Consider the following 72089-nt stretch of genomic DNA (forward strand, 5'->3'; position numbering starts at 1 on the left):
CCAGGTTGGTTCAAATTTTCATAAACTTTCACCTAACACGTCCCAGAACCTCTTTTAATTCACCTCTTTCATCTCCTGGTTTATCAACACTTACTGCATAACTCATTACATCACGAGCTTTTCAAGGAAATTTGTTATTAATTTGTATTCATATCTGTTAAGGTACTACATATTTAATGTACTTGTATCTTTTTTTTCCCCTAAATAATTATTTCTCCATCTCGTGAGAGTCCGTCAAGAAATGACGTCATGGATATTAACAAGAACGCAAACAGCCGCGCTGGCGGTCGATCACATCGTCCACGGACGTTCTTTTTTCTGTTTTCTTGTGTAGCCTTCCTGGAATTGCGTCGTCACTATGACAACCAATATTGGCGTCGTGATGCATGGCAGAGGAATACGCGCCTATATATATATATATATATATATATATATATATATATATATATATATATATATATATATATATATATATATATATATTTTTTTTTTTTTTTTTTATTATCACACCGGCCGAGTCCCACCAAGGCAGGGTGGCCCGAAAAAGAAAAACTTTCACCATCATTCACTCCATCACTGTCTTGCCAGAAGGGTGCTTTACACTACAGTTTTTAAACTGCAACATTAACACCCCTCCTTCAGAGTGCAGGCACTGTACTTCCCATCTCCAGGACTCAAGTCCGGCCTGCCGGTTTCCCTGAATCCCTTCATAAATGTTACTTTGCTCACACTCCAACAGCACGTCAAGTATTAAAAACCATTTGTCTCCATTCACTCCTATCAAACACGCTCACGCATGCCTGCTGGAAGTCCAAGCCCCTCGCACACAAAACCTCCTTTACCCCCTCCCTCCAACCCTTCCTAGGCCGACCCCTACCCCGCCTTCCTTCCACTACAGACTGATACACTCTTGAAGTCATTCTGTTTCGCTCCATTCTCTCTACATGTCCGAACCACCTCAACAACCCTTCCTCAGCCCTCTGGACAACAGTTTTGGTAATCCCGCACCTCCTCCTAACTTCCAAACTACGAATTCTCTGCATTATATTCACACCACACATTGCCCTCAGACATGACATCTCCACTGCCTCCAGCCTTCTCCTCGCTGCAACATTCATCACCCACGCTTCACACCCATATAAGAGCGTTGGTAAAACTATACTCTCATACATTCCCCTCTTTGCCTCCAAGGACAAAGTTCTTTGTCTCCACAGACTCCTAAGTGCACCACTCACTCTTTTTCCCTCATCAATTCTATGATTCACCTCATCTTTCATAGACCCATCCGCTGACACGTCCACTCCCAAATATCTGAATACGTTCACCTCCTCCATACTCTCTCCCTCCAATCTGATATTCAATCTTTCATCACCTAATCTTTTTGTTATCCTCATAACCTTACTCTTTCCTGTATTCACCTTTAATTTTCTTCTTTTGCACACCCTACCAAATTCATCCACCAATCTCTGCAACTTCTCTTCAGAATCTCCCAAGAGCACAGTGTCATCAGCAAAGAGCAGCTGTGACAACTCCCACTTTGTGTGTGATTCTTTATCTTTTAACTCCACGCCTCTTGCCAAGACCCTCGCATTTACTTCTCTTACAACCCCATCTATAAATATATTAAACAACCACGGTGACATCACACATCCTTGTCTAAGGCCTACTTTTACTGGGAAAAAATTTCCCTCTTTCCTACATACTCTAACTTGAGCCTCACTATCCTCGTAAAAACTCTTCACTGCTTTCAGTAACCTACCTCCTACACCATACACTTGCAACATCTGCCACATTGCCCCCCTATCCACCCTGTCATACGCCTTTTCCAAATCCATAAATGCCACAAAGACCTCTTTAGCCTTATCTAAATACTGTTCACTTATATGTTTCACTGTAAACACCTGGTCCACACACCCCCTACCTTTCCTAAAGCCTCCTTGTTCATCTGCTATCCTATTCTCCGTCTTACTCTTAATTCTTTCAATTATAACTCTACCATACACTTTACCAGGTACACTCAACAGACTTATCCCCCTATAATTTTTGCACTCTCTTTTATCCCCTTTGCCTTTATACAAAGGAACTATGCATGCTCTCTGCCAATCCCTAGGTACCTTACCCTCTTCCATACATTTATTAAATAATTGCACCAACCACTCCAAAACTATATCCCCACCTGCTTTTAACATTTCTATCTTTATCCCATCAATCCCGGCTGCCTTACCCCCTTTCATTTTACCTACTGCCTCACGAACTTCCCCCACACTCACAACTGGCTCTTCCTCACTCCTACAAGATGTTATTCCTCCTTGCCCTATACACGAAATCACAGCTTCCCTATCTTCATCAACATTTAACAATTCCTCAAAATATTCCTTCCATCTTCCCAATACCTCTAACTCTCCATTTAATAACTCTCCTCTCCTATTTTTAACTGACAAATCCATTTGTTCTCTAGGCTTTCTTAACTTGTTAATCTCACTCCAAAACTTTTTCTTATTTTCAACAAAATTTGTTGATAACATCTCACCCACTCTCTCATTTGCTCTCTTTTTACATTGCTTCACCACTCTCTTAACTTCTCTCTTTTTCTCCATATACGCTTCCCTCCTTGCATCACTTCTACTTTGTAAAAACTTCTCATATGCTAACTTTTTCTCCCTTACTACTCTCTTTACATCATCATTCCACCAATCGCTCCTCTTCCCTCCTGCACCCACTTTCCTGTAACCACAAACTTCTGCTGAACACTCTAACACTACATTTTTAAACCTACCCCATACCTCTTCGACCCCATTGCCTATGCTCTCATTAGCCCATCTATCCTCCAATAGCTGTTTATATCTTACCCTAACTGCCTCCTCTTTTAGTTTATAAACCTTCACCTCTCTCTTCCCTGATGCTTCTATTCTCCTTGTATCCCATCTACCTTTTACTCTCAGTGTAGCTACAACTAGAAAGTGATCTGATATATCTGTGGCCCCTCTATAAACATGTACATCCTGAAGTCTACTCAACAGTCTTTTATCTACCAATACATAATCCAACAAACTACTGTCATTTCGCCCTACATCATATCGTGTATACTTATTTATCCTCTTTTTCTTAAAATATGTATTACCTATAACTAAACCCCTTTCTATACAAAGTTCAATCAAAGGGCTCCCATTATCATTTACACCTGGCACCCCAAACTTACCTACCACACCCTCTCTAAAAGTTTCTCCTACTTTAGCATTCAAGTCCCCTACCACAATTACTCTCTCACTTGGTTCAAAGGCTCCTATACATTCACTTAACATCTCCCAAAATCTCTCTCTCTCCTCTGCATTCCTCTCTTCTCCAGGTGCATACACGCTTATTATGACCCACTTCTCGCATCCAACCTTTACTTTAATCCACATAATTCTTGAATTTACACATTCATATTCTCTTTTCTCCTTCCATAACTGATCACTTAACATTACTGCTACCCCTTCCTTTGCTCTAACTCTCTCAGATACTCCAGATTTAATCCCATTTATTTCCCCCCACTGAAACTCTCCTACCCCCTTCAGCTTTGTTTCGCTTAGGGCCAGGACATCCAACTTCTTTTCATTCATAACATCAGCAATCATCTGTTTCTTGTCATCCGCACTGCATCCACGCACATTTAAGCAACCCAGTTTTATAAAGTTTTTCTTCTTCTCTTTTTTAGTAATTGTATACAGGAGAAGGGGTTACTAGCCCATTGCTCCCGGCATTTTAGTCGCCTCATACGACACGCATATATATATATATATATATATATATATATATATATATATATATATATATATATATGTCGTGCCTAATAGGTAAAACTGGCCAATTAGCAAGAACTCATTTGAAATTAAGTCCTCTCGAAAAATTTCTCTTATGCGTTCAAAGATATATTTTTTTTATTCATGTTAATGTAAAAATTTTTAATTTTGCACCAAAAGAATCTTAGAAAACTTACCTAACCTTATTATAACAAGCGCAATTTATTTTAGCCTAATCCTACTAAATATATTTTAAATACTTTTACAGTTATTTAGTACTAAACAAACATACTAAAATATATTTTTTTCGTTAGGTTTAGAATGATTTTTGCGAAATTATTGGATACACAAATTTTCGCTTGTCCTATATGGCAAGATGAGCGTTGCTATTTAAGCCAAGATCGCAAGTTCTGCCTATTCGGCACGACATATATATATATATATATATATATATATATATATATATATATATATATATATATATATATATATAAATGGGGTGACAGGAAAGACTTTTTCTTGTAAAATACATTTATTTCATAAAATCAACGTTTCGGTGAAACAATCACCATCATCAGGATCCGTAATAAAATCACATTTTTGCAGAAAGTGACAAGGAACAATAGTGTTAGCATTATAAAAATTAAGATCGGTTAAAACATAAAGGGTAAAAACGTACCACAAGAGTGTGTTGTTCTAGTTATTATTATTATAATCATGGGGGAAGCGCTAAACCCGGAGGATTATACAGCGCCTGGGGGGGGGATGTGGAAGGCATTCAGGCTTAATTCGGGGAACTGGAGCACAGATCCAATTCCCTAAATCAAGAGCCCCTCACCAACATCAAGGAACTTTTCTTGAGGGGTGTGTAGTTCTAGTAATGTGCCATGAATGATCATAATAATTATGAGATGATCCAAGTCTGCAGTGTCCAAGAGGGAACTCGACAGATTCCTCAAGACAGTTTCTGATCAACCTGGCTGTTAACCATGCAGTGGACTGCGGGCGCAGAACACTAGCAACTAGGAGGGATGGTCTGGGACCGGACCGCGGGGACGATGACCTCCGGAAGCGACTCCAGGTAACCTCCGGGTAGCACATGATTGGTATATAGTGCCAACATGATAAAGAATTAAACACATGTGCAACATCTGGGTATCTTTATTTGTAAGGGTTTCGCCATCCAGTGGCTTTATCAATACAAATTCAAGGACATAATGGGAAGACTGTAGAACTATATACAAAAGATGAGGTAGTCAGTGCATCAGCCTTGGTTGAGAAACTAATTACCTCGTCTTCCCATTATGTACTTGGATTTGTATTGATAAAGCCACTGGATGGCGAAACCTCTACAAATAAAGATACCCAGATGCTGCACATGTGTCTAATTCTTCAACCTTCGGGTAATATTGCCCTCAACTGCGATTCGATATAAGTTTTAGAGAGATCTGTTCTTCTCCTCAAAGACATTGATGAAGTATAGCTCTTGTCTTCCTGTCGTTAGTGAATCTGAAATAACTATACTAAACAATCGAAATGTTTTCGAAAGTTGTCAGGAGACTCTGACAATGCAAATGGAAATACGAGCCAGCAGCTCTACCGCTGTACCACTCAAAGGTTGAGTTTCTGAATAAAAACTACGTTGAAACTGACCCAATTATCGTTCCAAATGGTGAAAATATCATCGATACATCTGTACCAGATTACATCTGGTGATTTGATGCAGGCAAGGCTGGCCGCCTCGTCATACTTCACATGTCAGTGAGAGAATACAGGAGAGACTTACGATACTTTGTAAATTGTGAGTTCATTACCTCTGTAACTTGCTCAGCTATCAAAACTTTGGAGTCCAGTCCCTGGACCAATTATGTACCTCTGTAATCTTTTGACTACCGCCCACAGGATGGGTATGGGGTGCATAATAAACATATTAAACTAACTAAACTTACGATACTGCAGCTGAATTTCTGTTTCAAGACTTAAGTGTCAGTCACAGATAATATAGTGAGGACTTTGACACACTCTGTGGAAAGTGGGAATTCATTTTGATGTGGAAACAACTTGATTATTATCTGCATTATCAGTTATAGTTACTGTGGAAAGGATAAAAAATATATTGGACAGATTAATGTGTAAAGTTATTACTATTGTTAAACAAGCAATAAACCCGTAAGAGTCACACATCGATGCTTCGTGTGTAAAAGAGGCTAAAGAAATTTCATTGAGACTAACAATACCAGAAGATGGAACACAACACCAGCAGGGATGCTAGAGTAGCAGGTGGAACACAACACCAGCAGGGATGCTACGGTAGCAGGTGGAACACAACACCAGCAGGGATGCTAGGGTAGCAGGTGGAACACAACACCAGCAGGGATGCTACGGTAGCAGGTGGAACACAACACCAGCAGGGATGCTAGGGTAGCAGGTGGAACACAACACCAGCAGGGATGCTAGGGTAGCAGGTGGAACACAACACCAGCAGGGATGCTAGGGTAGCAGGTGGAACACAACACCAGCAGGGATGCTAGGGTAGCAGGTGGAACACAACACCAGCAGGGATGCTAGGGTAGCAGGTGGAACACAACACCAGCAGGGATGCTAGGGTAGCAGGTGGAACACAACACCAGCAGGGATGCTAGGGTAGCAGGTGGAACACAACACCAGTAGGGATGCAGGGATGCTCGGGTAGCAGGTGGAACACAACACCAGCAGGGATGCTAGGGTAGCAGGTGGAACACAACACCAGCAGGGATGCTAGGGTAGCAGGTGGAACACAACACCAGCAGGGATGCTAGGGTAGCAGGTGGAACACAACACCAGCAGGGATGCTAGGGTAGCAGGTGGAACACAACACCAGCAGGGATGCTAGGGTAGCAGGTGGAACACAACACCAGTAGGGATGCTAGGGTAGCAGGTGGAACACAACGCCAACAGGGATGCTCGGGTAGCAGGTGGAACACAACACCAGCAGGGATGCTACGGTAGCAGGTGGAACACAACACCAGCAGGGATGCTAGGGTAGCAGGTGGAACACAACACCAGCAGGGATGCTACGGTAGCAGGTGGAACACAACACCAGCAGGGATGCTAGGGTAGCAGGTGGAACACAACGCCAACAGGGATGCTCGGGTAGCAGGTGGAACACAACACCAGCAGGGATGCTAGGGTAGCAGGTGGAACACAACACCAGCAGGGATGCTAGTGCGGCAGGTGTAAGTTATTCAGGTATACACAAATACATTTACAGGTGGAACAACACCAGGTGGGATGCTAGGGTAGCACATGGCTGGACAAACGTTTGCCAGCCATGCGCAGTAGTTCACGGCATCACCAGCAACCTCACAAAAAATCTTTCCCGTTATAGGAATGGCTGGCGAGGAGCCATTCATTTATCCCGGCAGTACCGCCGGGTTGTAATAAGGAAGACCTTAATCATAGATGCCATAAGGTTTATTTTACCTCAACATTTTCGCTTTATTATTGCTCGGGATGTTAATGCACTTGCGCGCCCAGACGCAAAATTATTCACTTAAGCTCAATTGAAAGAGACAGGTGGCTATTAATAACTGGAGATTATTGGATTGGCGTATATAAATTGATTGATTTTTAGATAATTCGTAGAGTTATTTGGTTTCTGGGTTATGGCAAGATAGGGAAAAGTGTGTTGTTGTGCCGTACGACGTGTGTTGGGTTGGGGGTGGGAGGCGGTGGCAGCGCCATGTGAGTGAGGTTCCTGGCTGTGTGTTTGGCGGGTGTTGGGGGTTTTAAACCCCTTTTCTTCTGTGATACCTGACTAGCTGAAGCATCCATCCTGCTGCCAATACCTCATATACTCACTGATGTTCCTTGTAACATCTCTTACACCTGACTTGCGTACTTCAGGTGAGTGGAATCGATACCTGAGCCGTCTCCAGCATGGACAAGTATTTCCTTTGTATTATTATTTTTACTGCACATTAATGGTTAACAGATGAAACAGTTTTAGTAATATTGGCGACATTTACTAAAGAAATATATGAACAATAAATGGGATAATAGTTTAAAAACTTAAAGATTGTGAGTGGAGAGAACTGGTTAGACAGCTTCAAGTGTCTCAAGATGGCCTTGACATCCTCGTCCAGCAGCTGTTTACACCGTCAAATTTGTCTGCGGAAGCTCTGAGCTGTAAGTTTAGTCAGGTATACATAAATACAGTTACATAAATTATTATATATAGCAGCATATGCGTAAAGAACCTAGGATAACCCAAAAAAGTCAGTGACTTATTTCCAGAGTATGTTACTACTGACGAGTTGGTGTTACGAGTCACTGATGAGTTTTGTCGTCAGTCACTGACGAGGTGTCGTCAGTCACTGACGAGGTGTCGTCAGTCACTGACGAGAAGGTGTCGTCAGTCACTGACGAGGTGTCGCCAGTCACTGACGAGGTGTCGTTAGTCACTGACGAGGTGTCGTCAGTCACTGACGAGGTGTCGTTAGTCACTGACGAGGTGTCGTTAGTCACTGACGAGGTGTCGTCAGTCACTGACGAGGTGTCGCCAGTCACTGACGAGGTGTCGCCAGTCACTGACGAGGTATCGTCAGTCACTGACTAGAAGGTGTCGTCAGTCACTGACGAGGTGTCGTCAGTCACTGACTAGAAGGTGTCGTCAGTCACTGACGAGATGACGTCAGTCACTGACAAGAAGGTGTCGTCAGTCACTGATGAGGTGTCAGTCACTGACGAGGTGTCGCCAGTCACTGACGAGGTGTCGTCAGTCATTGACGAGGTGTCGTCAGTCACTGACTAGAAGGTGTCGTCAGTCACTGACGAGGTGTCAGTCACTGACGAGGTGTCGTCAGTCACTGACGAGGTGTCAGTCACTGACGAGGTGTCGTCAGTCACTGACGAGGTGTCGTCAGTCACTGACGAGAAGGTGTCGTCAGTCACTGACGAGAAGGTGTCGTCAGTCACTGACGAGAAGGTGTCGTCAGTCACTGACGAGAAGGTGTCGTCAGTCACTGACGAGAAGGTGTCGTCAGTGATTGACGAGAAGATGTCGTCAATGACTGACGAGGTGTCGTCAGTGACTGACGAGGTGTCGTCAGTCACTGACGAGGTGTCGTCAGTCACTGACGAGGTGTCGTCAGTCACTGACGAGGTGTCGTCAGTCACTGACGAGAAGGTGTCGTCAGTCACTGACGAGAAGGTGTCGTCAGTCACTGACGAGGTGTCGTCAGTCACTGACGAGAAGGTGTCGTCAGTGATTGACGAGAAGATGTCGTCAATGACTGACGAGGTGTCGTCAGTGACTGACGAGGTGTCGTCAGTCACTGACGAGAAGGTGTCGTCAGTCACTGACGAGGTGACGTCAGTCACTGACAAGAAGGTGTCGTCAGTCACTGACGAGGTGTCGTCAGTCACTGACGAGGTGTCGTCAGTCACTGGCGAGGTGTCGTCAGTCATTGACGAGAAGGTGTCGTCAGTCACTGACGAGAAGGTGTCGTCAGTCACTGACGAGAAGGTGTCGTCAGTCACTGACGAGAAGGTGTCGTCAGTCACTGACGAGGTGTCGTCAGTGATTGACGAGAAGATGTCGTCAGTGACTGACGAGAAGGTGTCGTCAGTCACTGACGAGGTGACGTCAGTCACTGACAAGAAGGTGTCGTCAGTCACTGACGAGGTGTCGTCAGTCACTGACAAGGTGTCGTCAGTCACTGGCGAGAAGGTGTCGTCAGTCATTGACGAGAAGGTGTCGTCAGTCACTGACGAGGTGTCGTCAGTCACTGACGAGGTGTCGTCAGTCACTGACGGGGTGTCGTCAGTCACTGACGGGGTGTCGTCAGTCACTGACGAGGTGTCGTCAGTCACTGGCGAGGTGTCGTCAGTCGCTGACGAGGTGTCGTCAGTCACTGGCGAGGTGTCGTCAGTCACTGACGAGGTGTCAGTCACTGACGAGGTGTCGTCAGTCACTGACGAGAAGGTGTCGTCAGTCACTGACGAGGTGTCGTCAGTCACTGACGAGGTGTCGTCAGTCACTGGCGAGGTGTCGTCAGTCATTGACGAGACGGTGTCGTCAGTCACTGACGAGGTGTCGTCAGTCACTGACGAGGTGTCGTCAGTCACTGACGGGGTGTCGTCAGTCACTGACGAGGTGTCGTCAGTCGCTGACGAGGTGTCACTGACGAGGTGTCGTCAGTCACTGACGAGAAGGTGTCACTGACGAGGTGTCGTCAGTCACTGACGAGGTGTCGTCAGTCACTGACGAGGTGTCGTCAGTCACTGACGAGGCGTCGTCAGTCACTGACGAGGCGTCGTCAGTCACTGACGAGGTGTCAGTCACTGACGAGGTGTCGTCAGTCACCGACGAGAAGGTGTCGTCAGTCACTGACGAGGTGTCGTCAGTCACTGACGAGAAGGTGTCGTCAGTCGCTGACGAGGTGTCGTCAGTCACTGACGAGGTGTCGTCAGGCACTGATTAGATGTAGGTTTGTGAACAGCAGCTGTCCAAGGATGTAGCCTATTAAACGTTTTGCCCTCTGACGTGATTGCCTTGTCTCCTGATGATCAAACCAAATGCAAGATATGTGGCCAACTCTATGGTCACTATCTCGAACACTATGCACTTTATTGTCGAACTATTGAGGAATATAGAGACATTGTATAATAACCTATGTGATATGTCAAAATGTCTTATCAATGAAAATAGGATGCCAGATATATTAAGCAAATTTCCTAAATTTACTTTCATCTTAAGATAAGTCAACTGCAGATATAAATTCAGATATGTTTCTGTAAACCCTTTTGGAGCCTAGTTTCTAGGCCTTTAGTGTATCCATATACGTTTGCGCTACCGTCCACAGGATGGATGTAAGATGCACAATAAACTAGCCGTTTCCATGGCAAAATCAAATCAAGATCACATTGTTTCACGAGCAAATGACTAGTAAATCTTGCTAGCTTTTACACGTGCTTTTAATGTTTCATATTCGTTCAGTATCCCACACAGGGAGGTTCTTTGATGCCTGAGAGGGCACTTGATGCTAACCTCCCTTTCCTTGGATCGAACTTGATTGCCTCCCATTCCTCGGACGCTGTATGATCTATGCGAGTGACATGACTTAATACAGATCTACCTAAGTTAAGGTCTAAATCAAGGTCTGATTTGCATGCACCATCTACCAAACAGAAAATAGGCTTACCTATTTGTGATTACCTGTTTCTAGGTACTGAGAGGAACTAAGGCTTTGGTATCCCGTCTGCAGTATCTAGTCTGTTGTAACTTTTTTTAAAGCTTCCACTGGTTGAAGCATTTAACACCATGTAATCTGTTCAAGTGACAGATGCGTCAATACTTATTCGTAGTTACAGGAGCAGAACTATGCTCATGGTTTTGTGTCTTCGGAGATTAGTTAATAAATTACGTTAATAAATTGCTTAACAAGTTTGTGAAGTAATTTATTAACGTTTCCAGTGGATGCAATGTAAATTACAAATAGCGGAGGTTACTGGCTAGTAGTCCAAGATTTCAACTGTCTCGGTATTTGGTGAGCATACCCGTGGCATTGTCAGGCCCAGCAGCAGTTGCCATAGTATACCCGCGGCATCGTTAGGACCAGCAGCAGTTCCCATAGTATACCAGCGGCATCGTCACGACCAGTAGTAGTTGCCATGTCATAACCGCGGCATCATCAGGACCAGCAGCAGGAGGGAGACTGCAGCAGTCGTGTCTGGGTACCCTTGACAGCTTCACCACTGTCAATGGGGTATAACTGCGTAACTAGTGTCGACGTCTAGACAACAACAATTTAAAAGCTCAAATGAAGTTGGCAGAATCAACTTTTCAGCAGATCCTAACCTTCAAGATTGTCCTTGTTCCAAGTAATTGGAGCTATCGTTACCTGGAGGTTATTCCGGGGATCAACGCCCCCGCGGCCCGGTCCATGACCAGGCCTCCCGATGGATCAGGGCCTGATCAACTAGGCTGTTACTGCTGGCCGCACGCAGTCCAACGTACGAGCCACAGCCCGGCTGATCCGGCACTGACTTTAGGTATCTGTCCAGCTCTCTCTTGAAGGCAGCCAGGGGTTTATTGGTACATAAGTGTGTATACGGCGCGCACAAGACAAACTAACTTTCCTGTAGTCATCTTTACTACAGGAGGGCCCTGCTTTACAGAGCTTCGATTTACATTTGGTAAAACAGCGGTTTTCACTTATACTCATTTTTCATTTATTCATACTTCCTACGATAAATATATTCACCACTTACTATAAGCTAAGGACAAAAATATTTTAAGGCAAGTAATGTGTGTACTGTATATGCATTTTTTAGGCCTAGCTTTATTACTTAATGTATGATAGTGTAAACGTTATCAGGCTTTTATATTCATTTGAAAGTGAAAAAAAGTTATGATTCACATTACAGCTATTTTAGCTTTAGAGTGGTAGCCCTGAACCAAACCTGCTCTATAAGCGGGGCCTGAATGTGTTTGTAAACACGGTAACCAGAGCCTTATAGTGACATTCTCCATTCAAAACATTACCACAAAGAGGAACAGTGGATGGTGTAAAGCTAACGGTGGTCTAAGACACTGCTCACGATAGCAAAATGTCCGCTCCACTGAAAAAAAAAGATATTCTAGATTTGAATTTTTGAAAGAAATCAGGTAAGTCATTCACAAGTTATCATGGAACTAATATCCCAATTTATTCAATTAAAAAAAAATTACAATTTAGGTCATACACAGCCCAACACTAATTCAGGCCTTTTAATACGAAACTGAAGAGGCATTGTTTTATCTCGGATAGCCCAGCAGTCTATAATACACCAGTACATTAAGTTTGAATCCGCTTGGAAGTTGCATTAAGTCAACATTGATGGTAGAAACCATTTGGATGAGGATTCAGAATTTGTCATATGAAAACCGGTATACACACAAATAACCCGCACATAAAAGAGAGAAGCTTACGACGACGTTTCGGTCCGACTTGGACCATTTACAAAGTCACACCGTGTGACTTTGTAAATGGTCCAAATCGGACCGAAACGTCGTCGTAAGCTTCTCTCTTTTATGTGCGGGTTATTTGTGTGTCGTTCCAGTCACGGTATTGTGCCTTTTTTTGTTATTTAAAACCGGTATCTCAGTTCTCCCAGTTTCTTCATTAAAAGAGGAAAATTGGGATCTACACATGAGAAAACCAGTCCAAACTTTCCACACATTTTTTTACAATGGTTGTGAAGGTACATGTATTCACTGTGTAGATTTAAACCCTGGATAAGCTTATCAAGTCAAGCACTAACATATTTCTGATCACAAGCGACAGTCTCGTTTTTTTCCATGGAAATGAATTTGTTTAACATAATTGGCATATTAAAGCTTACACAATCAACAGCAGAAGTTTGAAGTCGACTAGAAGATGCATTCTCCAGTTAGATTAAAACAAAATTTACTCCTACACAGCCTAATCCCAAAAAGAAACTTTTCAGTTATTTCATAGACGCATCAGCCATTAATGTTAAGAAATGTTTTGATTTAATCGAGAAGCACTAAACCCGTAGGGAGCTACATAGCGCCTGGGGAACGGGAGGTATTCAGATTCAATCCATGGAAGGAGAGGATAAGTCCAATTCCTTGGCTCAGTAGCCTTTCACCACCATCAAGGTTATTTAATGCATAATAATACTATACCATTTCAAGATTAAAAGTGGGAAAATGACACCTATACACTCCATTAACTAAAGGATGACACACACTACTCTTCTCCCAGCTAACTTAAAAATCGGCTATAAGAATGTTTTATAATTTTGTCAAGCAATCCATACTCAACCTGTGAGCGGTAGTTATAACGATTAGTCACATAATTGGTCCAGGGACATGAAAGGACAAAGGTGACTCGTCATCCAGTACTTGAGGGAGAGAGAGAGAGAGAATGAGGGAGTAAGTTGAGTTTCGTATACCCTACCTGTGAGAAGGTAGCCGGTTGCAGTCTCACCAGGATCGAGTCTCGTCTGGACTAGCACCTGTGGGAGTGTTTTATGAACCCTGCATGAGAACCGTAGCGGGTTGTGGCCTCAGCAGGACGGCGTCTCGAGACGTCCGGATCAGTGGTCGGTGTACTAGAGGGCAAGATTGAGTTTCATCGGAAAGAATTCCAGAATTTTCAAGATTATACTCACGGTGAAGCGCTAAGCCCGTGGAAAAGGAGGTGGTTTTATCTGATGAATTAGAGGATAAAAAAGCCCTTAACCAGCATCGAGGGACATTCCCTTGAAGGACAAACACACATGGATTTAGGTTTACATATTGTCTAATTTCTTAAATGGAAGAATGTAGCAAAACTGTAAAAGCAGAAAAAAAAATCAGGAAGCACCTCGGATCAACAGTTGCACAAATGAACAGTTAAACCTGTAATAAATTCCCCTTAAGCCATTAAACAGTTGAACTGACCAGACAAGAAAATACCCTTGACCTTATAATCACAAATAACTAGGATCTAATACGGGACAAAGTTGTCAGATACAGCAATCTCGGACCATAATCTCCCCAAGGAAGGTTCCTTGATGTTGGTGAGGGGCTCTTGAACTAGGGAATTGGATATGTGCTCCAGTTCCCTGAATTAAACTTGAATACCTTCCACATCCCCCCACAGGCGCTGTATAATCCTACGTGTTTAGCACTTCCCCCATGATTATAATAATCGGACCATAATCTAATCGAAATTCAGATCTGCAGGCGCATTAGCCCAGAGGAGCAAAACAATTGGTCATGAAATAGTTTTCGACAAATTCATTTTTAACAAGATAAACAGTAACTGGGATCCTGAGTGAACTTCATGAAAACTTTATAGTTTAAGATCATTGAATCCGCACTAGTCTAGATGGAAAGTGACAGTGAACCAAAAAGCCCGAATAAAGTAAAATTCAGTGAAGACAATAGCATGACATGACATTCTGAACTGAGAGGCTTATGGTAGGTGGCTGTTCCGAGTTAAGGCTTGTGGAAGGTATCTACTCAGCTATGAGACTTGCGGTAGGTTTGTTCTGAGCTGTGGAACTCATGCTAGGTCTCTGTTCTGTCTTGTGGGAGTGGACCAAGTGGGAGTAGACACGATAAGCGTAGTCCGAGTGGGAGTAGAGGTGGGCTAAAACCGGTTCAAGAGGTTCTGTTGGGTAGAAGTGTGTTGGGGAAGGAGGATACTAAGTATTAAGCAGCGTGTCCTTCCAGGTGAGTTCTGTGTCCTTCCTGCTGGCGATGGCCATGATTGTTATTGTCCAGGGTGCGAGATGTTGAAATTCGGGACAACTGCAATGGCATTTGGTTTTAATCAGTTTCTTTGTAATCGCAGCGTCTGTTGCAACAATGATGTTTGATCACAGTCTGTGTTGTCGTTAGACTGCAAACATTGGAAGTCAGCCTGTAAGACTGATATATATATATATATATATATATATATATATATATATATATATATATATATATATATATATATATATCAATATATATATATATATATATATATATATATATATATATATATATATATATATATATATATATATATATATGATTTGTGTGTATATTAATAGACAATATTATTTAAATTTATTAGCACTGTATGCCTATAACAAGGGCTCTTAATTTAAGGAATTACATCAACCTTCCACTTTCTTGGCTCAAATCTGATTGCCTTTCATCCACCAGGTGTTGTATAATCCATACGGATTTAGTACTAGTCTACATTTTTAATATAGCTCATTGCTCATTTCGGCCACAGCTAAACTAAAATTGCTTATGGAAAAACGGAAATTGGCTTTATTGGGTTACCCGAGGTTAAAGATACACAATGTTCCATGATGCTTAACAATTCGCACACAGGTGAAATTATTTACAAACATTATCTCTCAGTCCACAGCAGAATTCGAACCTACACACACTGCATCACAGTACGTAGTACCTTCCCCACTCGGTAGATCCACTGTTCTATACATGAATGCCCGTGACATCTAGGATCGTCAAAACCATCGTAAAAAATAAAACGTTTGTAAAGCCATATGTAGATTGTTCTAAATGAACACCGGCATGATTTTAGGTTAGTTACATCAGTTGTAGCGCTGATTGACTCGTCACCATTTAGCGTTTTTTTTTAAATTTAATAATAGTGATTAAAAGGGCTTGAAAAAGTTTATTAGCCCAATAATAACCCATCAAAGCCAAGTAATGATATATTTCCTCATAGGGGGGAAGGGGGGATCCGTAATAAAATGAAATAATATTATTTAGCTTTGTTGAGTTGTTTGGGGGTAAAATAAAAACAAAATTTTTATGTCGGTGCTTGTCGCCCACCATACCCCTCCCCCCACCCTTCCCCTGGCGGGTCCCTCCTCCAGTTCTGGCAGCTGTTGTAGACACTTGTTCCACGTATTTATAATTATTATTATTATTATAGTTAGATTGCGATGTATCAGTTCATGCTCTCAAGAATTGTAATTCGAAATTAACTCGCGTTATTTGTGTTACTGTGTATTATATATTAATTGCAAATGAGAGCAAAACTATGGTTAAAATACCGTTGGAAGGATGCAGGGGAAGGGTGTATATGCAAACCCACGCGTGTGGCTGCGGTCGTTTGTGGTCTGAAAAGATCTCTTGAGCATAACCAACCCGCATTGAAAGACCCACAAAGAGCCTTTCACCACTGCCATTCATTGTATTACAGAGTCACATGGGCGGGTTGTGAATAATTTGAGTTTCTGTTGATGGATATATATATATATATATATATATATATATATATATATATATATATATATATATATATATATTATATATATATATATATATATATATATATATATATATATATATATATATATATATATATATATATATATATATATATATGAAGTGCGATAAGTTGGGTGTTCAGGAGTGGGAGTCGTGAATGACGGACGTATGAAGAAAGTATGTTTAACAAACGCTCTCACTTCGTATTCTTCCGGTTGTTTTATACTCTTGTTCTTTTTTTTTTTAATTCTTAAAGTTTTCCATAGTGAAGTAGCTGAACTTTGTCCTCATTGAACATTATTATTTTCTGTAGTCCACTGGCAATTCTGGCCACTATCAATATGAATGCCAATGGATGCTCATACAAATTCTTATATAGTCTACAAAGGATGATACAGTGCTGTGACTTATGTCTTTATATCGGATAAGAAAATGAGAAAAAGAATCAGGTTGAGTACCGTGCTTTTAACTGCAGCCTCTTGATTTTTTTAAGTGATCTTAAGGGACACACACGTTATAGGCACAAAATTGTATATTATGTAGATTTAATTTAAGATAAGGTAATAAAATCACTGACTTATTTCTGATCAGATGAGACATTCTCCAATTATTTCATAGAAACCAATTTGAGTAATAAAATTGGCATGTTAATACACAGTCTAAAATTATGGCGAAGCTTTGATTTAGGAAATACAGCAAACTAAAAGATGCAATCTCTGTTGCAAAGAATCCAAGAAAATGTGCGCTTACACAGCCTATAACCGAAAAAGAAGTTTAATCCATTTTATGCGATTCACTGGCTATTAAGTATTGTTGCAGCTCAGAAATGTTTTAATCAGAGGAAAGCACTAAACCCATACGGATCGTACAGTTCCTTGGATCAAGAGCCTCACCATCATCAAGGGACCCCCTCTGAGGAAGCATAATCCAGTTACTTAATTAAAAATATTTTACCATTTCGAGATTAAAAGTGGAAAAATGGTACACACACCATTAACAATAACAATTTTCTAGGTAAGATACACGAGTGATGAACACTCCGAAGTCCCTCCAGTAGATAAAGTTATGGATACTACCTTATCTATAAGGTGTATCTTCCATTAAATATTGAAGCCGTTCAGAGAAGGTAGACTTAAAATTTATTAAACATGCTTTAACGGGAATAACAATTTCACACTATTTTACTCATAAAATTGGCAAATGCTTATACGCATACTTCAGTTTCAATATATTATCGTAGTATAGGAGGCAACTTTTTTTAACCTTTGAAGCCAGGCAGTAGAGACTTTTAAAGTTATTGGATCAATACCAGGAAGGTGGGAATGGGTTTTACAGCTTTGGTCATAGGGTATCTACGAGGTGCTATCAAAAAGTTTCCGTACTCGAATTTTCGCGCGCTTCCTGGGTGAAATATAGTAGTGGCGTATATGACGCTGCTTAGTACACTGCTTTTTGAAGTAGCTTGGCGAGTTTCAATGCGGTCGGTCATTCCGTTGAGTTTAGATGGGCAGTTTTTGTCATGTCAGTACCTTGTTGCTATTTTCTTGTGTAACAGAATGGAGTCATTGAAAGAACAGTGTTGCCCTATGAAATTGTGTTTCAAGCTCGGTCAAACGGCAAGTGAAACTCACAAAATGCTTTTGGCCACGAAGCAATGGGTCGGATACAGCGTTTTGAATGACTTTCTCGATTCACAGCAGGACAAACGTCAGTTGATTGATGAACGCTCTGGTCGTCCATTAACGTCAAAAACAGATGCCAACATTGAAAAACAACATAGCGGTCCTTCCCCAGTATCCCTACTCCCTAGGTCTAACCCTCTGTGACTTTTTCCTTTCAAAAATTAAAAAGGGCATGCAAGGGACGGCGTTCTAACAACGTGGAGATTAAAGCAAAATCATAGGCATAGCCTCCCAAGGAGACTACTTTGAACCAGACAGCTTCAACTAGGTGATTAAGTAAGCCTATACATTTTTTCGCGGTAGTCCGGGAACTTTTTGATAGCACCACATTCAAATGCCAATTGTTGCATGAATCTTGCCCTAAATACTGTACAGCAGCTCGGAAAATTTGAGGCTAATAGGATGAGGCCTTCTTATGTTGTAAAAGAAATAATAAACTTATAATGAAAAGGGTATATAATGCTGACAAGTTGATGAGTGAGACACATGTACAGCTGTTGGGTATCTTCAGTGTTGAAACTTTTCGCCTACGCAGTAGGCTTCTTCAGTCAAATACAGAGGAGAATAAATTGGAGAAGGCAGGAGTAATGGCGAAATAAAGATGATGTAATAAGTCCATAAAAACTGTTTCTCCAAGGTTGATGGACTGATTGCATCATCTTTACCTTGCCATTACTGCTGTCTATGTTTTATTCGCTGCTGTATTTGACTGAAGAAGCCTACCGCGTAAGCGAAGCATTTTAACAATAAAATAACCCTACAGCAGCACATGTCTTACTCCAAACAAAAACGAAAAGTTTGAGAAAGAATGAAAAAGAAAATTCAGTCAAGCACTTAAAGGTCCCTTTTTTGGGGATATAATAATAATAATTGTGGAAAATTACATTTATCTATATGTAACGCATTATGTGCATAACAGTAAATAACAGATAATTATTATTTATCAATGTTACATAGACAAGTAGGAGTTTGGGACACCTAGGTCGCAAAAAATGTCCCCCTTCGATACCTACCAGTCATATCCACAAGTTGCTCTGGACCTATTAATTAAATGAAATATACATCACCAGGAATGCTGGTAAATATATAAATTTGTGGACTGTATATTAAAATTAAAAAAGGATTATAGTATATACACACATTTATATAACAGAAGGAGAATATATCTTAATCATAACACTCACCAATTTGACTGGAGATTAATGTGTATCATACTCAGAAAACCTCACTGTCTATGAAAATAACACTGGCCAGGTTACTACATAAGACTTATCTGAGGTTCCTGGAGCTGTCTTGTCCAGTCGCCTGATATCTCAAGTTATGCAGGAATGCACATCCAACAATTTCGTCTCCTATTTGAGAGGTGTCAGCCCAATTTTAACCTCTAGAGCACGAAAATTCTTCCCATTACACCAACGCTTCTAATCCAAATTCAAACAAAATGGCGACCGACCTCCCCAGCCGCAGGTTTCCCATTTTCGATAACATACTTCTTTTAAAAATACAATATAGGGCATCTATTTACCTTTAAATTACCGTATTTCCGGAAAATATATACAGTATTTTTCACAATAATAATAATAATAATAATATTACTACTACTACTACTACTACTACTACTAATAATAATAATAATAATAATAATAACAACACCATGGTGACATTGTTACCATGATAATGTCACCTGTCCCTATAATAAGAAATTTAAAGACTACAGCTGTTTAACAAAGAAGAAAAAATTCTTGTTTTAGTCTTAGATAGAAATACACTAGGAACACGCTGACGACCTCGACGCTCTTCATACACAGTAAAACAGTGTGAGGTGCCTCGTTCACATGCACTACCGCAGTGTATTCCAATGTGACCAGACTTCTACTTATGACGAAGGTTTGAAAATTACGAAAGTAGAGGATTGGGAAAGCTGCCACTATTCTCTAGGTGAGATTATCATTGTATCCTTGGGGAGGAAGTCAGGTTTGATGCGAGGGAGCGGAAGATTAAGAGCCCTTCGCCTGTATCAAGACCTATTTGTAGGAATTCATTGTGCTCAGGCCGTAATCTGTGTTGTAACAGTGAGTCACCCCCCTGGAAAGGAACTGGACCTGCCTTCCCTTTCCTTGAATCGAACCAGAATGCCTATCCTCAGGTGCTGTATGACCCATAATAATAATAATATTTATACTTCAGCTTTTGTAATACCAAAAATACCGGATTTTAAATTCGGTGTCGATAATAAGTGTAATTTTGATACTACTACTACTACTACTACTACTACTACTACTACTACTACTACTACTACTACTACTACTACTACTAATAATAATAATAATAATAATAATAATAATAATAATAATAATAATAGTGTACGATAACAAGCTTCGCATCTCAGTGAGAAAACAGCTTTGGCGTTCCAGTTGTTGCTGCTTGTCACAACGGTTAACACAGGTTGTTTGCAGAGGTTTACAAGTAGTTATTGCGGTGTCTAACGCAGTAATGGCCGGTTTGGCCCTGTGGTATGCCACCCTCCAGGATGCGACCTGCAACATTCGATTATTTCTATGATGCCTATTTACTGCTAGTTAAACGGGCAGCAGGTTTAAGGAGACATGTCCGTATCTCTCGCATTGCCTGGAGATCGAACCCGATTTTTTCGGTTGTAAACGGAACCCTATGACCGCTGAGCTACAAGTCACTTGCATAATTTATGATTCTCTTCCAGATAGGATAGAGAGGTGTGTTCAGTAAATATTTCCTTTTTTTTTTAGATGATGGCGAGTTTAGTAAAGGCTTATTGTTAATTATAGTTTTTAGTAATTGTCTCTCTCGCCACCCTGCCTACATTGTTACAACACCCCCCTCCCCCCTTCCGACTCACTTCACCCACCTACTTCCACCGTCACACATCACACCCTTTTCCCCACTCTCTCCCACATGCTCCAACGCTCTTGCACGTGCACACTTTCATTGGTGACCATGTCCGTAAGTCTAGGGGCGGCAGGGAAGGACGTTTATTTTATTCGTTAGAGAAAAGTTTTGATGAGGGGTGTTGGTCATTGGAGTTCAGGTTATTTGACCGAGGTCTTCTACTGAAGTCTCTCAACTTAGGCTGATATAATTCGTCACTCTTGTATAGGCCTTATCGTGCGTGATGGAATGCGACAGGGAACCATAGATAGCTTTGTACCCACTTTGTAACTGTCATGCAGAATAGGGTAGCAGAACAGTGCTGGTGTCTTTTTTTTTTTTTAATGAAAAGAAACTGCTTCATCCAATAAACAATTTATAGTGTGTTTCTGATTAGCAGTAATCTAAAACCAAGAATAACGCATAAGTGTTCGCAATGAAGCTAATAAAATTTTTGACTTCATATCAAGAAGTATACATAATAGGAGTTCTTACGTTACTTCAGTTTTATATGTTCTTGGTAAGGCCTCATTCAGATTATGCTGCACAGTTCAGGTCTCATTATATAAGGGACATTAATGCTAGCCAACATACAAAGAAGGATGATGAAGTTGAGTCCATTTATCAGAAACATTTCCTACGAGGATAGACTGGACAGGCGTAGAATTAGGGGAAGTGATCGAAGTAAACAAATGGAAGACAGGAATAAATAGATATAAAAAGACTTAACGTGCAGAAAATATCTAACCAAGACGGCTCGTAGCAGTGGGTTTGTTTGGAAAAAATCTAGATTAAGTTTTCTGCATATGAGCTCGCCACAAAATAAATATATGTACTTTGAGAAAATATTTTAATTCGAGTATTAGTCAGTGTATCCTTGACAAATATTTTGATACCTTCAAGTAATGTTCCTTGATGCTGGCCGCTTCCTTGGATCAAACCTAATCCCCATCCATTCACCAGGCTCTCTAATGATCCTTAGGGGTTTATCAGCTCCTATGGGTACAACAAAAACAATAATAATAATTATAGGGGTTTATCCTCCCCACGAATACAACAGCAACAACAACAACAATAATAATAATAGTATGTTAGTACGTGGCATTATGAAAGAGAAAGGAGTAATCAGGCATAATTAGCCCTTCATCAGCGGACTTGAATGGTATAATGCGGCACAAGTAGCTTATTCAAACATTTATATTATGCAGCCACAGTTTAACATTTCATTATATTTATACATCAGCTTTTGTAATTTAAAAAATACCGGATTATAAATTCGGTGTAGATAATAAGTGTAAATTAGTTAATTGAGGGCTTGGGGGGCGGGGGGCACGCAGAAGCCTCGTGCTGGCCAGGAGACGACCTACAGGAGCCAGAGAAAGTGTGTTAGCGGTTGTCAAAGATGTTCATAGACACGTGGCGCCTCTTAAAATATATTTGTATGATAATTGTACTTATGTGTACCTGTGCCTAAATAAATTTACTTAACCTGCGTCCACCACTTCCTCTTCGACGTTATTCCATTTCCTGACCACTCTGAGACTTAGCAGTGCCCCCGAGCACTTGTTTCCCGCCTCTCAAACCGCCTATCCTAAGCTAACCTATCGGTTTTTCTGAGTATTTTGTATGTTGTGTCTTCCTTGAGTCTTCTGTCTTCCAATGTCGTTAGATTGAATTCCGTTAGCCTTTCTTCGTGGCTTTTACCCCTTATATAGCTCTGGGGCTAGTACATACCTGAACAATTTCTCCAGTTTCTTAACATTTCTTTTTTTTTAGATGCGGGTTCCATGCCGGTACTGCATATTCCAAGCTGAAACATGTAATGACCCTGAATGACTATTGAGATTCCTGAAGGCTACTCCTGGATTTGCCAGACAGTTGATGTGAGCCTCTGGCGATATGCTAGGCACTATGCTCGCCCCTTGGGCTTTCTCGGGTCTGCAGCTTCTGTCCCCCGAGTCTATACTCCGTGACTGTTTTTCTGGCTATTTCCCCAGTGTTTATAACCTTGCATTTGCTGGTACTGAATTCATGCAGCTACTTGTCCGACCAATCTTGCAGGTTGCCCAGATCAATTTGCAACTTTTTCCTATTCTCATCTGTTTTTATTCTCAGGTATCCATTTGACTCAGTCCCGTTTGGTATGTCATTCACATAAGCCAGATATAGTGCTAGTCTTGATACTATCATTGTGAAACCCTGCTAGTTAAACTTCCCCCATTCTGACATCTGTTCTTGGACAAACATTCTGCTTCCTTTCCCTAGGATACCCTTTGATCCACTGAAATACGGTCTCAGTTATTCCTGCATGTACCTCAAGGTTTTGCCCGTCTCGTGTGAGGTACAGTATTATATGTTTTCTTGCAGTCTAAGAAAACGCAATCCACCCGTCCCTCTACCTCTCCTGTCTCATTTCCGAAAGACAGGATTTGCCAGCTCTGAACCTGTATTAATTATAGTTTATGAAACTACCCTCCAAGTACTGTACCTTTTGATCATTTCAGTATTACCTTGCATTGTATGTATGTCTGTATTTCAGTGTTTCCTTTATATCGCCTTTCTTAATTATAGGGACTATATTCGCTGTCTTCTAGATCTCTGGCAACTGTCCCATGTCGATTGATTTATTGTAGATCTTAGATAGTGGTTCAGACAATACCTCTGCTCCCTCTAACAGAGTCCATGGTGACTCCATGTCACGTCTCATTGCCTTTAATGTATCCAGCTCTGTCTTTTTTTTTTACTTCTTCTCCTGTTGTGTGTATGGTGTCCAGTATCTGTCAGTGTACCCTTTTCCCTAGGCTTTCTGCCCGTTTCTTTAAAACATTCGTTCAACACTTTGGAGACTTGTCAGTTGATTATTACTGTCGCCTTTCTGCGACAGTGAAACGAGTTTGCTGCTATGTCATTCTCAGATTGTGGCCAGTCTCTCTCACTTACATATTCGTTTCTACCTAATCTGTTGACATCTCTGTTCTCAGCTGTCCTTCGCTTTCTAGAACATAAGAAAGAAGAAACACTTCATCAGGCCTACTGGCCCATGCTAGGCAAGCTTTTCACTTTATTATACTACTATTTTTTTCCTCTCTCTTTGCATCTGGGTGAACCAAAGACTCTGTGTCTACTTACCTTTTCTTCTGGTCTGAAGTCCTCTACCTTCCGGCACCTTTCATCTAGATACTTCATCATTTCATCCACTGACTTAATCCTCTGCATTCAGGAATTCCCTGATCACTAAAGTTCCCTCTTCAAAAGTCTGGCTTCTGACGCCCTTCACCAAAGTTCTTTCCTTTAGTTCCACAAGGTATTCGGTTTGTGTGTTTTAGTTACCGGTTGTCAAAGGCACTTGTCGATAGACACTTGGCATGTTGTGTAGATGGGGTATTAATTTGTGCGTTAGTTATCACCTGTCAAAAGCTTATCGAATAACACTCGGTCTGTACTCACATGTATGTAGTTGCAGAGGTCGGGTCACAGCTCCTGACCCCGCCTCTTTGCTGGTCGCTACTAGGTTAGGTTAACCTTATCGTACCTCTTCTTAAAGCTCTGTATGGATTCGGCTTCTACTGTTACTCTCCAGATTGTTGCACTTACTGACAACTCTAAGGCTGAAGAAATACATCTTAGCAGCCTAATGGCTCAGCTAAGTTTTCAATAGTTGTGCCCTCGTGTTCCTATGTGTGTGTGTGTGTACTCACCTAGTTGTACTCACCTAGTTGAGGTTGCGGGGGTCGAGTCCGAGCTCCTGGCCCCGCCTCTTCACTGATCGCTACTAGGTCACTCTCCCTGAGCCGTGAACTTTATCATACCTCTGCTTAAAGCTATGTATGGATCCTGCCTCCACTACATCACTTCCCAAACTATTCCACTTACTGACTACTCTGTGGCTGAAGAAATACTTCCTAACATCCCTGTGATTCATCTGTGTCTTCAGCTTCCAACTGTGTCCCCTTGTTACTGTGTCCAATCTCTGGAACATCCTGTCTTTGTCCACCTTGTCAATTCCTCTCAGTATTTTGTGTGTCGTTATCATGTCCCCCCTATCTCTCCTGTCCTCCAGTGTCGTCAGGTTGATTTCCCTTAACCTCTCCTCGTAGGACATACCTCTTAGCTCTGGGACTAGTCTTGTTGCAAACCTTTGCACTTTTTCTAGTTTCTTTACGTGCTTGGCTAGGCGTGGGTTCCAAACTGGTGCCGCATACTCCAATATGGGCCTAACGTACACGGTGTACAGGGTCCTGAATGATTCCTTATTAAGATGTCGGAATGCTGTTCTGAGGTTTGCTAGGCGCCCATATGCTGCAGCAGTTATTTGGTTGATGTGCGCTTCAGGAGATGTGCCTGGTGTTATACTCACCCCAAGATCTTTTTCCTTGAGTGAGGTTTGTAGTCTCTGGCCCCCTAGACTGCACTCCGTCTGCGGTCTTCTTTGCCTTTCCCCAATCTTCATGACTTTGCACTTGGTGGGATTGAACTCCAGGAGCCAATTGCTGGACCAGGTCTGCAGCCTGTCCAGATCCCTTTGTAGTTCTGCCTGGTCTTCGATCGAGTGAATTCTTCTCATCAACTTCACGTCATCTGCAAACAGGGACACCTCAGAGTCTATTCCTTCCGTCATGTCGTTCACAAATACCAGAAACAGCACTGGTCCTAGGACTGACCCCTGTGGGACCCCGCTGGTCACAGGTGCCCACTCTGACACCTCGCCACGTACCATGACTCGCTGCTGTCTTCCTGTCAAGTATTCCCTGATCCATTGTAGTGCCTTCCGTTATCCCTGCTTGTGTGTGTGTGTGTGTGTGTGTGTGTGTGTGTGTGTGTGTGTGTGTGTGTGTGTGTGTGTGTGTACTCACCTTTTTGTACTTGTTTGTGGCTGCAGGGGTCGACTCACAGCTCCTGGCCCCGCCTCTTCGGTTGTTGCTACTTGGTCCATTCTTTTCCTGCTCCATGAGCTTTATCGTATCTCTTCTTAAGCTATGTATGGCTCCTGCCTCCACTATATCACTCTCCAGATTGTCCCACTTTCTGACAACTCTATGACTGAAGAAATGCGTACTAACATCCTGTGACTCGTCTGAGTCTTCAGCTTCCAGTTGTGACCCCTTTTTGCTGTGTCCTATCTCTGAAACATCCTGTCCCTATCCACCTTGTCAATTTCTGTCAGTATTTTATATGTCGTTATCATGTCCCCCCTATCCCTCCTGTCTTCCATGTAGATATCCCTTAACCTCTCCTCGTAGGACATACTCCTTAGCTCCGGGACTTGTTGCAAAACCTTTGCACTATCTTTAATTTCTTGACGTGCTTGATCAGGTGTGGGTTCCATACTAGTGCTGCATACTCCAATATGGGCCTGACGTACACGGTGTTCAGAATCTTGAACGATTCCTTACCGAGGTGCCGATACGCTGCTCTTAGGTTTGCCAGGCGCCCATATGCTGCAGCAGTTATTTGGTTGATGTGCGCCTCAGATGTGCCCGGTATTGTACTCACCCCAAGATCCCTTTCCTTGAGTGAAGTTTGCAGTCTTTGGCCCCCTAGCCTGTATTCTGTCTGCAGTCTTCTTTGCCCTTTCCCCAGGAACCAGTTGTTGGACCAGGCTTGCAAACTATCCAGTGTGTGTGTGTACTCACCTAATTATGGTTGCAGGGGTCGATTCATAGCTCCTGACCCCGAGGTCATTTGAAGGAGTTCGAGTTTTTCATATGTTGTAGTACTGACCCTCCCCAGGATGCGAACGATAACAGTCGACTGTATGTATGCGTATGTGTGTACTCACCTATTTATGGTTATTGGGGTCGAGTCTTAGTTCCTTGTCCCATCTTTCAACTGGCCGCTAATACAGTTACTTTCTTCTAGCTTCATGAGCCATATCTTACTTATTTTTAAAGCTGGGTATGGATCCTGCTTCTACCATTTCACCCTCCAGATTGTTCCAGTTCTTGACCCCTATGAAGCTGAAGAAATATTTCCTAACATGCATGTGTTTCATCTGTTTTTAACTTCCACCTGTGCACTTTTCGTAGTACGTACGCCGTTATCATGGCTCACCTGGCCCTTCTGTCTTCGAATGTCAACTCCTGTAGTCTCTTCTCAGTGTGTATGTGTGTGAGAGGGAGAGACCGAGACCGACCTGACTGGCTGTGCTCTCTCTTGCACATGCGCGCTCTCGCGCTCAATCTTGGCTTTATCATTGGAGCAGTCTTTTACTGTGAGGGGATGAATGTCTCATGAGAGGACCGACGGCCATGGGTTGGTCCCGCGTGCCTGCTATTGTCAGTTGAGGCCGGCAGTCAAGTCCAAGGCTACTCTCTCCACCCTTCTAGGGGAGAGCGGGATGGGGGTTTGCCATTGCTACTGATCCCACTCGACGTAACGTTGAGTGTAACCGCTCGTTGTTGTTGAGTGGCTACACTAGCGGCTGCCGTCATAGAGACCCTATGAATATAGTCATAAAGATGTTTGTCTTGTTTATACTTGATGTTATAATGTTTGCGTATATATATATATATATATATATATATATATATATATATATATATATATATATATATATATATATATATATATATATATATATATATATATAAGGCACAATAAGGAAGGGGATGCCTTGATGCTGATGTGAAGAAATGTAATGTGGAGGAGGGCTTTATTTTGCACACGAGTCGCTGCATAGCCCTTGTGGCTTAGCGCTTCTTTTTTATTATAATAATAATTTGCACACGAGTCAGCTTTATAAATTTATTGTAATAAAGTTGGTAGAATTACCGACAATATGTAAAGTAAAAGGACACAAGTGCAACTAATGTGACATTTATTGTGGCAACGTTTCGCTCTCCAGGAGCTTTATCAAGCCATTACAAACAATACATGGACACAGAGGGTATATAAAGGCTCAGAGTGAGGTGAATACTAGTGAGGTACCATTCCGATGTTCACTAGTGGTAGTAGTAGTAGTAGTAGTAGTGGTAGTGACAAAAGCAATTAATTCGTACATGAGTAAAAGGATATAAAAGCTATTACTTGGGTAACATAAAAATAGGTTGGACAAATATAAACTGGAATGAGGCAGGTTGTTTCAGTGTTCACTCTCTGTGCTTTGTGTAGTATAACAGGAGAGACTATGTGATGGCAGGGTTTACTGTTTTCAGGAGGATTCTTGCTAAGACTTCGGAGATGGTGAAGCTGCCGTTGTTTTGTTTAATTGTATTCGAAACAGCGATCAGTGCTGATTCAAGGCACTTGCGTGTGCGGAAATTAGTTTCTTTTATCACTAATTGGGCGTCTCTGAATTTCATAAGATGATTGGTGGAATTTCGGTGTTGTACACAGGCGTTGTTTAAGTTGTCGTTCCTACATGCGTATATGTGTTCATTGAGGCGGGTGTCGAGGTTTCTTGCTGTTTCACCTACGTAGATCTTGTCACAGCCTCCACAGGGTATAGTGTAAACTCCTGCATTGACTGGTTCGTGGTGCTTCTACCACTTCAATAAAGGATCTAACCAGGACAAAACCCAAGCACCACGAACCAGTCAATGCAGGAGTTTACACTATACCCTGTGGAGGCTGTGACAAGATCTACGTAGGTGAAACAGCAAGAAACCTCGACACCCGCCTCAATGAACACATATACGCATGTAGGAACGACAACTTAAACAACGCCTGTGTACAACACCGAAATTCCACCAATCATCTTATGAAATTCAGAGACGCCCAATTAGTGATAAAAGAAACTAATTTCCGCACACGCAAGTGCCTTGAATCAGCACTGATCGCTGTTTCGAATACAATTAAACAAAACAACGGCAGCTTCACCATCTCCGAAGTCTTAGCAAGAATCCTCCTGAAAACAGTAAACCCTGCCATCACATAGTCTCTCCTGTTATACTACACAAAGCACAGAGAGTGAACACTGAAACAACCTGCCTCATTCCAGTTTATATTTGTCCAACCTATTTTTATGTTACCCAAGTAATAGCTTTTATATCCTTTTACTCATGTACGAATTAATTGCTTTTGTCACTACCACTACTACTACTACTACTACCACTAGTGAACATCGGAATGGTACCTCACTAGTATTCACCTCACTCTGAGCCTTTATATACCCTCTGTGTCCATGTATTGTTTGTAATGGCTTGATAAAGCTCCTGGAGAGCGAAACGTTGCCACAATAAATGTCACATTAGTTGCACTTGTGTCCTTTTACTTTATAAATTTAGTATACCTAGAGACAGACGTGATAAATTTCAATCCTGCAAGATACACCGTGTAAATTAGGGGCTTGATCTGTTACGTTTCTGTGTACCAACTTGCTGTTTTGATGCCTCTGTCACCATCCTTTGATGCTGGTGAAGCTGTCTTAGAGGAACTGGTGCTACCCACTCTTCTTGAAACAAATCTAATTACTCTTTCACTTCCCTACCCTATTCTCCAGGTGCAGTATGACTTACGGGTGTAGTGCTTCCCTATAAATATAATGATAGAAATAATAATCCAGCCACTTTATTTTATGGCATATAAAAACGAGAATTAACACGAAATATATAAATTTTCGTTGATATATGAACAATAATGAGACAATTAAGTTAACTACATAAACTAATCTAAGGGCAAAATATAATTACTACATATAAGATCTCAAGAGGACAAAGCAGATAGGGACAGATTGAATCACGAGGACCAGGATCAAGGGAACACTGGTGGAAGCTGAAGACAGATGAGCTATAGGGATGTTAGGAAATATTTCGTCAGTCTCATGATGGTTAAAACTTGGAATGTCTGGGATGAGGTAGTGGTTACACGAAGGCTTAATGTAGTCGTTTTGGGAGGTCACCGTTCTCGCTGCCCGGTTCCAGATCAAGCCTCCTGGTTGCTGGCTTGATCGATCGGGCTGTTGGTGCCCCCTCCCCCTGTGCCCAACGTATGCGTCACAGCCCGGCTGATCAGGAATTGATCTGAGGAATTTGTCGAGTTCCCTCTTGAAGACAGTTAGGGTTTTGTTGGTAATCCTCCCTTATGCGTGAAGTGAGTGTTGAAGAGTCGTGGACCCTTTACGCTTGTTGAATTCTCTCTCAATGTACTCATCGTTTTCCTGCTTTTTACAGGAGGTATCTTGCACCGTCTGCCAAGCCTCATGCATTCATATGGAGTTATTTCGATGTGCAGGTTTGGAATCAATAATTCTAGAACTTTCCAGGTGTAGATTATGATGTTTCTCGCCTACGTTTTAAGCAGTACAGCTCGAAGGACTTCAAGTGCTCCCAGTAAGTTAGGTACTTGACGGGGTTTAAACGAGCTGCAAAGGTTCTGTGTATGTTTTACAGCTCTGCAATTTCGCCTGCCTTGATTTGGATGTTGGTATACAGCAATATTCCAGCCTAGAGAGAACGCGTGACCTGTAAAGTATCATCATTGTCTTGGCATCTCTTGTTTTGAAAGTTCTAGTTATACAGCTTACCATTTTTTTTTTTTTGTAGTTGTGATAACATTATTGTGCTCATTGACCATAAGATGTTGCAGTATCACTCCCGGATCTCTTATGTAAAGACTTCATTGAGTAGCTTGAGTTTGTCTTGTACTCCGGTCCTGTTTTTATTTCTTCAATCTTTTCGTAACATAATATCTGAAATTCGTCCTCATTGAGCATCAGATTGATGTAAGTAGCGCACTGGAAGACTTGGCAGATACTAGCTTGGAGGCTCGCTAAGTCGTCAGTGGGTGCCACTCATATAAATTCTAGGACTGTCTGCAAAGAATAGTGTTATGGGTTATATCCTTGTTTATGTCAATTATGAGAGCGAGAAAGAGAAGGGGGGTGAGTACTCTGCCTTGTTGGAACATAGCTCTTCACTGTAGCCGCCTCTGATTTCACTCGTATATCGTTATTGTTTCCTCGAGCAGAAAAAAAAATGTCTTGGCACTGTTTTTAGTCACGTGATGTGACACTCAGTGATTAATCAGCTGCTGGAATACAAGTGCTGAGTATCAGTGATACAGCAACCACTGGTGTACCAGTACCTGGGTATCAATGATATAGTAACCACTGGTGTACCAGTGTTGGGTATCAGTTTTATGGCAATCACTTGTGTACCTGGGTAAGGTTTCAATATGTTAAGGCTTAGATTGTGCCCTTACAACTTATGGATGATTAGAAACTACTTTCCAGCTGATAACATACGTTTAAAGACTTTAGCCTTGAACCTTTTACTGTAGATTCTTTAGAACTATTTCTGGAAAGTCGTGGAGGTTGGTCGATTCTTCGTGGAAGCGTTTATGGTGGTGATAGTTTAACGGTGGTGGTGGTAGTGTGACGGTGGTGGTGGTAATGTGATGGTGATGGTGGCAGTGTTGACGGTGGTGATGTGATGGTGGTGGCAATGATGACGGCAATAGTAGTGTGGTCACCTGAATACTAATATGAAGAATTTTCCCTAATGTATATATATATGCCACTTAGGATATATACGTTGTGTGGTGTGGTGGTGATAGTGGAGACACGCTGCTACTGGGGCCAACACACGCTTCCTCTAATTACTCACGGTTAGTGGAGACACGCTGCTACTGGGGCCAACACACGCTTCCTCTAATTACTCACGGTTACTCTCGTGTACTGTCATGCTACCAATACCTTCATATGTAGTGTGTTACATTTAGTATTATATTTCTGTAGTGTTTTGTTTAGCATTGTAAGTCAATATCTTGTTTTTTTTCTTATATATTTTAGCTCGATATTAGTGCGTTTTTTTATTTTTAAGTTTACATCTCACCATTTTATTAGTCTGTTTAAATTTCTTTAGTTTGTGCACGGATTTCTATTCCGTTTTAGCCAATTTTATGTCACTTTTTTTTTTTCATTTTCTCTACGTTTCACGTTACTTTCATACTTTCACAGTCATGTGTTGTTTCTGTTGGTTAAACAGGGAAAGTTAGCCCATAATGGGTTTGTTTTCAAGGTGTAATTCTCCCTACTCTCTGATTACTGTCACAATATATCAAGGAGAGTGACGCTTGCATGTTGTGACGCCACAGCCACAGGGACCAGAAGGCAATCCTTTCTTTGTTCTGGCGTGGCCATGTTGTAAGACATTGCCAGATGTTATGTGTGTGTGCACTCACCTATTTGTGATTGTAGGGGTCGATTCGTAGCTCCTGGCTCGTGTGTGTGTGTGTGTGTGTGTGTGTGTGTGTGTGTGTGTGTGTGTGTGTGTGTGTGTGTGTGTGTGTGTGTGTGTGTGTGCATAACTAGAATTTGTGGACTTTAGTTGTAAAGCATAAATTATCTCTGCAAACGAGCCCAACGACGCTTATTTTTTCCTATAACTGAGAAAATCAGTCTGAATATTAGTGTTATTATATTTCATTGATGGTAAATAAAGCTAACTCAGTTTAGTCTGACCTTAGATAGGATTTAACAAACTGGATTCGCAGCAAAGTATTGAATAGATTGACTTGATATGAAGTATAATTAAAATTCCCAAGGCTATACTATAAATCTGCTTTCATGTGTAACGCCGTCTTTAATTGTGCCGCAGACTTCTAATCTCCATATTACGAATGATCATAATTGCACTTAAAAAAAACGTGCAGAGGCATAACAAAATTTATCCCTGTAATGGATTTTTTTAGTGTACAAATGTTAAGAACATTGAACATACACTCTTGAAATGCGTAGAAATCCTTGGAAATTAGATTGAAATGTACAAATGAACTCGTAACGTTTATATTGGATCAATCCTGATAAAAAAAATTATTTGAAAACACTAGTTTGGAAGAATACAGTAGTAGTAGTGTAGTAGGAGAGTGGAATAAAGCGCCAAGTAGCGTAATTGAGGCAAATTTTTTGGTAAATTTAAAAATAGGTTAGAGCCACTAGCCCTGCGGGCACATGGTTGGGCATCCCTGGGCTAAATAGATACATAAGTTACCTCTTTCACCTTGTAAAATTTCATTGGCTAGCCCCAAAATGTGGCGTATCTTTTTTTTTTTTTTGTATAAACAAATACATTAGCCTACAAACTGAGTTGGATTAAGACCTGCCTCATCGGCCAGTAGACTCATCCTCTTATTCATTTGTTCACTAAAAATATTTAGCAGTGACATTTTTATATGAAATAAATACGGTACATGTTTGGTATGGTGTTTTTAAAGCCCAAAACACTGATCGTGCAGCATTTTGGGCAGCAGATACTGAACTCTCAAACTAAGCAAGTTTGTAGCATAGAAGGTTTCACTAAAAAAAATTTAGCCTGGGGATGGGATGCATAATTAGATCAAAGACTTATAATACGTGAAAGATGGTAAGACGCATGCAACATTTTGCCTACCAGGGGCATGAGACATGAGATCTACATAGGTATCAAAGAGGTAGTAGTGTGGAAGATTAGTATTATAATAAAAAAGGAGCGCTAAACCACAAGGGCTATACAGCGTGTAGTGTGGAAGAGCAGCAGTGGCCGTGTAAGCATGGGCGAGGCTAGCGAGTGGAGATGTAATTTTGTAATTTATTTAATGGCCCTGTCTTAGCGTTTTAAATCAGAGCTTCAGAATTATTGAAACTCAGTGTGTTTTGTACTGCGGTGCTGGCTGTAACGATATCAGATAATTTTAAACATTGCGTTTCTGGAGCTTCTGTGATCATTTTAATGCCATATGTGCTCATGCGAGCTCCTATGGAAAACACATGCGTTGGTCATGTTTTCTCTCCCTCCCCTCATGGGAGGTTCCTTGACGCTGGTGAGGGGCTCTTGATCTTCGGAATTGGATCTGTGCTCCGGTTCCCTGAATACCTTCCATACCCCCATCCCCACATGCACTGTATAATCCTACGGGTTTAGCGCTCCCCATTATTATAATTATATAATTATAATTCCTATATGCATCCATGCATTCACTGAGGCTGTGGAAACAAGGGTATATGCCGACAGGTTGTGAAAAAAAGACACAATAACTTAGGTTATGTCCTAAGTTATTGCATTTTGTCGTGTCATCGGCGAGGCAGTGTTGAGTCACTGTAAGTAACACGAGTAGCACTACCCACCATTATGCTCCCCAAACCACAGAGCGAGCTTTCTGCTATGTGGGGCTTCCTGCTGGTACGTGTGTTCTCAGAGAGAAATTTCTTGGTCCCTGAACCCCTTATGTAGTTTAGTAAAGTTTTCATTCCCCCTTTGAGAATATATCCCAGCCCCTGAATCCATTATGAGCCCCTGTAATGCTTATATTATCCCAGAGACAGAGTTCATCCGAGTCCCTAGATCCTTTATGTGCTTCTTTCATGCTGTTGTTCTCTCCTAGGAAATGTAATGCAGTCTCTGGACCCATTATGTGCCTTGGGTATCATGAGCAGTGGCGTAACTAGGATTCCAATCTGGGGACGGGCTAAGCCAGGATTTCAACCTGGGGCGGGCTAAGCCAAATTTCAATATTGGGAGCTTAAGCCAGGATTCCAATCTGGGGAGCTTAAATTTCAATTCGTTATTGCGAGCCTTATCCTGGTAAGATGTTTTTTCAGTATTTTTTCTCTCTCTTGTTTCGTTTTTCCACTTATATTCTTTACTCATTTTCCCCTTAATTCTGTGCTTTTCCAAAGAATGCATATTTAGTGCTTCCAGCATATTTTCATAAAGAAGGTTTCTTATTCATGGGATTAACTTATTATCCCCATTACATAGTATATAACCTACTTTCTCATCAGTTTTCTAGTTAGAACAGGATGATGTCTACAGCTTGCTGAATTTCAGCTCTCCGGACATGTAAAATAAGTGTTATTGCGAAAACTCTTTGGTGTGTTAACTAAAACTAATAGCACCACTATTTTATGTAAGTTATCTCTCTGGTTTAAACAGAATGTTGGCAATTTTGTACAACTTGCACGTAATTGAAACATTACGAGAGAAGTTTTCCCTTGGAGCTTTTCGCATGGCACTGTGTGCTGTTGGTTTCACAGTTGTATTTTATTTGTATTTCATACAATGTATGTGTTTTTTGTGGATTAGGTTAGGTAGGTTTGTCAAGGAACTGGACGCGGGTCTTAGTATTATGATGACCCACAGCCGGAGCTTTCGGTCTTCTGACCAAGAGACCTTCCGTTGGCTTATCAATCCACCCCTTTAAAAAATGTCATATTATTATTCCTGTTATATATTGATAGATTTTTGTGGAATTTGTGGACTAGACTCTTAAAATTTAAACTGACTAAAATGAAGACATTCTAAATGATATCGACCATTTATATAATTTGCCATGTTAGTTTTTTTTTTTTTTTTTAGGTACAACCACCACACGTTCAGTCCATTTTTTTTTTGCCAGGTTTTGATAAGAGCGGATGTTTCGTGTAAGAGAAGCCAATCCGTTCCTCTTTCCACTGCTGTTCTTGCCATCTACCTTCATCCAGCACTATCCACTGCTACATTACCAAGCGTCGATCAGAGGACCCGCATTCTTGCCACTACCACCAGGGAACCATGCTGCTATGACTGGTGACTAGCCGTGAGGTGAGTGTGGTTGGTTGGTTAACGAGATTTAGAGCCTATCGACTACACTAGAGTCTTCAAGGCTGCACGTAACCTTTTCATCAACCAAGAATACTTTAATTTCTAAAATGGGAATTAAAGTATTCTCAGCATGTATGTGCCGAGAGACTTACACCTCTGTGAGGTTTTCATTCTTCAATGGTCTATATGTATATAGTCAGTGGCAGACAGCTCGGTTTCACAAATGCTCCACCATTATTATTATTATAATCAAGGGGGAAGCGCTAAACCCTGAGGATTATACAGCGCCTAGGGGGGAATGTGGAAGGCATTCAGGCTTAATTCGGGGAACTGGAGCACAGATCCAATTCCCTAAACCAAGAGCCCCTCACCAACATCAAGGAACCTTCCTTGAGGGGAAATGCTCCACCAGATGGGTACTTCTGTGAATCATACGTCTTGAACTTTTAGGCAGATTTGTTGACTAACTAAATATACTACGAAACAAACCATGGGTTCAAACCCCACCCATACCGCGGTTTGTTTGCAATCGTGTAATTACGATTTCGTGAGCAGTAGTAGTAGTACTGCTACTACTATAAAAATCTTTTTTCTTGACCTTTCCCATTTCCAGACAAAGAAGTTGGATCCTTCCCACTATCCTGATGGGGAGAAACTGTCTTCTATCAAGCACTTCACTTCATCTGTAGGTCAATGGATTTATTCACTAATTCCCAATATTTTTATCCCCAAGTCCTCAGTTTCCAGTTCCTCCATTCTTACAAACATTTACCATCTTCTAATTTTTTCTTACTAGGCCAGGCTGCAGTGAGTTCAAGACCCTAATGGCATCTGTGAGCTTGTAGTTCACATTCACAAGATAAAAATATTGGGTTCAGTCCCAAGTGAGAAGACACGTATGGGCGAATCTTCCCAACCTGCTCCTTATGTTCACCTAGTAATAAATGTGAAAGTAGAAATTAATCGGTTATGGGTAGCATTCTAGGGATCTCCCTATGGAAATAAGCCATATTATGTGGCGTTTTGTCATCCTCCACGATTAATTAACCTAAAACATGTCTTCCCTGTTATTCATCTCTGCCGAGCTTAGCGCGGCCTGAGTTCTCAAAGACAATGATAGTTCATTCGTCAGGAAACAACAGCGATCCTGATGTGTGTCATAATTAGATGACCTGCTCAGTAGCATCGCTGGCTTGCTGGAGTTAGTTTTAAAACGAATTATTATTATTATTATTATTATTATTATTATCAAAAAGAAGCGCTAAGCCACAAGGGCTTTTAAAACAAAGGATCACTACATAAGAGTGTATCATAAGACAAGACGTTGCTACCATCAGGGGTTTCCTAATAGTCATTGATAGGTCTGGCTTTCGCTTTACTGTAAGGTGGGAGAGTGTGATAGTTTCTCTCAGAACTTTGGTGCTGGCCTTGGTCTGATCTTATATGGGTTTCTGCTTCTGGGCGAAAGAGGTATTGCTAATGAGAAGGTACACTTAGCACTCGGGTGCCGCAGTCTAAGTCTCAGCTTAGTAAATAATTCTGTGTGTCAATTGTGTCCTTTTCTATCTGACGCTCTTGACCACTTTTTGCCTCACTGCACTTGGCGAGGATCAAATTTCTATAGGTTCTCTCTGCATTTGATGTGAAATTTGTCCCTCCGTTATTCTGAACACATACTTCACCCCAGACTCATCACTCCATTTTGTGGCACACTTGTTGGTTCCCGCAAATCTTAATCGATTGTCCTTTCTGTCATTGGGTACACAGGATTCATTTCCGACATCTATACTGCCCTGACATTTGCTTTAACTGACCTCCTCGCTGAAAGTCCCACCTTTAATGCAAACTCTTGTTGACTTTTAATGGGAACTAGTTTATTCAGTCCTTGGCCATCCATGTGGATGGCAGTGGAACTACGTCTGACTTAACCTCAGAAGTTCAGAGATGGGGGTGGAGGCACATGTATTTGTGACAGTGAGGAGAGCTGCCTCAAATAGCATGTACATTATTATTATAATCAAAAAGAAGCACTAAACCAGATAGCATGTACAACCAATGGAAGGTGGTTAGGAATATGGAATGATATACAACTCACTCATGTCAACTTGCTCCATCTACAACAAAACTGCAGGCGATAGTTCCCCATACAGAGCTGAAAACTCGTTCAATGATTGCAATGAACTGTAAATAGGGTAGATAGCAGCTGTATGGCACCTCATTGTGAGAGGTGGTCTGTCAAGGGTGAGGCTCATTCATTTAGTCATTTAGGGGCAGCATTGTTCATAAGGTTTCACAGTGGTCTAGAGCACACTTCAATCCATGATGAAGGGGAGACTCTCTTGGGTCTTCAGGAAGAAGTCACCAATGCCAAAAAGTGTTGCATCATTTGCATAAAGTAGAGCATGAGTACAATTAAATCTAGGAATTTCTGGGAAGATGATTAAAAGGAGGTAGCTCAGCACTATCTACAAAGGCACACATTTATGGAATAGGCATGCAAGGAAAACGTATCATCTACCACTCAAAAGGAGTGTTCCTCTGTGCTTCTTTTAACAAGGTAGAGAAGGACCTCAGAAAACTTCAGGTGAGCAAATTTAAAGGGATCACAGAATGAGATATAAAATCAAATGAATTCTGTTAATCCTACCTTTTTCAACAGACCATATATAAAGCAAGCAGACATCAAGCTTTCCATGGATTTGCATGACAAGGAAGTTATCAACTGACATGATCCTGACAGTGTTGTGTTGTTTACACGTTTACGGAATGGAAAAAGAAAGTAGCACTTACAGGCATTTAGGAAGATGCCTGAGGACAAACAGGTATTAAAGACATCCAAGACCACAGAGAAACAGGCTATGGGAAGATCAAGAAAAGAATAGGGAATATTATATCCTGGAGAGAACTAGGAGAAAGTCCACTCCAGGTCATTGGGACAGAAGATAAGTAAAGTCATAACTTGAGGTCCTTGCTCAAAAGGAGCAGTGGAGCAAATGATATATGGAATGAGGAAGTGAAAAGAACCTTGTATCGTCTAGGGATATAATCTCCCTTTTTTTCTTGCTGCTACTTTCCTTTCTCTCCTTTTTTTTTTTTCCTTTGGCCTCTTCCTCTTTTCTGCTCCTTCATTTTTCTCCTCCCTCCTTTGATTCTGCTTCCTCCTTTCCCTCCTGCTCCTACCTTTTTCTTTTCCACCTCCCCCTCATTTTTCTTCTTCCTCTTCATCCTGCTCCCATCTTTTCCTTTTCTTCCTGCTCCCTCCTTTTCATCCTATCTCCTTTTCCTCCTGCTCTCTCCTTTTGATTATACTCCCTTCTTTCCCTTCTGCTCCCTCCTGCTCCTTTTCCTTATGTTCTCTCCTTTTCCTAGTGCTCCTTCCTTCTCTTTCTGCTCCCTTTTCATTCCTTTTCCTGTTCCCTTAAACCTTTTGCTCTTAACTTTTTCTCTCTGCTTGTCCTGCACTCTCGTTTCCCTACTGCTCCTTCCTTTTCTTATGTTCTCTTTTTTTTCTTGCCTGCTCCTGTTTTTTCCTGCTCCCTCTCTTCCTTGAATTTAGTAGTGCCGTTTCTGTATGCAAAACTATTTTTATTATCTGTAATATGTACATTTTGTTAATATTTCCCATAGGAAATAATGTAAATCCAATTAAACCATTCCAGACACCCAAAAATATTAACAAACAATACATTTTATAGATAATGAAAATAGTTTTGCATACAGAAAAGGCACTACTAAATTCAAGGGTCCACTGTATCTCTATTTTATTTTCTACTTCCTCTCTTTTGTTATCTCAGTAATTCCACTTTTCTGCTATATCTTCCCTCTTGTTTTCATTTCACCATGTTTTTCCCTGACATTGCCTTCACCAACTTTCCCCATCTCAGTTGTATTATCCCTCTTTCCATCTTTTTCTTACTGTATTTTGCAGGTCAATATTTATATATTGAAAGAGGGGGTAAAGGAGGTTTTGTGGGTGAGGGGCTTGGACTTCCAGCAAGCGTGCATGAGCGTGTTAGATAGGAGTGAATGGAGACGAATGATACTTGGGACCTGACGATCTGTTGGAGTGTGAGCAGGGTAATATTTAGTGAAGGGATTCAGGGAAACCGGTTATTTTCATATAGTCGGACTTGAGTCCTGGAAATGGGAAGTACAATGCCTGCACTTTAAAGGAGGGGTTTGGGATATTGGCAGTTTGGAGGGATATGTTGTGTATCTCTATACATATATGCTTCTAAACTGTTGTATTCTGAGCACCTCTGCAAAAGCAGTGATAATGTGTGAGTGTGGTGAAAGTGTTGAATGATGATGAAAGTATTTTCTTTTTGGGGATTTTCTTTCTTTTTTTTTTTGGGTCACCCTGCCTCGGTGGGAGACGACCGACTTGTTGAAAAAAAAAAAAAAAAATTTGCAGGTGCTAATGAATAAAAGTTGTCTTGTGATTAACTGTACAATGAAAAATGAGCCATACACTGATTCTGTGTAATTATATTCGCAGGGATGATTTAGTTTCGTGATGGGCATCACTGCTGGTTCTGGCAGCATGGGTGCCGGGATGGCTGGCACACCCATATCTAGGCGGCAGATGCGGTTTTTGGTGGCTGTCGTGTCTGTCCTTATGTTTGGTACAATACTCACAGCCCTCAATGTCTATGAACTACACAATCTGACCCGTGAACACAGGAGCAGAGACCGTGCCCATGGTATGTACCCAGGTATAAGGAGGCATTGAATGTAGTATGGAGAATATGTGAGAATTTGGTAGTAGCATTTATGTGCCTAGAGGTGAGAAGAGTGGAGACATTGTTTGGTGCTAAGTAAATGTTTAGGAAATTTTGAGCCAAGAGAAAGAATAATTGTTTTACAAGACTTAGACTATTGTGAAAGGTGTTGTGAAATCCTTGGTATTGATGGTGTAAATGACACTACTTAAAAAAGATGCTTGTTAATAATCAATATCTTTTTTCAGGAAGAAAGTTTAAATATATACATTATTATTATTTTTTTATTTTTATTATTATCACACTGGCCGATTCCCACCAAGGCAGGGTGGCCAGAAAAAGAAAAACTTTCACCATCATTCACTCCATCACTGTCTTGCCAGAAGGGTGCTTACACTACAGTTTTTAAACTGCAACATTAACACCCCTCCTTCAGAGTGCAGGCACTGTACTTCCCATCTCCAGGACTCAAGTCCGGCCTGCCGGTTTCCCTGAACCCCTTCATAAATGTTACTTTGCTCACACTCCAACAGCACGTCAAGTATTAAAAACCATTTGTCTCCATTCACTCCTATCAAACACGCTCATGCATACCTGCTGGAAGTCCAAGCCCCTCGCACACAAAACCTCCTTTACCCCCTCTCTCCAACCTTTCCTAGGCCGACCCCTACCCCGCCTTCCTTCCACTACAGACTGATACACTCTTGAAGTCATTCTGTTTCGCTCCATTCTCTCTACATGTCCGAACCACCTCAACAACCCTTCCTCAGCCCTCTGGACAACAGTTTTGGTAATCCCGCACCTCCTCCTAACTTCCAAACTACGAATTCTCTGCATTATATTCACACCACACATTGCCCTCAGACATGACATCTCCACTGCCTCCAGCCTTCTCCTCGCTGCAACATTCATCACCCATGCTTCACACCCATATAAGAGCGTTGGTAAAACTATACTCTCATACATTCCCCTCTTTGCCTCCAAGGACAAAGTTCTTTGTCTCCACAGACTCCTAAGTGCACCACTCACTCTTTTTCCCTCATCAATTCTATGATTCACCTCATCTTTCATAGACCCATCCGCTGACACGTCCACTCCCAAATATCTGAATACATTCACCTCCTCCATACTCTCTCCCTCCAATCTGATATTCAATCTTTCATCACCTAATCTTTTTGTTATCCTCATAACCTTACTCTTTCCTGTATTCACCTTTAATTTTCTTCTTTTGCACACCCTACCAAATTCATCCACCAATCTCTGCAACTTCTCTTCAGAATCTCCCAAGAGCACAGTGTCATCAGCAAAGAGCAGCTGTGACAACTCCCACTTTGTGTGTGATTCTTTATCTTTTAACTCCACGCCTCTTGTCAAGACCCTCGCATTTACTTCTCTTACAACCCCATCTATAAATATATTAAACAACCACGGTGACATCACACATCCTTGTCTAAGGCCTACTTTTCCTGGGAAATAATTTCCCTCTTTCCTACATACTCTAACTTGAGCCTCACTATCCTCGTAAAAACTCTTCACTGCTTTCAGTAACCTACCTCCTACACCATACACTTGCAACATCTGCCACATTGCCCCCCTATCCACCCTGTCATACACCTTTTCCAAATCCATAAATGCCACAAAGACCTCTTTAGCCTTATCTAAATACTGTTCACTTATATGTTTCACTGTAAACACCTGGTCCACACACCCCCTACCTTTCCTAAAGCCTCCTTGTTCATCTGCTATCCTATTCTCCGTCTTACTCTTAATTCTTTCAATAATAACTCTACCATACACTTTACCAGGTATACTCAGCAGACTTATCCCCCTATAATTTTTGCACTCTCTTTTATCCCCTTTGCCTTTATACAAAGGAACTATGCATGCTCTCTGCCAATCCCTAGGTACCTTACCCTCTTCCATACATTTATTAAATAATTGCACCAACCACTCCAAAACTATATCCCCACCTGCTTTTAACATTTCTATCTTTATCCCATCAATCCCGGCTGCCTTACCCCCTTTCATTTTACCTACTGCCTCACGAACTTCCCCCACACTCACAACTGGCTCTTCCTCACTCCTACAAGATGTTATTCCTCCTTGCCCTATACACGAAATCACAGCTTCCCTATCTTCATCAACATTTAACAATTCCTCAAAATATTCCCTCCATCTTCCCAATACCTCTAACTCTCCATTTAATAACTGTCCTCTCCTATTTTTAACTGACAAATCCATTTGTTCTCTAGGCTTTCTTAACTTGTTAATCTCATTCCAAAACTTTTTCTTATTTTCAACAAAATTTGTTGATAACATCTCACCCACTCTCTCATTTGCTCTCTTTTTACATTGCTTCACCAACCTCTCTCTTTTTCTCCATATACTCTTCCCTCCTTGCATCACTTCTACTTTGTAAAAACTTCTCATATGCTAACTTTTTCTCCCTTACTACTCTCTTTACATCATCATTCCACCAATCGCTCCTCTTCCCTCCCGCACCCACTTTCCTGTAACCACAAACTTCTGCTGAACACTCTAACACTACATTTTTAAACCTACCCCATACCTCTTCGACCCCATTGCCTATGCTCTCATTAGCCCATCTATCCTCCAATAGCTGTTTATATCTTACCCTAACTGCCTCCTCTTTTAGTTTATAAACCTTCACCTCTCTCTTCCCTGATGCTTCTATTCTCCTTGTATCCCATCTACCTTTTACTCTCAGCTACAACTAGAAAGTGATCTGATATATCTGTGGCCCCTCTATAAACATGTACATCCTGAAGTCTACTCAACAGTCTTTTATCTACCAATACATAATCCAACAAACTACTGTCATTTCGCCCTACATCATATCTTGTATACTTATTTATCCTCTTTTTCTTAAAATATGTATTACCTATAACTAAACCCCTTTCTATACAAAGTTCAATCAAAGGGCTCCCATTATCATTTACACCTGGCACCCCAAACTTACCTACCACACCCTCTCTAAAAGTTTCTCCTACTTTAGCATTCAGGTCCCCTACCACAATTACTCTCTCACTTGGTTCAAAGGCTCCTATACATTCACTTAACATCTCCCAAAATCTCTTTCTCTCCTCTGCATTCCTCTCTTCTCCAGGTGCATACACGCTTATTATGACCCACTTCTCGCATCCAACCTTTACTTTAATCCACATAATTCTTGAATTTACACATTCATATTCTCTTTTCTCCTTCCATAACTGATCATTTAACATTACTGCTACCCCTTCCTTTGCTCTAACTCTCTCAGATACTCCAGATTTAATCCCATTTATTTCCCCCCACTGAAACTCTCCTATCCCCTTCAGCTTTGTTTCGCTTAGGGCCAGGACATCCAACTTCTTTTCATTCATAACATCAGCAATCATCTGTTTCTTGTCATCCGCACTACATCCACGCACATTTAAGCATCCCAGTTTTATAAAGTTTTTCTTCTTCTCTTTTTTAGTAAGTGTCTACAGGAGAAGGGGTTACTAGCCCATTGCTCCCGGCATTTTAGTCGCCTCATACGACACGCATGGCTTACGGAGGAAAGATTCTTTTCCACTTCCCCATGGACAATAGAAGAAATAAAGAAGAACAAGAACTATTTAGAAAAAGGAGAAAAACCTAGATGTATGTATATATATATGCATGTGCGTGTCTGTGAAGTGTGACCAAAGTGTTAGTAGGAGTAGCAAGATATCACTGTTATCTAGCGTGTTTATGAGACGTGTTTATTATTATTATAATCAAGGGGGAAGCTGTTAGTGTGACAAGGTACAAAAATTATGGTCTACAAGAGTACCTCATAAAATATTTTAATGAAGAAATTATTATGAAATTAAATGTAAGTAACTATAATCAGACAAAATTTTCTAAGTTTCATGTTATCCAATTCATGTTGCAGGTGAGGCAGTGGCAGAGGCACGAGGGATGAGTCATTATGCACGGCCTGTGGCTTGGGTCCGTGGTTCTAACAAGGGCTCAGGGTACCTGACTCACGTCACCAACGTTTTTACTAGGCTAGGCTATGACCTGGCAGATGATGGTGAGGACTGGGATGTTCTTTGGTCTCATAACTATCCCTTTAAGGAACTCAAACAGATGATGACCCATCTCAAACCTCACCAAAGAGTTAATCATTTTCCTGGCTCAGGCTTCATAACTAATAAAGTTAATCTTGCCGTTTCTGGATTGCCCCATATTCCTAAAGCCTTCAGGATGCCAGCTGAGAAATCTCAACTCTTGGAATATGCCAAGAAGAACCCCAGTATGATGTTTGTGCAGAAATCCAACAACCATCGGGGTATTAAAATTGAGAAACTGATTGCCTTGGACTTGGGAGCTGAGGGATCTTTTGTCCAAGAATTTGTCCATAATCCACTTCTTGTGGATGGGCACAAGTTTGACATTGGAGTGTATACGATTATCACTTCTATACAACCTCTTAGGGTGTATTTATATGAAGGAGATGTTCTTTTTAGGTAAGTTATCACAAATGATAATACTTACCACCAGAAATTGTTGTTTAGTTGTCCCTAGATAACCTGATAATGGAATTTGTGGAATGTCCTTTTTTTTTTTTTTTTGCCAGTGAAATTTATGATTATTTTAAGATACAGTAGGGCCCCACTTTATGGTGTTTCGCCTTACGGCATTCCGCTAATACAGCGATTTCAAATTATGACCAAAACTTGCTATACAGTGAGTGGTCTTTCTAATATGGCATGCCTCACCCGGTTTGTTTACATTTTCTGTGAGCACTTCTCTATTATGTCTGGAAATTTTCCAAAATTTCAAGAGTTTTAAAGTTATTGCATATTTTATATGTTCTCTGATAATTATAATTGTGTACCCGTACCTAAATATACTTACACACTGTGATGGCGTACAGGTACACGTTAAAATCACTAAGAGTCTCTTTACTCTTGACGCCATATAATAATCTCTTGGGCGGATTGAATGTCATATATTATGTTTATACAGACATTTCCATTAATCCATCTGTGATATTTTTTCAAAATTATATAATAAATGTACTACGTAACATACACGATACATACACCCACAGTATAAAAAAATTGACATAAATATAAGATTTGTTTACCAAGCAGTTTGTAGTGTCAGAAGAATTACGTTTTCTCTAGTCAAACACCAGTTACTTAACTGTAGAAAAATATTCCTTTTGCATGCCTTCACTCTAGCTATTCACGACCATTGTGGGTTTAGCGCTTCTTTTTAATTATGATTATAATAATTTGTGATAATTATAACTTGTAATAATAATTTGTAATAATAATAATAATAATGTGTCAGAGCATCATTCCTTCTAAAAATGATGTTACATGAGAATGGAAGTGTTGGTGTTTATTTATTCTACTGTACCACTGTGGACACAACTTGTACACAATGTAAGTTGTTTGTGTGAATGTGTATCAACCACAACCAGACGCATTTGTTTACATAAGTATTCTGCGGCTCTGTCCTCTTACTGGTTCTTTCTCTCTCTTTTTTTTTTTTTTTTTACACAGGGTTTGACAAGGTTAAGGATCCCTAGCTTTATTGACAAGCTATTTACAGGTTAAGGATTCCCAACTTTATTGGCAAGCTAAGAGCTGTTACCTACATCAGCTCATTTGAAAGTATTTTTATTGTTATGAGACATACAAGTAGGGAACAGGATGAAGTTGGAGCCATCTGTGGGCCAGCATTTCCATGTGATCAACTGACTTTACCTCGCTGACATCATTATGCTCTCTCTCTCTCTCTCTCTCTCTCTCTCTCTCTCTCGTTTATTCATTTTTTATCTCGCTTTCTCACCTCTCACCCTACATTAAGACTACAAATATTTTAAGGTAATTAATGAGCGTATGAACATGCATTTTATCACTCTAGGGCACTTTAAATGTCGTAGTAGGTGGGATGGCCAGGTGGGCTACCCTACCTCCCACATGACTTTCTACAAAATAAGTACTTTTCACTTCTCACCTTACATTAAGACTACAAATATTTTAAGGTAAGTAATGAGTGTACTGTATATGCATTTTATCACTTTAGGGCACTTTAAGCATCATAGTATATTATGTGTGGGTGGGGTGGCCAGGAGGGCTACCCTACCTACCACACCTGACTTCTTACAGTAAATACTACTCACCTTTTGCCCTACATTAAGATTACAAATATTTTGAGGTAAATAATGAGTGTACTGTGTGTGTATTTCACTTTTTATTGTTTTTTAATGCCTAGTTCTATTGTTAACTTAATATATGTTAGTGTAAACTCGTTATCTGGCATTTATATGCATTTGTACGTGGAAAAAATGGCATTCTGCTTTGCGGCAGTAGCCTGCTATATAAGTGGGGCCCTACTGTATTCATGTAATTCTATTCAAATAACTGATACCTTGTTTTCTAATGTTCTAGATTCTGCTCAGAAAAGTACCATCCTTTTGATCCTGAGATCCGTGACAAATATGTTGTTGGGGATGACTACCTCCCAACGTGGAAAGTTCCATCATTAAAGCAGTACTACAAGGATTTTGGCTTTGGCATGAGACGTTCATTTGATGCATGGCTACGAGCTCAGGATAAGGTGAGCCTAGTTTTTTATTATAAGGATTAATTTGTGATTCTCACACATTTTACGTTACCTTACCTTAGTAGGAAATAGCAGCCGTAAAAAATCAGAATAATGTAAATATCAGTTTGTTGCTTAAGGCTAAAAAAAAGTATTCACCTTAACCAGATAAGATGGTTATATAAAGTTACCCTGAAAACACTTTACTGCTGCAGTTATCATTAGGGTTAAAAAGATTAACTTACGTTTTATGGTTCTTCTTGAGCTACCATTGTGCCACATAACAGACAACATGGGGATTCCACCTAGTATACCTGGAGGGGGTTTTGGGGATCAACACCTTCACAGCCTGATCCGTGACCAGGCCTCGTGGTGGATCAGGGCCTGGTTAACCAGGCTGTTACTGCTGGTTGCTCGTAAACCGACACATGAGCCACAGCGTCGCTGGTCAGGTACTGGCTTTAGGTTCCTGTCCAGTACCTTCTTAAAGACAGCCAGGGGTCTATTGGTAATCCCCCTTATGTATGATGGAAGGCAGTTGAACAGTTTTGGGCCCCTGACACTTATTGTGTTGTCTCTTAGCATACTTGTGGCACCAATGCTTTTCATTGGGGGGATGTTGCCAAGTCTTTTGCTTTAATAGGGAGTGATTTTTGTGTGCTCATTTGAGACTAGTCCCTCTAGGATTTTCCAAGTGTATATTACCATTTATCTTTCTTGCCTGCATTCCAGGGAGTACAAATGAAGGGACTTCATCTGCTTCCAGTAATTTAGGTGCTTTATCGTACTTATAAATGCCATGAAAGTTCTCTGTATATTCTCCAAGTCTGCAGTTTTGCCTGCCTTGAAAGGGGCAGTTAGTGTACATCAATATTCCAGCCTAGAGAAAACAAGTGATTTGAAGAGAATCATCACTGGCATGGAATCCATAGTTTTGAGATTCTCATTATCTGTCCTATCATTTTCCCAGCAGATGTGGTAGATACATTGTTGTCATCTTTCAAAGTAAGATCCTCTGACATTATCACTCCCAGGTCCTTCACATTAGTGTTTTGCTCTATTGTGTGGTTGGAATTTATTTTATACTCCGATACAGTTTTAACTTCCGTAAGTTTTCCTTAGCAGAGTAATTGAAATTTGTGTTCATTGAATTTCATATTGATTTCTGTGGCCTCTTTAAAGATTTGGTTGATTTCCGCTTGGAGCCTTGCAGTGTCTTCAATGGATGACACTGCAAAGGAGGACATGATGCTGTGGCTTACATCTCTATGTCAGATATGAGAACGAGGAACAGGATGGGAGCGAGTACTATACCTTGTGGAACAGAGCTTTTCACTGTAGCTGCCTCTGACTTTACTCTGTTTACTATTACTCTGTGTTCTATTTGTTAAGAAGTTATAAATCCATCTACCAAGTTTTCCTGTTATTCCTTCATCATGCATTTTGTGTGTTACTACACCATGATCACACTTGTTGAAGGCTTTTGTGAAGTCTGTGTATACTACATCTGCATTTTGTTTGTTCTCCAGAGTATCCACGAACATGTCATCGTGGTCCAGTAGTTGGGATATGAAGGAGCAACCTGCTCTAGACCCATGCTACTCTGGGTTGTGCAACTGATGGGTATCTAAATGGGTGTCAGTCTTGCTTCTTAGAACCCTTTCAAAGATTTTTATGGTGTGGGACATTATTGTTATTGGTCTGTAATTCTTTGCAATTGCTTTACTGCCACCTTTGTGGAGTAGGGCTATGTCTGTTGCTTTTAGTGACTGTGGGATGACCTATGTCCATGCTCCCTCTCCATAGAGTACTTCAGATACATGAAAGGGGCTTCTTGTTGTTCTTGTTCTTGATGACCACAGAGTTCCACAAGTCTGGACCTGGGGCAGAGTGCATGGGCATGTCATTTATTGCTTTTTCAAAATATTGTGGCATTAGGATAATATGACAAGTTTTTCATTTAGCCAAATTTTGAATCTCGGTCATAAAAAAAAAAGCTTTAGAGTACTCTATAACTAATATAGTACAGTGCATATAATTTACAGATCTTTCTTTCAACACACTGGCTGTATCACACCGAGGCGGGGTGGCCCAAAAGGAAAAACGGAAGTTTCTCCTTTTACATTTAGTAATATATACAGGAGAAGAGGTTACTAACCTCTTGCTCCCGGCATTTTAGTCGCCTCTTACAACACGCATGGCTTACGGAGGAAGAATTCTGTTCCACTTCCCCATGGAGATAAGAGGAAATAAACAAGAATAAGAACTAGAAAGAAAATAGAAGAAAACCCAGAGGGATGTGTATATATGTGCTTGTACATGTATGTGTAGTGTGACCTAAGTGTAAGTAGAAGTAGCAAGACATACCTGAAATCTTGCATGTTCATGAGACAGAAAAAAGGACACCAGCAATCCTACCATCATGTAAAACAATTTACAGATATACTGCAATAAACATTGTAAAATAAATAATTAAAAGTGCAATTTACCCAGTGGATTTTCTGCTATTTCAGAAGTCTGTTATATCAGTGTCATTTATATTGAGGTCCATTATATCAAGGGTTTACTATCCTATTGAAAATTGAAGAAATACTTTATCCTTTATAAACAGAAATGTATCACAGGTCGTTGACCCTTGAAACCCTCGCCAGGTAAACTCCAGGTAATATAAAATGTACCAAAGTACAGTACAATATATACAGTGCAGAATTGTTGGCTATCAGCCATTATTTTCCTAATGATAAAATGTTAAAATTTTTTGTTGCCTTCAGCAGTTTTCTTTGTAATTTTTATATTTATTGAGGCAAATTTGACAGGTAACCTTGTATAAATATACTTTCTTTTTGTAGAATCCAGAGATGGTGTGGAATTCTGTACGGGATGCTATTCGTAATGTGTGTTATGGAAAAGAGGCAGCACTTATGGAGGCCACATCGCACTACCCCAGCTCTTCAAATTTTTTTGAAATGATGCGATTTGATTTTGTCGTCGATGATCAACTTAAAGTTCACTTAATGGAGGCCAACATGTCACCCAATCTTTCATCTGCTCACTTCAAGGAGAATCGTCTCCTTTATGAGCAGGTGATTTACAATCTACTTTCTTTAGTTGGAGTGGGCCGTGCTGTACACTCTAGTAGTCTGGCCTCACATTCTTCTGACGAGTATGAAATGCAGGTTGCACCTAAAGATATTATGGTATTTCCTGACCATTGTATGACAAATTGTCAGGATAGTACTAGTGCATGCAGCAAAGTTGAATGTCAACTATGCTTTCCATGTCTCTCAAAAGAACAGCTTGCTGACTTATCTCGTGCATACTTAGAGCATCAGCAGCGGGGGGCATGTCGCCGCATAGTGCCTGAACCTATTAATCCTGACCATGCTCATGATGCTGCTAATATGACTCTTCTTACTCCAGAAAATACTCTGCTGACAGAATGGTTCCGGGGACAGTGCCTTAATGATAAAGTATTTTGCTTATAGCTGTTTATCAACTGCCACAATATAATATTAGTTATAACAAGTACAAGAGCTAGACAAGTGTAGGGTTAATAGGGTCATATGAAAGAAAATTGTTTTACTCATCCTTGGAATGCAGTTCTTTTTAACAATAAGAAAGTGACAGAGTGATAATCATGACATACACTGGTAGGCATTTTGCAGGATTTTTTCTACTCACAGTTTCATCTATGATAATATGTTCTATCAACTTCATCAGAAGCAGTGAAATTCAGCATTATAGCTTCAGTTTAGCATGAAGTGTTGCACATCTGTAAGCAGTGTTGAGTTGCATAGCATTAGAAAGAGTTTTTCCTTTTAGATATTAACCCTTAAACTGTGTACAAAGTACCTGTATACCAGGGACCAAGGTGTGTACAATGTACTTAAGCACTAATTTCTTGTGCCTTCATGTATGCAGCCTGTTGATATATTTAAATTTAGCCCAACTGGATGCCCACTATCTCCTCACACTTGGGAAAAAATTTAAAACCAGGCTCATCCACACAGTGGATTTGATTGTGCCACTGCCACCTTCCTTACCAACAACAGGGTGTGGAATTGGCAGATAGATGCCTTATTCACTCCAAATTCATTACAATTTCATGATGCTAAGAGTCTAGTCAAAACAGGTGACTTATTTCTATGTTTCAAGGAGTATCACGCCTTCATACAGTATTAAGACTTCTTTGTAATATATTTTTTACAGTTCTCTTGAGTGCACAGGTGTTATGGACACACATAGTGCATTATGTATATTGAATCCAGGATATTCCCTCAAGGGAATATGATGGGGCTCTTGATCCAAGGAATTGGACTTGTCCCTTCCTTTCTTTGGACTGATCCTGTGTGATTCCCATTCCCCAGGCACTGTATGACCCCTACAAGCTTAGTGCTTTCCCTTAATTATAATGATAATCCTTTTCCTAGTCCTTGGATTGAATCTAATTCCTTCTATTTCCCTGGCACTGTATGACCCCACTGGGTTGACCACTTCTCCATAAATATGACATAATAATTAACCCAGGATAACGGTCAAAGAGTACAACTCATTACCATGTTCAGAGGAGTCTCACACCTTGAAACATTTGTAATATCATAAGATTTTCTTGTACATAGGGTTAGAAGATGAAGGCAATAAAAAAAAAAGATGGAAAAACAATTATTTGTACCAATTTATATTGTATATTTCAAGTGGGGCAGTGTCAGGAGATGCATTTCCCTATGTTTGAAACACTTGTAAAACTTTATGCAATACATATAATATCATTAGAAACTTGTACATAGTTTTAGATATTGAAATGACCAAGAAAAAGAAAAATAATGGCATCAATAAATTGAAAAATGTATACATATGTGTACCAATGAAGAATTTGCACCGCTGTTGCCAACAAGTGATCATTTTTCACCAGCTTCAACACCCCATAAAATTATAAATTATCATCGAATTTTGTTTAATTTTGTTTCATTCTATGTTCTGTATAACCCTTTCAGGCTTAGTGCTTAGCTTGATTGCATTACTATTGTTTTATTCTGTTCAGAAAAGCAAAATGTTTCAAACTATATGATATTTTTTTTTTTTTTTTAAATTTTGACAAACAGGAAATTTTATTTCCTAGTATGTCACAGTTTAAGGGTTAATAACATATAAGATATATTAGTAGAATAATAGGACCAATTATTTAAAACTGTAAAATTTTAAATATTTTTGACTTATCTAGCATTAGTGAGAGAGAGCTTTATTTTAAGACATTCATAACATATCAGATAATAATAGTATGACTAATTATTTATGAGTGTAAAATTATCATTGAACTCATAGATTTATAATAAATATTAAGACTGCAACAAGCAGGAAGAGAAATGGATTTATTTGTTGATTGTTATTGTTTCAATAGTCTGACATTTGGAACATTAAAGCTTTTATGAAAGATGAACCTATTTTTGACAAGTGTGTTCAGATTATCCCAAATAATATGCATCATTCTTTGCAAGTACAGGAAAGGTTGGAAAGAGTGGGGTTAAAGGTTTTAGGTGCTAGGGGCTTGAACATCCAGCAGGCTTCTGGAAATATATTAGATTGGAGTGAGTGGAGACAAGTGGTTTTTTATGGCTTAATATGCTGTTAGATTGCAAACAAGGTTACATTTATGAAAACTGGCTAGCTGGAATCAAGTCCTGAAGGTGGGAAACATGGTTCCTGTGCTCTGAAGAAGGGGTATGCTACATTTCAGAGGACCATCTAAACTGTTAAGTGAGCACACTTATGGCAAAACAGTGATTGAAGGAATGATGGTAAATGCATTTCCTTATTTTGGGGGGTGACCCTAGCTTGGTGGGAGACAGCCAGTGTGTAGAATGTACTGTTATAAAACACGTAACTGCAAATACTTACATCATGCATAAATAATCACAGTGAATATTAGGGACGTGAAAAACCTGAATACGTACTTTTGTATAACTTTTCACAGTTTTTCAAAGTGATGGCATGAAATGGTTTACTTATCATTTGCTTATATTTTATTGGACTTCTAACTATGCTTTCCTGGTTGCTATTACATCAACATAATGTTCTCTGTGGTAATGTTTTGCCAGTTACTTGACTGAGCTTGGTTAATTTAGGTAAACTTTAATCTAATAGAGTACATCTTAAGCATAGAGGAGGGTTTTCTTGATATAATAGGGCAAGGTAAACAAATATTTTACAGTATAGGCTCTCTTCATTTAGTGATGTAATTGTTTACCGACGTCTCAGACTTACAATGGGCTCTCTGACCAGTATACAAACCTAAATACTGTAATGTATATTAGAGCTAATTTCCTCTACAGGAAGGCCCCGCTTTACGGCGTTTCACTTTACGGCGTTCCGCTAATACGGACATTTCAAATTATGACCAAAACTCACTATACGGCTCCCCCCACCTGACTTTCTAATACGGTCACCGTGCCCCACCCTGTTTGTTTACATTCTCCATGAGCTCAGTAAGCACTAAGTCTCTCCATTTTGTCTGGAAACTCCAAAATTTCAAATGTTTTTAAAAGTTATTTCATATTTTATATATACTCTGATAATTATACTTATGTATACCTGTACCTAAATAAACTTACATACATCAAGTCATTTAAATGTCGTATATTACGTTAATATACACATTTTCATTAATCCAGCCATGATATTTTTTTCAAAATTATATAATAAACACGATACATAACATAAAAAGATGATAAATACACCCCACAATAGAATAAATAAACATAAATGTGATCTCTGGTAGCAGACGACTTCCACAAGTGGTGATAATAACAATACTGAGTCTCATTAAATGTCGTATATTACGTTAATATACACATTTTCATTAATCCAGCCATGATATTTTTTTCAAAATTATATAATAAACACTATACATAACATATAAATAAGATAAATACACCCCACAGTAGAATAAATAAACATAAATGTGATCTCTGGTAGCAGACGACTTCCACAAGTGACGCCATAATAACAATAGTCACGGAGTCTCATTAAATGTCGTATATTACGGTAATATACACATTTTCATTAATCCATCCATGATATTTTTTTCAAAATTATATAATAAACACGATGCATAACATATAAATAAGATAAATACACCCCACAATAGAATAAATAAACATAAATATAAGATGTGGGAGCCACATAACTTGTACAAGTGACGCCAAGAATAACATTTTCTCTAATCTAACATAAGAGTAAATGTGTTACTGGGGGTAACTGTAGAAAATTATTCCTTTCGTATGTATGTAAGTAAGTTTATTCAGGTATACACAAATACAGTTACATAGATTATCATACATAACAACATACGTGTAGAGAACCTAGGATAACCCAAAAAAGTCAGTGTGACTTATTTCCATTGCCTTCACTCAGAGCTTCATTTCTTCTCAAAATGATGTTACATGAGAATGGGAGTGTTCTTCTTTATTAATTCTACCGTATCAATGTAGAGACAACCTGTACACAATGTAACTTGTACACAAACCAGACGTGTACACTTCGTTTGTTTACAAAACTTACCTTCGCCTGGTTTGTTTACATAACTGCGCCTGCCCCCTCTCATGTATTCATTCTTTCTCTCTCTCATTTATTCGTTTTATCTCATTTACTTACTCCTGACCCTACATTAAGACTACAAATATTTTAAGGTAAGTAATGAGTGAACTGTATATACATTTTATCGCTCTGGGATGCTTAAATATCATAGAATAGTATGTGTGGGTGGGGTGGCCTGGTGAGGCTATTACAATACATACCACACTTGATTTCTTACAATAAATACTACTTGTCTCACCCTAGATTAAGACTATAAATATTTTAAGGTAAGTAATGAGTGCACTATGTGTGTATTGTACCTTTTTATTGTTTTTTGATGCCTGGTTCTATTGCTAACTTAATATATGTTAGTGTAAACTTGTTATCTAGTGTTTGTATGCATTTATAAGTGGAAAAAAAGGGTGTTCCACTTTACGGCGATTTCCGCTTTACGGCGGTAGCCTGGAACCTAACCCGCCGTATAAGTGGGGCCTTCCTGTATTCTGTTTATTACGATATACAATACACTACTGTATAAACATTTAAAAATACAGTGGACCCCCGCATAACGATTACCTCCGAATGCGACCAATTATGTAAGTGTATTTATGTAAGTGCGTTTGTACGTGTATGTTTGAGGGTCTGAAATGGACTAATCTACTTCACAATATTCCTTATGGGAACAAATTCGGTCAGTACTGGCACCTGAACATACATCTGGAGTGAAAAAATATCGTTAACCGGGGGTCCACTGTATACTAAAAATGTTATAAATGGTGCAAAGATGACATTAAAACAGTATTAAAGATGGTCGACACAAATCCACTACCATTATAGTATGCTCCTCACTTAGCGATGAATTCGTTTGCCGATGTGGTCTAAGGAGTGGAACTCCATCGTTAAGTGAGGAGAGGCTGTATGTGTAATATAAACAATACACTTAGGGTATACAATTCTTGAAATGCATTATAATGAGCAAGGAACTTGCAATCCCATTCACTGCAAGGGATGGGGGTACATCTCTGGGGCTGGAGTAGTTGCATTAGCCAACTCGATTAAGGGGGCCATTGCTAACTTGTCTAGGACTGCAGTCTGATAGATTATAGAGGTATGGGTGTGTGTGGGAAACAATGAGGCTGCAGTACAAAGGTTGAAAAAAGCAGATATTACCAGGATACCTCAGGGATATGTTTAATAGACAATATTTAAAATAAAGTTGCTAGTAAAGGCAAAGCAACAGATTATCAAAGAGAGATAGTAGAGGGCAGCGAGTGACTCGCTCCCTTAATGTTTACTATACTAACAGTAGAGTCTAAGAAATAAGATAGACGAGCTAAGATTACTTGCATGTGCAGGTAACATAGATATTATTGTTATAACGGAGACCTAGTTCAACCTGAAAGATAAAGAAATGCCTTGTGATTGCCACATACAAAACTATAAACTATTCCACAATGATAGGGTCAACAGGAAGGGTGGTGGAGTGGCGATGCATGTCAGAGATAATTTAAATTGTTGTGTTAGACAAGATATAAGATTAGAAGCATTGAACACAGAATCTGTTTGGCTACAGTTTCTCGAGGGTTGTGAAAAATTAATTTTGGGTGTGATTTATAGGCCCCCAAACCTTGATAGGGAGTGCAGTAAGCTGCTATGGGACAAAATTCATAAGGCATCCAGATACAAAAAGGTTGTGTTAATGGGAGATTTTAACTTTAGATAAATTGGTTGGAACAATATGACAGGAACTCTTGAGTCTAGTGACTTTCTTGATACAATTCAGGATTGCTTTTTTAAACAGTTTGTGACAGAACCACCTAGAGGAAACAACCTGCATAACTTTGTTCTTACCAACAAAGAATCACTAGTTAATAATCTGCAGGTTAATGATGAGCTTGGGGAAAGTAGTCATAAATCACTTAGTTTCAATATATCATAGAATTACCCAAATAACTGCAATCGAGCCTCTGTCCCAGACTTCCGCTTGGCTGATTTCATAGGACTGAGAAATTACCAGGGTGGGCTGAATTGGAATGACCTGACTATGGGTCAGATAGGTGGTGATGGTGGCCAATATGACATTTTTCAGAGCATAGTTCTAACTGCCCAGACAACTTACATTCTGAGTAGGGAAATTAGATCAAACAAAAATGATCCCAAATGGATAAATAATTGATTACAATATCTCATTGGTCAATGAGAGGCATATATAGGCATATCAAAGGAGGGGATGGGCAGTTAAGAAATCAATATATTCAGTTAAAGAGAGTAATAAAAAAGGGAATAAAAAAAGCAAAATGATATTATGAGGCTAAAGTCATAAGGGATTCAAACACTAACCCAAAGGTTTCTTTCAGGTACAGTGGAACCTCAGTTTTCATTTTAATTCATTCCAGAGAGTCTGACAGAACCAAATTCAACGAAAACTAAAGAAATATTTCATAGAAGAAATAATGTAAATCCAATTAATCCATTCCAGACACCCAAAAATATTAACAAAAATACATTTTATAGAGAATAACTATAGTTTTACATACAGAAAACAATGAGAAATAAATATAAAACACTAATTTTATTGGATAAATTTACATTTAAATCAGTTTTACCTTTATTGAAGACTTGTTTTTCCGAACTTGCAGCCTTGCCATACCTTAACACTGTGTATGCCAGATCGCTTCTTGAAATTGTTGAACCAACCTCTGCTGGCCTTAAATTCACTAACAGCAGCACTCGTTCCAGGCATATTCTTTACAAGATCTGTATGCAACTGCCTTGCATACGGATTATCACCTCCACACCAACAACAACTTCTTAACGTCTTCGATTATTGGCGATCTCTTTCATTAGTACACTTACCCCTTTCGCAGCATCAGATTCCTTGATTTCTTGTTTTCTTCACCAGGATGGAACTGATCGTTGATGAGGACTTCCTGTACATACTGGCGAGATCAACCACACATACGCCACTTTTGTACTTTTCTACAAGTTCTTTCTTGAATTCCATCGTGTTTCTCACCTTCTTTATCAAAGGGCTGGCACTCGGAACTTCTTTGGCCCCATGGTAGTTTATTTAACAGTGGCACTCAATAAGCAAGCACAAAAAACAATCGATCATTACGAAATGTTTTGCATGAATGTGCAGGGTAATGTTCACTTGACAAGAAACAAAGCCAGACTGACTCAGAATTCATGGGTGGGATGCTTTGTGTGGGTGTGGGTGCGCGGACACGCGGTGACGAACGAAAACTGGGACAATACAGTGGACCCCCGCATAACGGACGCCTTGCATAGCGGACAATCCGCATAGCGGACGCTTTGATCGCTAAAATTTTGCCCCGCATAGCGCCCAAAAACCCGCTCAGCGGCCTTCGTCTGAGACGCGTCCAATGTGCGGCCTGAGCCACGCTCACATGTTCCGCGGGTGGCATTGTTTACCAGCCAGCCTCCGCGGTAACATCCAAGCATACAATCGGAACATTTTGTATTATTACAGTGCTTTTTGGTGATTTTTTTCTGGAAAATAAGTGACCATGGGCCCCAAGAAAGCTTCTAGTGCCAACCCTACAGCAATAAGGGTGAGAATTACTATGGAGATGAAGAAAAAGATCATTGATAAGTATGAAAGTGGAGTGCGTGTCTCCGAGCTGGCCAGGTTGTATAATAAACCCCAATCAACCATCGCTACTATTGGTGGTACAGCTGCTGCTGCTGCTGCTGTATCACCGTCAGCTGCTGCTGCACTGTCAGCTGCTGCTGCTGTACCACCGTCAGCTGCTCCTGCTGCTGTAGTACCGTCTGCTGCTGCTGTAGCATCATCTGCTGCTGCTGTAGCATCGTCTGCTGCTGCTGTAGCATCGTCTGTTGCTGCTGTAGCATCGTCTGTTGCTGCTGTACCACCGTCAGCTGCTGCTGCTGCTGTAGCATCGTCTGCTGCTGCTGCTGCTGTAGCATCGTCTGCTGCTGCTGTAACATCGTCAGTTGCTGCTGTAGCATCGTCTGCACCTGCTGCTGTAGCATCGTAGCATCGTCTGCTGCTGCTGCTGTAGCACGTCTGCTGCTGCTGTATCGTCAGCTGCTGCTGCTGCTGCTGTAGCACCGTTGTTGGTGTGGCTTATTGAGAATACCAAGAAACAATTAACCCCAGAGGATTTGCCACCCAGGATAGCCCAAAAAAGTCAGTGTCATCGAAGACTGTCTAACTTATTTCCATTGGGGTCCTTAATCTTGTCTCCCAGGATGCAACCTACACCAGTCGACTAACACCCAGGTGAACAGGGAAAATGCCTGGAACTAGTGCTCATATTGGTGAATTTAGAGCCAGCAAAGGTTGGTTTGAGAGATTTAAGAATCGTAGTGACATACACAGTGTGATAAGGCCTGTTCTGGAAGAAAATACCAAACAGGACCTACAGTACTCAGGAGGAAAAGGCACTCCCAGGACACAGTGTCTCATCAGTCATTGCTGCATCTTCAATAAAGGTAAGTGTCATTTATTCTTCATTTAGTAGAGTAGTACATGCACAATATATATTGTGCATGTACTACTCTACTATTGTGCATGTATCCTTCTCTTTGTGTGTAGGAAAATGTATATTTCATGTGGTAAATTTTTTTTTTTCAAACTTTTGGGTGTCTTGCACGGATTAATTTGATTTCCATTATTTCTTATGGGGAAAATTCATTCACATAGCGAACATTTCGCATAACAGCCAGCCCTCTTGCACGGATTAAGGTCGCTATGCGGGGGTCCACTGTATTTTGATGTAAAAAGTTGTCAAAAACCAAATCTGACACAAACCAGGGTAAACGAAAACCAAGGTTCCACTGTACATAGAAGTAAGATTAGGTACAAGATAGGCCCACTCAAAAGTAACTCGGGTCAGAACACTGACAGTGATGTGGAAATGTGCGAAATTTTTAACACTTCCTCTCAGTTTTTATGCAGGAAGGTACTAGCGAAATTCCAGAGATAATAAATTATGTAGAACAAGATGCTTTTAAATTGCATTATGCACGATTAAGGTAACTAGTGACATGGTCCTCAGACAAATAGAGAAATTAAAACCTAAGAAATCCCCAGGCCCTGATGAACTGTTTACAAGGGTTTTAAAGGAATGTGAAGAGGAACTTAGCAAACCTTTGGCTAATCTTTTCAACATATCACTACAAACTGGCATAGTGCCAGACAAGAGCAAAATGGCAAATGTAATACCTATTTACAAAGCAGGAAACAGGTCATTAGCTTCAAACTATAGACCAATAAGCCTTACCTCCATAGTGGGAAAATTTATGGAATCAATAATTGCCAAGGCAATTTGTAGCCATTTTGAAAGGCATAAATTGATTAATGAATCTTAGCTCAGTTTTACAAAGGGACATTCCTGCCTTACGAATTTACTAACTTTTTTCACAAAGGTATTTGAGGAGGTAGATCATGGTAATGAATATGATATATTGTGCATATAGACTTCAGTAAGGTTTTTTGATAGAGTTCCACATCAGAGGCTATTGAGGAAAATTAAGGCACAGGGAATATGAGAAATTTTTTCCTGGGTAGAGGCATGGTTGACAGGCAGCAGAGGGTTTGCATCAGTGAGGAGAAATCAGAGTGGGGGTGCGTCACAAGTGGTGTTCCAGGGGGGTCAGTGTTGGGCCTTTTGTTGTTCACAGTTTACGTAAATGACATAGATGAGGGAATAAATAGCAGCATAAGCAAGTTTGCTGTTGACACCAAAATAGGGCTCCTGATTCATTGTAATGAGGACATTAGAGCACTAGGAAGATTTGAATAGACTGATGCAGTGATCGGAGAAGTGGCAGATGCAGTTTAATATAGACAAACGCAAAGTTCTAAATGTTAGACAGGAAAATAACCATGCCATATATAAACTAAATAATGCAGCTCTTAATATTACTGATTGCAAAAATGATTTGGGAGTTCTGGTTAGCAGTACATCTAAAACCAAGACAACAGTACATAAGTGTTTGCAATAAAGCAAACAGAATCCTTGACTTCATATCAAGAAGCATAAATAACAGTCCTCCTCAGGTTGTCCTTACTCTATATATCTTTGGCTAAGCCTCATTTAGATTATGCTGCACAGTTCTGGTCACAGTATTACAGAATGGATTGAAATGTGCTGGAAAATGTACAGAGGAGGATGACAAAGTTGATCCTATGTATCAGAAATCTTCCCTATGAGGATAGACTGAGGGCCCTGAATCAGCATTCTAGAAAGCGTAGAATCGGGGGATATGGCTGAGGTGTATAAATGGAAAACCAGGAATAAATAAAGGGAATGTAAATAGCATGCTAAAAATATCTAGCCAAGACAGGACTCACAGCAATGGTTTTAAGTTGGAAAAATTCAGATTCAGGAAGGATATAGGAAAGCACTGGTTTGGTAACAGAGTTGTGGATGAGTGGAACAAACTCCCGAGTACCGTCATAGAAGCTAAAACGTTGTATAGTTTTAAAAATAGGTTAGATAAATACACGAGTGGGTGCGAGCTGGACCTGACTAGCTTGTGCTGATAGGTCTGATGACGTGCTCCTTCCTTGAATGGATGTGACCAGACCTAGCTAGTTAGGTCACATCCACTTAGGTTGGGTCAGTGGTAGGTGACTTGGACCTGCCTTGCATGGGCCAATAGGCCTGCTGCAGTGTTTCTTCTTCCTTATGTTCTTATTATAGTACTACTTTCTGACGAGTGCTGTACTAATGCAAATGCCTTAATATGCACATTAATGCATAAGCGTCAGAAAGTAGAAGTTTAATTAAATTATCTTATGTTATCTTTCACATGGTTTAACTTAGAAAACTATAATACAACTGCACAAGCAAATTAAGGAAAACAGTGGATGATCAGGCCACATTTTAAGTGCCATTTTCAAGTTGGTTAAGCTATTAGGATAACCGTAGTTGATGAGTGAGAGAAGCAAGTTGTTGTGATATTATTGTGCCAGATTAAGTGGATTGAGCTGACAGAGGACAGTATAGGGTGTGCCAGAGCCACCAATAAAAGTGTACTGAGAGCCGTTGTGTTGCAAGTAGAACTTGGAGGACAAATGTAAGGGCATGTTGTCAACGATGCGTGCTGGGTCGAGCTCCGTCTGGTTGTATGGTATGGCGGCTTCTTGGTGGTTCCAAGTTGGCTGGCTGTTTGGTCCACGATACAAATCCACATTATAAGGCGTGTTTTCTGGAAAAATAGAAAGATCTTTTATGATGTGTGTGCAGTACATTCTCTACCCATTGATGTACCGATGTATAATTTCTCCATCTGTAACACAGCTTTTAACCCTTTGAGGGTTTTCGTCGTACTAGTACGTCTTACGCGTAGGGGTTTTTGACGTACTAGTACTCATAAATTCTAGCGGCCTCAAATCTATTGGGAGAAAGCTGGTAGGCCTTCATATGAAAGAATGGGTCTATGTGGTCAGTGTGCACAGTCTAAAAAAAATCCTGCAGCACACAGTGCATAATGAGAAAAAAAAAACTTTTACCGTTTTTTTTTAATAAATCAGCGACTTTGCAGTGTATTTTCGTATGGTATTTATAGTTGTATTCTAGTTTTCTTGGTCTCATTTTATAGAATGGAAGACATATTACAGAAATTGAGATGATTTTGACTGGTTTTACAATGAAAGGTGCCTTGAAATTGAGCTCAAAGTAGCAGAAATGTTCGATTTTTACCAAACTTCAAAAGTAAACAAATCGTGCCGAGCATGCAATACACGTCAACTGGTGAGTCTAATATTCTTTCACAAGTGCACCAATAATATTTATACCATTTTTTACACTAATGCAGTAGTCTGCATAACAGTAAATCTTATATTTTTTGTGAGAATAAAAATTCAAAGTGGAAAGAAAAAGAATATAAGAGGGGCCTTGAGACGTGACTAATGACTAGAGGAAATGTCATTTTAGTGCCAGGAATGTCTTTCTTGTTTATTCTGGACCCTATTCGGAAATTGGCATCTTTTGAAATTTGTGTGAAATTGGCAAAATTGCTAAATTCTGACCAATGTACTGGATAGTTGAATTTATAAATGGGTGGTTTCTTGCACTCATTCGATAGAAAAAATGGAGTTCTAGCGGAATATTCATGTTTTTTGTCGACTAGTACAGTGAAATTGGCCGAAAATGGGGCTCAAAGTGGGCAAAATCGCCGATGCGTAAACATCGCCGAGACCGCTAACTTTGCGAGAGCATAATTCCGTAAGTTTTCTATCAAATTTCAAACTTTTGGTGTCTTTATGATCGGGAAAAGATTCTCTATCTTTTCATAAGAGAAAATAATTTTTTTTTTTTAAATTTGGCCGACCCTGAGAACGAGTTTCGGAGAGGGCCTGTCGACCCTCAAAGGGTTAAAGTGGTTGTCTTGGTGCAGGTGAAGAACTCTTGATCAGTGGTCAAACCACCTGATTACCTTTCATTTCTCAGGTGTTGTATAATCTTTTTGGCTTTGGTATATCCCCATTAATCCTTTTCTGAGACAATAATATTGACCTAAAAGTACTGTGCATAGAAAGTAAATCCAAAGAAGAGGCGTATGAGCCCAGTTCCTTGGATCAAGAGCTCCCTCACCAACATCAAGGGTAAGTGAAAGTGGAAGTAGTAGTGAAAGTGGAAGTAGTAATAGTGAAAGTGGAAGTAGTAGAAAAGTGGTAGTAGTGAAAGTAGAAGTAGTGAAAGTGGAAGTAGTAATAGTGAATTTGGAAGTAGTAGTAGAAGTGGAAGTAGTAGAAAAGTGGAAGTAGTAGTAAAGCGGAAATAGTAGTAGAAGTCGTAAGGCAGTAGTAGTAATAAAGTGGAAGTGGTAGTAGTGAAAGTAGAAGTAGTAGTAGTGAAAGTAGAAGTAGTAGTAGTGAAAGTAGAAGTAGTAGTGAAAGTAGAAGTAGTAGTAGTGAAAGTAGAAGTAGTAGTAGTGAAAGTAGAAGTAGTAGTAGTGAAAGTAGAAGTAGTAGTAGTGAAAGTAGAAGTAGTAGTAGTGAAAGTAGAAGTAGTAGTAGTGAAAGTAGAAGTAGTAGTAGTGAAAGTAGAAGTAGTAGTAGTGAAAGTAGAAGTAGTAGTAGTGAAAGTAGAAGTAGTAGTAGTGAAAGTAGAAGTAGTAGTAGTGAAAGTAGAAGTAGTAGTAGTGAAAGTAGAAGTAGTAGTAGTGAAAGTAGAAGTAGTAGTAGTGAAAGTAGAAGTAGTAGTAGTGAAAGTAGAAGTAGTAGTAGTGAAAGTAGAAGTAGTAGTAGTGAAAGTAGAAGTAGTAGTAGTGAAAGTAGAAGTAGTAGTAGTGAAAGTAGAAGTAGTAGTAGTGAAAGTAGAAGTAGTAGTAGTGAAAGTAGAAGTAGTAGTAGTGAAAGTAGAAGTAGTAGTAGTGAAAGTAGAAGTAGTAGTAGTGAAAGTAGAAGTAGTAGTAGTGAAAGTAGAAGTAGTAGTAGTGAAAGTAGAAGTAGTAGTAGTGAAAGTAGAAGTAGTAGTAGTGAAAGTAGAAGTAGTAGTAGTGAAAGTAGAAGTAGTAGGGGTACCTAACAACAATGTTGGTTTGTGCAAGAGCACAAATTATTTACCGTTAAAAAGCAGTTAGGTTTCAGGCCATGGTCCGGTGTAGGAAACCAAGGTCGCTCAATTATGAATCTAACTTGTGACTCTCTAATGCAGTGGTTCCCAAACTTTTTCAGCTTGTTACCCAATTTAACATGCCACATAAAGCATGTTACCCCTTTCACAAAATGTTGTTATTATTGATATATATGGCTAAATTGAAACACTTGAGATATTTTCTTTTATTTATTGTATTTGAACATTGTGCATCTCTAATGACTATTACCAAAGATGTCAAGAACATCAGTGGGATGGATGGAGTTGCATACTTGAAGCTAGTTTAGGAATTCTTGGCTTCATACCAGCTTATGTCTACCTCGGCTGATGCTCACAGATAAACTGACAGTGTGAAATAGAGGCAGCCTCAGGAAGTGAGTGACGCGTACGGGACAGGTCGATCTGGGCTACTGAGTGACTTTTGTCCTGAAGCATACTTGTCAAAATACTTTTGGGTTTCCACACACTTAGCTATATATTTCTTCTTTTCTAATACTGTATATTAGTTTTTGATGTTTATTGTTATTTGGTTTAACTTTATTACTTACTTATAATAGGTTTACTTTACAACTTTTATATACTAAGACAAAGTTAACAATAATCCTCATACCGGGTACCGCATTGTTTTCTTGATTTTCAGAATTCATAACTTTTTTTCTGCCACCCCTCCATTACCCCCCAAAAATGGTTAAATTACCCCCAGGGGGTAATTTACCCCCAGTTTGGGAACCACTGCTCTAATGGATACGGAATCTCGACCTGTAAAACAACTTGGTGAGTATACGGTAATAATAATGTGGTACTCACTTGATGCTGTCTTCATGATAATCCTCATCTGGTCCAGGGTTGTAATGGTGACAACTTTATTACACCAGGATGGAGGTGAGCCCCATGAGAACGTAAATGTTGTTGGTGTGTATGTAAATCCATCATCCTCTACTGACTTCCACAGTGTGCTTACTGAAGGAATAAATTCAAACAAGTTTTTTTGTTATCAAGGACATCATAAAATATGTTGCTGAAGATTAAATGATTTCTTTATATAAGACACGAGATGACTTAATTAATTTACTATATGTTGATTAGTGACAAGGGAGAATGTTACATTGTATACTGATAATACAGTATGTTTTCCCATACTCTTCAAGGGGGGTTATAATAATAATAATCTTCAAGGAGTGACTTAGTGAAGATGAAGGGCTCTTTATCATAGACTGTGTGACCCTTGTCGGTTTAGTGCTTAGTTTTGATTATAATAATCCTTATTACAGAATTGGAGTTGCCTTCACCTTACATTGACTCTACCTCCCATTCCTCTGGGTGTGATGAATGGTTTGAAAAACCGACAAGTTGAAGATTGAGACACTTATGCAGTATATGGGAATCTTTATTCAGGAAACGTTTCGCCACACAGTGGCTTCATCAGTCCAATACAAAGAGGAAGGCGTAAGGAGAGGAGGAGTATGAGGTAATCAGTACCTCAGCCTGGAATCGACTCCAGGTTGAGGTACTGATTACCTCATACTCCTCCTCTCCTTACGCCTTCCTCTTTGTATTGGACTGATGAAGCCACTGTGTGGCGAAACGTTTCCTGAATAAAGATTCCCATATACTGCGTAAGTGTCTCAATCTTCATTCCTCTGGGGCTGTAAGGCTCCTATATGTTTGGCACTCCTCGTGAATGTAATAATGGTGAAGGGCTCTTGATGTAAGGTATTGGAGCTGTCCTCTTGCATCGTTGATGCTTGTATTGGGCTCTTGATCCAAGAAACTAAACTTATTCTCGCCTTCCTTGGATTGAACCTGAATGTCACCCATTTCATAGTTGTTATATGATCCCTTATGGGTTTAGTGCTTCCCTTGATTAAAATTAAAAAAGAAAAAACTTTGATCAAGCCTGAGTACTCTCCAACTTCTGTCATAATACATCAAACTCCATCCAAATAAGACATTTCGATAAGCCACTTTCTGGCTTCATGAAACTAACACCAAATCTTTCAAAGCCAGAACATTGTGTCACCAGGGAGTGGCTTAGCTAAATGTCTTATTTGGATAGAGTTTGATGTCAAATGAGAAGAAAGAGAAGAGAAAGTTTATTATTGTGCGAGTTTCTCGGTAACAACGTTCTGGCTTTGAGACATGTAGTGCTTTAAGACTGAATATATAAAAACTGCAATCTCAGGTCTTTGCCAACCAATGTTGAATGACTGTTCAACGTCATCTGGGTCTTATGTACAGCTTTATCGGATTTGTTGCTGTTGCTGAAGCAGCTGCAGTACAGTACTAGTGTTAGTGTTAATAGTAGCGGTAGTTGTAGTAGTAGTTGTTGCTATATATACCTGTGAAGAGGAAATGGAAGGAAGCCGGGAAGAAGGAGAGCTTGGGTCGGTCATTAACGTTGGAAAGTGGTGTAGGTTTTGTGGAGAAGCGGCACTCCGCCCTGTTGCTGCCCGCTAGTGTCACCACCGATACCGAGCTGCATTCAGGCACCACCTGGCACCTACGACGGCACTCACCTGCAGCAAACAACAACTCCCAGTATAACAAGATGCCCTTTTTTTTTATTAAACATTTACCTGTATCGAAAAGATTAATGCAAAAATTTTATAATTAAGTCGCGGAGATTGACCATAGAGTGATGGGTGGGCCTCATCTTTTTGGATTTCACTAAAGCATTTGATAACGTACCACTAGAGATTATTCCAGAAAATTCTAACGTCTCTCCGACAGTGCCACCTTTAATACTGATATTCTCTATGATTTATTTTGAAGAAAATGAGTTACTGAATCATCTCTGGCGTCCATCTCTTGCACCTACCTTCTCCTGCACCTACCTTCTCCTGCACCTACCTTCTCCTGCACCTACCTTCTCCTGCACCTGCCTTCTTCTGCACCTACCTTCTCCTGCACCTACCTTCTCCTGCACCTACCTTCTCCTGCACCTACCTTCTCCTGCACCTACCTTCTCCTGCACCTGGCTTCTTCTGCACCTACCTTCTCCTGCACCTACCTTCTCCTGCACCTACCTTCTCCTGCACCTGGCTTCTTCTGCACCTACCTTCTCCTGCACCTGCCTTCTCCTGCACCTACCTTCTCCTGCACCTACCTTCTCCTGCACCTACCTTCTCCTGCACCTACCTTCTCCTGCACCTACCTTCTCCTGCACCTACCTTCTCCTGCACCTACCTTCTCCTGCACCTGGCTTCTTCTGCACCTACCTTCTCCTGCACTTACCTTCTCCTGCACCTGCTTTCTCCTGCACCTGCCTTCTCCTGCGCCTGCCTTCTCCTGTACCTACCTTCTCCTGCACGTACCTTCTCCTGCAGCTGCTTTCTCCTGCACCTGCCTTCTGCGCCTGCCTTCTCCTGCACCTGCCTTCTGCACCTGCCTTCTCCTGCACCTACCTTCTCCTGCACCTGCCTTCTGCACCTGCCTTCTGCACCTGCCTTCTCCTGCGCCTGCCTTCTCCTGCACCTGCCTTCTGCACCTGCCTTCTACCTGCCTTCTCCTGCACCTGCCTTCTCCTGCACCTGCCTTCTCCTGCGCCTGCCTTCTCCTGCGCTTGCCTTCTCCTGCACGTACCTTCTCCTGCACGTACCTTCTCCTGCACCTGCTTTCTCCTGCACCTGCCTTCTCCTGCGCCTGCCTTCTCCTGCACCTGCCTTCTCCTGCACCTGCCTTCTCCTGCGCCTGGCTTCTCCTGCACCTGCCTTCTCCTGCGTCTGCCTTCTCCTGCACCTGCCTTCTGCACCTGCCTTCTCCTGCACCTGCCTTCTCCTGCACCTGCCTTCTCCTGCACCTGCCTTCTCCTGCACCTGCCTTCTCCTGCACCTGCCTTCTCCTGCACCTGCCTTTTGCCTTCTGTTTAGCGCTGTGTGGCCCGCTTGGGGTTAGTGCTTTCTTATAGTGATAAAATAGAGTACTCCAGAAAGAACAGTAAGGGTTGAGATACCAAACTGTGAGAGAGTATCAAGGCGGATACAAATGAAGAATTTAGCGACTGTATTCCAGTTCAAGGTATACTGGTATTAAGAATCTCCTAGTCCCTGGTATACTGACATTAAGAATTTCCCAGTGTATGTCATACTGGCCTGTCGAGAGGATCTTTTGATGAAGTGCATTTCATCCAAGGAGTTAGAGTTACTGCTCGATAATGCACTCCGACCCATCCTTCCCCAGGAATTTTGAATGAAGCGTTGCTGGTTTTGACTTTTGTTTGTGGACACAGCGCTGTATGACCCACAAAGGTCATACACCATTCAAAGGGGCCATTCAAAGTTCCCGCGCGCGGAGCAAAAAAAAAAATCGAAAATATATGAAAACTGAGTTATTGTTACCAAAAAATAGCTGAACTTTCTGGCTACACGCTGGTATAATTATTATCCTTGTACGATGTTTCTAAAAGGAATTACAGCCATTTATAACAGGCATGGTGACAGCGCTGACGCGACATATTGCGTAAGAAGCGCTGACTCGGCATTGTTGACGTTTTTGTTACGTTTTTCCCCGTGTTATTTTTATCGTTTTCGTACATCTTTGTCTAATATAATACAAATTCACCATCTGAGATTATGCCAGAGTGGGCGGAGATAATGTGATCAAGGAACCAATCGGGAACCCCTGGGAATAGTGCACAAAATGGCCGACACCTCCAGCCAACAAAATATTCCATACCCACGCTAATATCAATTATAAGGCTTATTTATCTATCACAATTGATCTATTATGATATAATGCAATATAATAATAGCATATAAACATAAAAAGTACACCTTAAAAAAAAAAATATAGCATAATATGACGCCCCAAGGAAAAAATTTCTATCGATATTTCCCCTGAAGGTGAAGAGAGGGTCCGACCTCTCTCATCAGTGATGAGAGAAAACGGATTTACAATGGTTAACTGTAATAAACACTCGTAGGTCACGCAAAAAGTGTAAAATAAAGCGAATTTTTCGGGGAAAAAAATTATTTCCCGGGCAGCGGGGGTGCCGCGCGCTTCGGCCTATATCTCGAAAGTAAGTTATTTACCTATTTATGGATCCCCTATCCTTATTTATGAATGAATTGACTTGATTTTCACAACAAACATAGAAGAATGATTGCTTTACAATGTACCGAGTTCCTTTCTGAACTATCCCAAATATTTTCAGATTTGTGTGGGCAACAAGACCGACATCTTCCAAAATGTCAAAAAAGTTATGAAACTTTATTTTTTTTAGCATGAAGATAAGATTTATTATATAATTGAGGACTGACATATGATGGAATTAGAAGTGTTCTATCAGCAGAAAGTGTCAAAACCACTTTTCCAAGTACCACTGAGTACTTGAGTACTGCCAAATGTAATTTTTCGTAAATTTTGCATATTTCATTTCCTTTTTGGACGATATTTTTGAAACTTCAGCACAGGATGCTCGATATAAGCTTCTAATAGTACACCAAAAATGAATGTAATCGGTTCATAAATAAAGACGTCAAATATTTTTTTGCTGGTCCCCTTAATAATTTGCACAGAAATGATATGATGGATAATGAGAACCTTCAAAACTAGGGACGCCAAACCCATGATGATTCTCTCAAATCGCTTGTTCTCTCAAGGCTGGAATACTGCTGTACACTAACTGCCCCCTTCAAGGCAGGCGAAATTGCTGACCTGGAGAGTGTACAAAGAACTTTCACGGCACACATTAGTACGATAAGGCACCTAAATTACTGGGAACAGTTGAAGTCCCTTGATTTGTATTCCCTGGAACGCAGGCGAGAGAGATACATGATAATATACACTTGGAAAATCCTAGAGGGATTAGTACCAAACTAGCACACGAAAATCACTCCCTATGAAAGCAAAAGGTTCGGCAGGTGATGCAACATTCCCCCAATGAAAAGCAGGGGCGCCACGAGTACACTGAGAGACAACACAATAAGTGTCAAGGGCCCAAGACTGTTCAACTACTTCCCAGCATACATAAGGGGGATTACCAATAGACCCCTGGCTGTCTTCAAGAAGGTACTGGACAGGACCTAAAGTCAGCTACCTGACCAGCCGGGCTGTGGTTCATACGTCAGTTTGCGTGCGGCCAGCAGTAACAGCCTGGTTGATCAGACCCTGATCCACTACGAGGACTGGTCTTAGACCGAGCCGCGGGGGCGTTGACCCCCGAAACCCTCTCCAGGTATACTCCAGGTATAGAAGAAAACTTCAGTCATGAAATTAAGCTTAGAGGCAGTGTTACTGTGTATAATCAAAGCTGACCTTTAACTTGCATAAGAAAGATAAAAACAGTTTATTACATCAAGAAATATAAAATAATCCTAATTTATGATTATAAGAATAGTAATAATGTGGAACGCGTCTTGGGAGACTTCGTTATTTTACTCATATACATTTTTTGACTAATTTGTAGGTCAATATGAAGAATTTTTTTTAACTATGAAAGATTGATGTTCTGTACAATGTTTTTTTTGTAAGATCGGTGCTTTGTTATTTGTATGCTTTTGTGTAAGAGCAGTAATTCTGTTGTTACGGTTTGTTCAACCCTGTTATATTACCTTAATTGCTTTTGTGCATGTTCATGAATAAATTAAAATGCGGCGTACTGGGGCGGTAAGAGTCACCCATGCACAATACTGGAGTTCAGAGTCACCCATGCACAATACTGGAGTTCAGAGTCACCCATGCACAATAATGGAGTTAAGAACCATGAAGATCCACACAGATTTAGCCCTTCACAATAATAAAAATAACCAGATGTTTTTCAGCCTGGTAATCTGAGAGAGATATCCCCCGTCTCCGGTAACTCAGCTCTCCCATCATTCCAATATACCATTTTGAAATGATCTCATTGGAACCTCTTAGAAAAAAAAGTATTTCAACTTTATCAGACATTCCCTTTTGGGGAATGTTTAATAATTTCATGGGTAATTTATCATTCGTTCGTATGTAGAGTTGATTTTGTTGCTAATATATATAATTTATCGGAATGTTCCACACGACTCCGTATTTTTAATTGTCCGTCAACGTATCAAAAAACGCTGTTTATCTATGTATGGTACACAAGTTACCAGCAACCACTGAGAGTGTTCAATACTACATATAAATCCTTTTACAACTCGTCAGCCATGCTTCATTTTCGCTTTAACAAAGGCAAAAGTTAACAGCAGAATCGCCATATTAATTCTGATTTCTTCCCTGCGACGATGGGTCACCTTAATGATGATTTTTGAATGGCTTTTCAAGGTATCGTCATTCATTGACTCGTCCACAAAACACGTTCACTCTATAACACAATCATTCAGCCAGACTGAATGGCTATTGTTTTATTCACCAGGAAACAGAATAAGTTTCCTGATATTTCAAGTCATTCTCATATTACACGTGTTTTTTTTTCTCGACATTTCAATATACACGGTTCATCGTGTATTTAACCGGTTTGTTTTCCCTTTAGATTATATTTTCCCCGTTCATGCATTTTTCTTTCCGACTTTTTGTGTTTTCAGTTTAATTACGCAAATTTAGATGGTTAGTTTACAGTAATCTAACCTAACCTAGATCAGATAACTTGAAGTTTACATTCTCAGAACCCAGCAACGAGGGTACTTACAACTGTTGTTGACTTGCATCATCTGGTAGTCGGCAGAGTTGTTCATGGCGTAGCCATAGATTTTGTAGTAGTAGCCGAAGCCATCCCAAAGGCTCTCGACAATCTTTGCTGCAACAGTGGTGAACAGCAGAAGGAACAACAGCAGCGACAGCAGAGGTAGCCCGCCCTGGGGTCCTCCTACCTTACCACGTCTACGGCCCATCATGTCTGAGGTCTCTGCTAAGTTTGTGGGAGCATAAGATTGGCTGCTGGCACGCAGGCGCTCACAGTGTTGACCGGTGGTGTTAATAATAATTTAATGAGCTCTTTATTTCTACAAGTGCACGTACAAGGTATACAGGCATAGCTGACATCAGTGACATACTACTATATAG

At 40.4% G+C, this 72089-nt stretch overlaps 2 protein-coding genes across 5 annotated transcripts; one reads left to right on the plus strand and one right to left on the minus strand.

Moving 5' to 3' along the window:
* The first annotated feature begins 7486 nt into the window (after nucleotides 1-7486).
* Nucleotides 7487-52377, plus strand: TTLL15 (tubulin tyrosine ligase-like 15). Of its 4 annotated transcripts, none has more exons than XM_053787222.2 (6): nucleotides 7487-7667; nucleotides 35451-35635; nucleotides 40134-40338; nucleotides 44276-44852; nucleotides 46791-46959; nucleotides 49794-52377. In XM_053787222.2, the coding sequence occupies exons 3-6, from the start codon at nucleotides 40152-40154 to the stop codon at nucleotides 50427-50429; spliced, it is 1569 nt and encodes a 522-aa protein (XP_053643197.1). In that variant the 5' UTR covers nucleotides 7487-7667; nucleotides 35451-35635; nucleotides 40134-40151; the 3' UTR covers nucleotides 50430-52377. The 4 variants fall into 4 exon arrangements, with proteins under 4 accessions (XP_053643197.1, XP_053643199.1, XP_053643198.1 ...); XM_053787223.2 differs by lacking the exon at nucleotides 7487-7667 and adding an exon at nucleotides 7817-7949; XM_070094902.1 differs by lacking the exon at nucleotides 7487-7667 and adding an exon at nucleotides 34495-34636.
* An 8445-nt stretch (nucleotides 52378-60822) lies between these two features.
* Nucleotides 60823-72041, minus strand: LOC128696183 (uncharacterized). Its single transcript, XM_070094796.1, has 4 exons — nucleotides 71716-72041; nucleotides 66419-66628; nucleotides 64920-65072; nucleotides 60823-61719 (listed from the first exon to the last, which is right to left on the minus strand). The coding sequence occupies exons 1-4, from the start codon at nucleotides 71918-71920 to the stop codon at nucleotides 61472-61474; spliced, it is 816 nt and encodes a 271-aa protein (XP_069950897.1). The 5' UTR covers nucleotides 71921-72041; the 3' UTR covers nucleotides 60823-61471.
* Nucleotides 72042-72089: the final 48 nt, after the last annotated feature.

Source organism: Cherax quadricarinatus, chromosome 48 (genome assembly GCF_038502225.1).
Source record: "Cherax quadricarinatus isolate ZL_2023a chromosome 48, ASM3850222v1, whole genome shotgun sequence".
Classification (NCBI taxonomy): domain Eukaryota; kingdom Metazoa; phylum Arthropoda; class Malacostraca; order Decapoda; family Parastacidae; genus Cherax; species Cherax quadricarinatus.

Bases quoted from the DNA above. Each gene is read 5' to 3' on its own strand.
- TTLL15 (XM_053787222.2), top strand. From the start codon at position 40,152: ATGGGCATCACTGCTGGTTCTGGCAGCATGGGTGCCGGGATGGCTGGC. The intron at 40,339-44,275 runs GTATGTACCCAG...TTCATGTTGCAG, and splicing joins GAGCAGAGACCGTGCCCATG to GTGAGGCAGTGGCAGAGGCA. The intron at 44,853-46,790 runs GTAAGTTATCAC...CTAATGTTCTAG, and splicing joins GAAGGAGATGTTCTTTTTAG to ATTCTGCTCAGAAAAGTACC.
- LOC128696183 (XM_070094796.1), bottom strand. From the start codon at position 71,920: ATGATGGGCCGTAGACGTGGTAAGGTAGGAGGACCCCAGGGCGGGCTA. The intron at 66,629-71,715 runs GTAAGTACCCTC...TGTTTGCTGCAG, and splicing joins GATGCAAGTCAACAACAGTT to GTGAGTGCCGTCGTAGGTGC. The intron at 65,073-66,418 runs GCTACTATTAAC...TTATTCCTTCAG, and splicing joins CAACTACTACTACAACTACC to TAAGCACACTGTGGAAGTCA.